Source organism: Coptis chinensis, chromosome 1, assembly GCF_015680905.1.
Source record: "Coptis chinensis isolate HL-2020 chromosome 1, ASM1568090v1, whole genome shotgun sequence".
In the NCBI taxonomy this organism is placed as follows: domain Eukaryota; kingdom Viridiplantae; phylum Streptophyta; class Magnoliopsida; order Ranunculales; family Ranunculaceae; genus Coptis; species Coptis chinensis.
The window spans coordinates 76,312,232-76,384,320 of NC_141456.1; the positions used below are offsets into that span (position 1 = coordinate 76,312,232).

At 37.7% G+C, this 72,089-nt stretch overlaps 2 protein-coding genes, 1 long non-coding RNA gene and 1 pseudogene across 4 annotated transcripts; 2 read left to right on the plus strand and 2 right to left on the minus strand.

The window, feature by feature from the left end:
* The first annotated feature begins 7,500 nt into the window (after positions 1–7,500).
* On the plus strand, positions 7,501–8,562 carry LOC147525220 (uncharacterized). The gene is made up of 2 exons (XR_015221131.1): positions 7,501–7,776; positions 8,189–8,562. It is a non-coding gene; the product is annotated as an uncharacterized LOC147525220 (long non-coding RNA).
* Positions 8,295–12,126, minus strand: LOC147525221 (putative pentatricopeptide repeat-containing protein At3g18840 pseudogene; annotated as a pseudogene). Its single transcript, XR_015221128.1, has 2 exons — positions 9,243–12,126; positions 8,295–9,126 (listed from the first exon to the last, which is right to left on the minus strand). The product of XR_015221128.1 is annotated as a putative pentatricopeptide repeat-containing protein At3g18840 pseudogene (transcript).
* Positions 12,127–12,764: 638 nt separating this feature from the next.
* Positions 12,765–17,641, plus strand: LOC147525222 (transmembrane protein, putative (DUF1218)). The gene is made up of 3 exons (XM_086605723.1): positions 12,765–12,935; positions 16,074–16,276; positions 17,036–17,641. The coding sequence occupies exons 1-3, from the start codon at positions 12,840–12,842 to the stop codon at positions 17,361–17,363; spliced, it is 627 nt and encodes a 208-aa protein (XP_086461849.1). The 5' UTR covers positions 12,765–12,839; the 3' UTR covers positions 17,364–17,641.
* A 1,155-nt stretch (positions 17,642–18,796) lies between these two features.
* Positions 18,797–21,055, minus strand: LOC147525223 (cell division cycle 20.2, cofactor of APC complex-like). Its single transcript, XM_086605730.1, is given in 5 exon segments — positions 18,797–19,178; positions 19,264–19,587; positions 19,589–20,116; positions 20,226–20,498; positions 20,833–21,055. Coding segments are annotated over 5 exon segments (1,356 nt in total). The 5' UTR covers positions 20,920–21,055; the 3' UTR covers positions 18,797–19,034.
* Positions 21,056–72,089: the final 51,034 nt, after the last annotated feature.

Below are 72,089 nucleotides of genomic sequence, written 5' to 3' on the forward strand. Positions count from 1 at the left end.
TATCACACATTTTAAAGCTATTTAGTTAGATTCTCACAGGATATGGAAATTAAGTTGTCTAACTGTGGGTCCCAGAAACTTACTGCTATGTACATTTAATGATAGTCAATGCATGAATGCTCATGAAAATATGTAAAAACTATTGCATGCGTATTAACTTAAGTTTTTAAGAACAAATCCTAATTCTAATGCTAGGGTAAGATTTCTAGATATTTTTTTCATCACAGAAAAGGAAACGAGACTTTGTCACTAAATACACTTATTTAGACATAAAATAAAACTATATACAACTATGAATGCTTAATTTTTGCGAAAGGTTCTAACCACCCCAAAACTGTAGGACGTTGTGTCCTCAAAGTGTTAAGAGTAAGAAAGAATATACCTGAGAGGCTTGAGCAAAAATAAAGCTGATATCTTCAACAGAAAATTATGTTAACACCACATATAGTATATAACACAAAAGGAAAATGACACTGTTAGGTTATTTATTTTTCACATCAAAAAGTAAAACAACAAATATGTACATCAACTTACATTGCCCTAATTATGAATTAGGGGTATGTCCATTCTAACTTCATCTTTATCGAAATGTCATTCTTTAGCGTCATGCTAGTTTATCATGGTCTGACAGACTTCGCTCCACTTCCTCTTTCTAGAATTGTCCAGATAAGCTATCATGTCTTTGTCATTAGGGAAACAACAAACGTTCCTCAAGTACCTTGAAGAGCGCCGACGCCAGACCCGAAATCTCAAAGAACAAATTATCCTGTTCGTCGGACACATAGAATCTACTCGTACCCGGTTATGAAAAGTGTCTGCAAACTGTGGGAAGAATGTCCTCATTATCCGGCATGTGGTAACTGGCAAAATGATATAATGCTGTCGAAAAAGACGAGCCTTTTTTAGGTTCTCAATTACTAGGTTCGTGATGTCGAAGGAGGTATGTTGCTGAGCCAGAGCATTGAAAGTCTTGCAAGCTGGTTCGGATGTAGTGGAAAAATTCCAATCCCCCATGATGTTCAGAAGGATAAACAACATGGCAGTCCTGACATTCATTGTCATACTGGCTAGGGGAATTGTGTTATCGGGCCATCAGCCAGGTTCCTCACGTTCAATGACTTTGGCGAGGCCATCGCCATAGATGCCGGCAAAATCTTCCCAAAAATAGTGATTAAAGGTGTTTTGTATGATGTATTGAATTGGGGTTGGTGATTATAGGGAAGGTCCAAAGCCATAGCAATTGTTGGCTTGTAAAACAGATGTATGGTGTTACCAATACGGATTGCAAATCCGTTCAAAAAGAAACCACGTGCAGTAGGTGTATCCTCCATATGATCATAAAAATAAGCTCCAAACCTGGAGAGTATGTCTGCTCAGGGTGCAGAATGAAGGAGGTCCAACCAACTTAGGTGATGAAGTCTCTGAAAAGATGTCCATATGCAGGAGAATTCAACAAAGCATGGAAAGATTGTTCAGGAATAATCTTTGGAGATGCCATTGTAGAAAACGTGTGATGAAAGATACCACATGTAGACAAAGATAAACCAAAAATTAGAATACGATGGAAATGACTAAGTAAAAACAAATGACATTTATTACCATAGGAAAATTGAACTATACTAAAAACTAAAAAGAAAATGACAAAGAATATAAATTTGCAAAATCTAATTTGTGCCATGGCCCAAGTAATGGCGAGGATCCTTAGGTGAGAGAAATTCATTTATAAGATTCTCAACGCAGTTGATCCGTGCAATAGCCCATTGCAATAGGGCGCTCTATGTCTGGTAAATCTCGGCTTGGTTCTCCATTATGAAAGTGTGATTTGCCAAGAACTGGTTGTGGCTGTGCAAGAATTGTGCTTGTTCCTTGTCTTATATTGTCTGCAAGTCGTGAAATTCAAGAAGACTAGTGATGATGATGATGTTCTGACGTGCATATAATGTCATTAGTCCTTGGTGAATTAAACGAAGGCCTTCATAGGATTAAATACATTGTGTATTGCATTTTCAGTGAAGATGTTGACAGGGAAACAAGCTTCACCGGTTTCTGCACCAGTATGGTTCTTTGTAACATCAGGAGTCCAAAAACCGTTCATGCAGATAGAGTGAATGGTGAGAATATTAGCCGTTCTAAGGTACGTAGTAGGAGAAGTAATAGGAAAACCCCAACACACCATGATAAGTGTCACAATGGTTGGCAAAGGAGCTGACTTTTTCCTAGCACGTGCGATCGCATTCAAGAGAAATTGAATTATGCAAAAATCATTGCATTTAGTCTGCAATACCCAGTGTAGATGGAGGAGGAGTTTTGTTATTTCGGAATTCTTAGATGTGCCAAGCACATTATGAGCTAGCCATTGGATCACAGATAATTGGTTTCTTTGCAAGGATCGCTGATAAACAATGCGGTTTTTCCAGTTGTATTCGCAGTAAAGGATAGTTGCAAACATCAGATGCCTTATATTGTCGAATGGTGAATCCTGAAGGTGTACCCCCGGGTTCGTTATGGGAATTTGAAGCACCTCAGAGATGATTTCCAGAGTCAATTCACGCTCGCATCCGTTTGCACAAATAAAGAATTGCCCGTTTTGAAAATAACCATGTGTATAGAATAGCAGAACTAATTCTCTGTAATAAAGTGCCTCCTTATGATGTAATAGAGGGAACCATCCTCGACGTAAAATTTCAGTATCAAAATATGGGTGAAATAGACCACTCTGGGAATTTTCCATAAAATTTTGCTCGGGCACGAAAATTCGAGTGAGGGCCATTAAAGATGGAAGGAATGGAGTGGTGAAGATAATTTAGTGAAAAAGGGAAGACTGGATTTGAGAGGTGTCTAGCCTTGCTATTAATAGGCACCAATCCGCAAGTTAGGAAAATACGGATCGAGGTGTCACAAGGTAGTTAGACCACGTGTATCTTCTAAAATAATTATATCAAGGTCCTTGCATTAAAGATCGTTTAAAATCAAATCCCTGAGACTGTGAATCAAACGTGGAAAGAGATAGAATATACGAAAGAAGGTTTCACAGGATAGTTTGACCAACTTGTATATTCCTAAAACAAGGCACAAAAGTGGATGTAGTCTGGATGGGAAAGAATAAGGCATGTGACTACAAGGAGTGGCGCACTCTTCCTATTTTATTTTATTTTTTTTAAGTGGAAATTTAATTGATACTGATAAGGAATTTTACAAATAATTAGGACAAGCGTGCAACAAGTTGTGTTGCAAGTCTTTTCTTAATAACAAATCTTATTCTTCTAAAAACAAACTCGTTAGGACCAGCTGTCATAACGTTACTGTCCATAACTTTCTGAAGTCTCTTGAGAAGCTCAACAGACTGTTGTTCGAAGAAACTGAAAGTGTCGAAACTAAATGGAATGAAACAATGCTGGTTAGCCGTGCAAGCTTCCTCATGCTTCTCCATCTTCCCTGTCGCTGCTCTCTTAGCTACTTCTCCCACCTCAAAGACTTCATTCCCAGCCCTAGCAATGGAGAGGCTCCAGTTACATCAACACATGCATGTCTCCCCTCAGACCAACTGTGGATCAATACATCTACAGGCCAAAGTGTAGATCTTCCCTCATTCAAATCAGTGAGAAAATTCACGGGGGCCTCCTTCTTCACTTGTACCCCAGCCCTCCAAAATGCATCACATAAAATATCTCTGACATGATCATTGATCTTAGCACTTTTCAGTGTTTTTAGAAATTTACTTACCATGTGCTAAAACTCAATAATTCCTTACTCATTGTTTTTCTTTTAGAATGTCAATCTAGTTCGAGTAGGGATTTCGTTCCAACTTCTAAGACAAGAATCTAAATGATCACAACTGAAATCTACACCTTGGAGAACTAAGTGAGAAGGATTTGATAGATAATTTTTTTTTAACACAAGTTATCTAAAATTTGTAAGTTTGTTTTGTAATTAAATGAAAGAGAGAGAAAGATAGGGAAGGATTAATCCTACTCATGCAAGGCCTAGCTACAAGTCTTTTAGAAACAGGTCACTACCATCTCAAATCCCTAACATAATATACCTATCTCTAAACATATCATGCTAGCATGTGAAATTGAAATGATATTTCATCTCCGAAATATCATTCCAACTCCTAGTTCTACTTTACAACAGTTGATCAGATATTTGTCAATCTCTGTCATTTTGGGACAAGATGAAAAATAGAACCTAAGTCTTTTAAGTAGTGATTTTGGAATCCTAAATTTGTAGCCTGATCCTCACATGAGCATCATTAACCCTCCCTTTGGGAGAGTTTTAGCTCATGATCCTAGGATTTGATTAAAACTACAAGTAAGATAAGTAAAAAGAGATAGGGGAATACAAAGCCAACTAATTACCTAAGGAAAACAGAAGTTTTTATTCAAGAACTAGAAGGTGTAGTCCTCCATTAACAAGTTACAAGCTTTTTTTCTTAAAACTAAAAATAAAGACATGGAAGTAAATGAAAAGTAAAAGTCAAGGAAGTAAAAGCTAGCCAACTCCCAAAATCAGCCCCTTTTACATAAGAGAGTCTTTTTCTCTTCTCCCACGTGAAACACTCTCCTCTCATTTATTTTTCACTTATCCACAACTAACTCCCATTTGACACCTTTCATTTTTTTAGATAAACATCACCTAAATCCAACCAACTCATTAACTTCATGCAAGGTGTCAAATTTACACCAATTATTTGCACCTTTGTCTTGACTTGCATGATGACTCATCAAATCTTATGGGCCCACCTAGTGGGTCCACGTCGAAGGTCGATGGCAATCCGGTCTTTTGGCATTTTACAACTTCCTCGTTCATGCGTAGAGTTAAATTAGACTAATCGTCGGAGCAGCTCACTCGTCGCATTCGGAGTCCTGGTTCAAGAGATATGAGCTTCGGAAGTTTGACGCTTCTATGCACGTAATCCCGTTTCTGACTGGATTCTGTACTATTTGAGTCTTTGGGCTTTATTCCGGATTTGTTGGGCTTCATATGGGCTTGATCGAAAGGCATGTGTATACTCCCTATTCCGTGCTTAAATGCTGGCTTTATCATAATTTTTACATTAGTTGTTCCAACCTGCAAAAAACACAAAGATGCAATTATTTCATGATTATTAAGCATAAAATTGACCGAAATGTTATCTCTCTACAGGTTTTTATAATACAATTTTGGGTGCTTATCAGGCATCACCAATAGGATATGGATACGGGCATTTATCTCCAAATTTAACAGACCTTAAATACGGCCCTTAAATAGGCCTCCAATTTAAACATTCTCGATATATGTCTTCATTTCTATAGATGTTTATAAAAGACCCGAAGAAACTTTGCACATGACTTCACTTAAGTCAACACATGACTTCATTTTATGATTTTTTTCATCTTATTTCAGGTGTTATAAACAAACATTGTAAACAAATAGTTATCTTCTCCTTTGGAACCCCCATCAAAATAGAGTTTTAGCTCCAAAACTATGGCCTCCAAAGCCGGTAACGTGGCCCTAGGTTTTGAAGGCTTCTGTGATGCCCTTAGCCTACCATAATGAAGGGCCATCAAATTCTCCTTCTTTTGGGGATCAGAAAAAGGAAACTTGAGGGGAGTTCAGGGCTATATACAAACAAAAAGTCAAAACAACGTACATAACCCAGTAACCCACCACTGGAAATTGAAGGGCCCCAACTCCTTTTTATTTGTTGCCATGGCCCAATATAAAACTAGATCTCAGCAAAAAAAACAATTCACAAAGAGACAAAACTAATGAAGTAGAAAAAAGCATGCCTCAGTTTTTCTGGATTAGATTAGAGGAGCAGTTGGGTTCATTTCTAATTCACGCTACCTACCAAACTACTTTCTAAAACATATTATACACCTTAAATATATTGCTGAAAAAATTGACAATTATTTATAAACTGATGAAGAAGAAACTCTTTTTCTCTTTATAAATTTTGATAATTCGATTTATAAATTTTGATAATTTGAGTTTGGATAGCCTATCAAAAAAAAATGAATTGGAATTTTGGGTGAGCTGTGTTTTGTTTTCTCACAGAGATAGGAATTCTCACAGGTTAGATAAGTATCCCATTTTCTCACATACACAAGCCATGAAGTGGAGTTGAGGGCACGTCTTTTTTTTGGATAATAATAATGCACAAGTATGCAAACCGTGTTACACATCGAAGTTTTTTTTTTCCTAAAGTCTTGAAACCCGCATTCGAGATCGATAATCAGTATGGTTTTTTTAGATTCTAATTGTAATTACATAGAGGAGACACATCTAATTTAATACCAAAATTCTATAGCAACCGAATTTTTTGAACCGAATTTGTGAACACACTGACGTAGCACTCATCAGGCAGGGGGTGCATGTGTATTTCTCAAAGAAGTACTGCAAATCAAGGTCTCTCTGCTTGCCACGTCATTATGTTCACAAATTCGGTTCAAAGTGTGTGTTGTTGTAGAAACACTCAATTTAATATAAGGGATAATTATGTTATTTAAGTGACATTAAGGAGTTTTTTTTCTAAATTATTAATAAAAGAGGGTTTGTTCTAAATTCAAGAAAAAAATGGAGAATAATTATATAATTTAAGTTACATTAGGGGATTCTTCTAAATTATTAATAAGGGGGGGTTTTAATTTTTGTGAGGGAGGTGTTTATAAATTGAGCAAATAGGAAAATTTCAATTTGCCTACTCGATAGTAGAGAGTGAGTTCCTCGAAACCCGGCTATCATATAGTGTAGAGATTAATGCTTGAGGGCTGAGCCGCTGAGGTTTCAACCCAAGGCTTTACCAAAAAAAAAAAAAGTCAACCCAAGGCGTTTAGTGACAATTTTCAATCGTGAAATATTACTTCAATTGATCCACGTCGGCAAGATTTAGCCATATCTTATTCAATAAGAATCTATTTTCAATCTATCTGATCACGGCAACTTTACTACTTAATTATGCATGTCAAGATTATCACGCACACCATGGTTTGGTGCACCAAATCACAATAGAAAAGTGGATACAATTAGCCTGTTTGCGTTTTTCAACCCAATGGTTTTTCTCCCTATGCTATAAAAAAAACTTTATATTTGACAACTTCCTAGCTACTATCAACAAAAAGGGTATGGGGAAATTGACATTTTTTTACTAAATTAAATTCCCGACCTCCCCATTTTGCCTCTCTCTCTCTCTTACCTCACTCTCTCTCATCCTCATGGATATAAAAAAGTAAATTTGATCAAATTAGATTATTGAAAATCAATTATGTGAGGCCTTATTTTCTGCCCACCATTGTCACCATTGTCAGTGGTGTATAGGGCATACGTCATTCCGCTAAAACTCGCTCTATATGTAAGTAAATTAATAGCAATAGCGTTGACGGATTGGTGTTTTGACGCACTATTGGATCACAAATTTCGTCATATTTGGTGGGATAGCGCACCATTGGACTTGGCCTTATGGTCTTGAGTACTTAGTAAGGATTAGCTTTGCATGTAGTTCTTGGCAAGGGAGACCCACAAGATATAAATTATATTGATGATAGATTAATTCCAACATCCCCACATCATCACATGGTGCGTCATTCATCCCATATTCAATCCTCTATAAATTAGGAGCACACTAGCTACACATAAACTTCTCATCCTCTAAAGTGTCTGTTCTCTTTCAACATTTCAAGAAAAATGTCTCACTTAAAAGCCTTTTTTGTTATGGGATTCCTCTTAACTTAAACTGTTCTTACCTGTTATTTCTTCCTCAAGTAGCAAAGAGCGAGAGTCAAACTGCTGAAGCTAGTGAGTCTAATTATTATATACGTGATGTATTAATAAACCTAATTACCTTCTTTCTTGTACCTAGTTTTTGAAATTTCTATGATGTTAAAATATGTCTACAAGGAACGCTAGCAATAATCTAGTTGTGAGATACATACATTTGCAAAACAATAGTGACTCGAGTTGTGACACAATAACACAGTACATACCATACCACACTGAAAGACAGTGCTTGAGGCCTATTAGCATTGCCCAACTCTTAGCATACCTGAAATGCCACCTTCTAGTAGTATATGTGGTAACGCCTAATTAAGTTATATGTTCATTCTCGTAATTTCATTACAGTACATACATTATCTCTTTAAGATTTTATATTAATTAAGTAATGCATTAATCATTCTCATTAACAACTCCTGTGCTATTTCGTTGGCAGAGAACAAAGAGAGTTTTGAGGATGTTAAGTATGGTGGATACCACGGTGGACATGGTGGATACCACGGTGGACATCACGGTGGACATGGTTGATAAAACGGTGGAGGGGGTTGGTTACAATGGTGGAGGAGGCCGTGCGTGGTGGGTGCCGTTATGGCTGCTGCCATTGTTGCAATTACGTTGTATCCGAAACCAAACCCCATAACTAGAAACACTAATGTATGCATCCATAGTTTGATATAAATAAACTCACGGTGTAGTGTATATATGCCGTGTTTGTACTCGAATAACAGCAGTTGCATTGAAAATATGTTGGTTATGCTTTTACGGTTGAAAATACTTCCCGAAATATATAAATTTCAGTATTGAATCGAAGGACATAAAATTATATGTAAAATATGTTTTTTCGCTAATGTACTATATGTAAGAGTTCATGGTTGTTACAAAATATAAAAACATAGGGGCCACACACAGCTGATGACACTCCATAAGTGAGACAGATCCTCTCATTTTCAGTCGCCATTAAATAGATAGTGTCAAACTGGGCATTTCTATATGAGACAATGCAGAGCAAGCTTGGAACCACACTCCGATCATAGTTTCCTATAACCACATGTACAAGCTACCTCTATTTGCTAGTTACTTCCATGTTCAGCATAAAAAGAATTGTGACTCCCAAATACAAAGAAAAAGATCAAGTAACTTGACATGCAATTCCGAATAGATCCACAAGCAGAGTGTCAGATTGCTACTCCATCTGTATAAATTTTCACACGAGGAGGTACATCTGAATGCCAAATCACGTCAATAATTTTAAGATCATGTCTATCAGTAATACCAATGCTGCTCATTAACATCATTATACATACTTCCCTTCGATATAACATTCACCTCCACTATCCATGACCTGAGTAAGTTCTGAGCTGATAACAAATTGATCTGCAATAAAAAAATAACTGAGTTAACGTTTCACCAGTTAAAGAAAATCACAGAGGGAATAACGTACAGGAAACATTAAAGATCTCTCTGCCTTCCAGAACATGAACAGTTGGTACCTTTCTGCACAACTAATTTCCACGTGGAGAGCGTTCTAGAAGGAAGAATGTAGGATTCCCGTACCATCTTGCTCCAACTAACATTTTCTTGCTGCTCACTAGCTACATCATAGCTTCGTTAAAGGGAGAGGAGGTCATTGGCTGGAGTTGTCCATAGTGAAGTATCACACGTAGGTTACTCAGGATTAGGTACTGCCATCATTCTATCTCGAAGATGTTGACTGAAATCATTCAGGAGTGCATCTTCCATTCCATCTTCAATGAAATCCCCATTTATCCTTGTAGGCCTGAACAATTTATCATGGTATTTGCAAGATCTATAATCCTTTGTCCTAACCAACAATCATCTGGAATAGTTCACTTTAATTCCATTACTAACAATCCATTCTAACTTTTTGGGCCCGATTGTACAAGACGGATAGCACTCTTTATTGCAGACCATATCAAAGAGATTCTGTAAAAAGATAAATCGGATTGCCATCCCTGTTTAGGTATTACCTTTTCATAGAACTGAAGCATTGCGACTGTATGGTAAAATTTCCCATGCCAACCTGACCATGGAGCTGAAAATTTCAGGTATTCCTTTTTCATAGAACTAAACCATTGCGACTGAACAACATGCACAACATCCATCTTGGGTTAGGCATGTGGCAAAATGGTGTACCCCCTGAAGGATTTGCATAAGCAATTGATCTTTTGCCAATTTCATGATCCATCTCTGAAGTTGATGAGAAAAAAAATATCAATATACATAAAGCACGAATATATGTCAAAGATGTTCTCATAACAACTGGGCATTTCTATCCAGGATTTGGAGACTTTTTCCCTTCACGAATACTAAATATAAGCTAGTTAACATAGAGTAAATAGCCTCGTCTTGTGAATGAGATCTATCTCCAGAGGTAAATATATTTTTTGTATTCTCTATATACACCCAACTACAACCAGCAAGCTTCCTGACTTCTCCTCCTCTCATCTTTCCCCTTATCCTACACATCTCCCTCCAGTTTCCTTCTGCAGCATAAACATTAGCCAATTGCACATATCGATCCCCATTGTCTGCTTCTATTCTTAACAATGTCTCTTCCGCTTCTCTGGCCAACTCCATACTCTCATTTCTCATGCAAGCATTCAAGAACGTTCCCCAAATCACAGCGTCTCGCTTAACAGGGATCTCTTTCATCAACTCCACCGCCTTGTCTAAACAGTTGGTTCTCCCATACAGATCAACCATACAAGAATAGTGGTCAATTTCAGGTAATATTCCATAATCTTGTTTCATGGAAGCAAAGTATTTGTCCCCTAGTTCAACTAACCCAGCATGTCGACAAGCTGAGAGAAGCGCTATAAAGGTGATCGCATCAGGAGTGATACTTCTCTCCAGCATCTCCTCAAATAGTCTGATAGCTTTATTTTCATATCCATGATGAGCATAACCAGCTATCATCGAATTGTACATGACCCTGTCTCTACAAGGTGCTCGCTTAAAAATTCTTTCTGCATATTCTATCTCGCCACATTTTGCATACATATCGGCCAAACTACTTCTCAGTCTCTCATCCAACTTAATTTCCATTCTCACCATGTATGTATGAATCTGCTTTCCAGGATGTAATGCTGCTAGTATAGCACACCCACCAAGCACATTGATGAGAATCAAAGCATCAGGAACTTGTATTTTGTTTGTGTTGAAATCCAAGAAAAGTTCAAATACTGCGTCACAATTCCGCAATCTAACATACCCAGAGAACAAAGCCGTCCAAACAACAGAGTTCTTTTCCTTTAACGAATCAAAAAGTCTCCTTGCCTCAACCATGTCCCCTCTAGAAGAATGCCCCACAATCAAAGAACTCATGGAGAAAACATTTTCAGTCCCAGTCGACGCATTGACCAACTCTGCATACTCAATATTATCACACTTGCAGTACATATCCACAATGCCACTACTTATATATATGGATTCAAACACAACCCATTCTTTAAAACCCAAGCGTGAACTTCCCTGCCATGTTTTTGACTCTTTAGACTGGAACAAGCACTCAGCACGGAGGTAAAAGTATGCTCATTCCAATCTCCCCCATCAGAGCAAACAACTCTAATGCCTTGCCCAAACATCCATTCTGAGCATACCCAGATATTAACGTGTTCCAAGACACCGTATCGTTCAACTCAGAAAATCTCCAAAACAATTCCGAAGCCATATCCATATCCCTTTCCCGACAACAAGCCGCAACCATGGCATTCTTAGAAACTAAATCCATCAACCCACTACTCCCTTTAAACACTCGAAGCGCGTCATCAAAAGTCCCACATTTTGAATACATATCTATCAAGGAACTCACAGTGAACGAGTTGGAGTCATTAGCTGTTTTCACCATGTACGAATGTCGGAATGTAGTTGCTTTCCATAAGACAATACCAATAACTTGGCAGTCAAGTTAAGCATTGTCGTGAGAGTGAACTCATCAAATGGTGTCCCAGTATCTTGCATGGAACTGAAAACTTTAACACCTTCGAGATCTAAAGAAGAAGTGTTTGCATAAGCGGATATCATGGTGTTGTAAGTAACGGAATCCTTAAAAGGAGCAGAATCAAAGAAATGCCGAGCTTTGGTAATATCACGATTGTGAATGTGAGCACTAATGATAGCGTTCCATGTGAAGACGTTTCTGTGAAGCATTTCGTCAAAGAGACGTTGAGCTTCTTGTATGGAGCCATTTTTTGAGTAGAGATGGATGAGTTGGTTGGACGTGAAAACTGTTTGGAAAATACCGGTTTTTATTGCGTGGGAATGGTTTTTGAGTGACAACCTCATTTTTGACACGATAGGTAATGACTAATATATATCTCAGTATATTTCAGAAAAATCGACCGATATTCTGGAAATACCATACAATTTCGTCCCACGTGAGTGATCTAACTTCTTTAAAGAAAACGGTGGGAGGAACAGTGAAATTCATCACGCCATTAATTTTTTTTCTAATTTTGCCCCTTTCCAAACACGAATATTACAGCTCATGCCATTTGTTTGTTTTATTTTTTTATTTTGTTTTTTGCATGGGTAAAATAGTAGTTTCACGTAATGAAAAATCTATCTAACTTCTTTAAAGAAAACGGTGGGAGGAACAGTGAAATTCATCACGCCATTAATTTTTTTTCTAATTTTGCCCCTTTCCAAACACGAATATTACAGCTCATGCCATTTGTTTGTTTTATTTTTTTTTTATTTTGTTTTTGCATGGGTAAAATAGTAGTTTCTAATTAAAATAAAATCAGAATTGTTAAAGAAAACGAGAGTTTCAACAGTAAATTCATCACGCTATTATTATTTTTTTCCGATTTTGCCCCTTGCCAAACCCAAATATTACAAGTCATGCCATTTTTTTTGTTTACGTGGCAGAGACACGTACAAATAGTTTGTAGTAACTGATAACTTCATTTCTACGCAATATTTAGTCTTAATCCCAAAGTTGCCCTTGGGATATTAGTAAGCAGTAATAGCTGTTACGCTTTAAAAAGTTCACTGTTGCTTTCAGCTTTATTCTTAAACTTTACAAAACAGTGTCAAACAAGAGAGAGAGAGAGCACTAGAGCAGAATGGAGAATAAGGTTATAGTGGTGTGTGTAACAGTTGGTTTTCTTGGAATTTTAGCTGCTGCATTAGCTTTTACTGCAGAAGCCAAAAAGATTAAGGTATCATCATCTCTCTCGTGTTGTTGTACATGACTTGACTTTACTATAGCCAAAACTACAAGAACACTGACAGTTAAAAGATTCAATTTTGAAGAACCAACCTTTCTTGTTGAATGTATTCATGAGTCTCTGTACAACAAATTTCTTTTAGACCGTCAAAAAATACTTTGTTTCATTACTACTATCCTGTTAATGAAATGGAGAGAGAATCCAACAAGTAAAATGGTATCTAGAAAATGTTCTATTCAGTAAAAAAAAAACTCCACCATGCCTAGCCGTATGTAATTTTCCATATATAAGTTTCATTACTCCACACATGGCGATATGAAACAATTTGAAGTATACCATGCTGCTGTTACATAGGTTTGGTACGGTCCAACTGTTTTGACTAAATTTTCTAAATGTGTATAAGCATTAGAAAACAATTGATTTGGATTCAAAGTTAGTTAGAAATGAAAAGGTAATCTTTGGGTTTTTATTATGACATTCTACAAATGTTTGTTGAAATACTTGTGGTTTACGATGATTCTAAGTTTTAGTTCAAGTAGCTGTGTGGTTACCACAAAACATAGTTGGTGAGTTTTGTTTCTTTGCCTGGTCATATTATGCTTTGTTTGATATGCAGTAGCTGAACTTTCTACCTTGCAAGTGATTTGGTTTAGGTGTGGTTTTGGTGTCGTGTGCTTTTAGAAAAGTTAGCAGTAAACTTTTATGTGAGTTATCCGAATGCATTTGGTTAAATTTGTGGTTTTCGCCAGTGTCTAAACCTTACTAAGTTTTCCAAATGGATGTGAAAGGTCTGGGACCCTGGGGTTTGAGAAGTCCAACCAAGAAAAGAATAAAAAAGCTCCGGCTTAAGGGGAGGTGGAAATACTTGTAACCTTAGGGGGTTTCCATTGGTTGAGCACCACCGCTTGGATCTGTCTTGTTGTAGTAGGTTTTGAATGACTTTTAGTCTCCTTAGTGTAGCTTCTTGCTGTGAAGCCTATGACCGCGTGGTGCATCGTATTTTTCATCAGTAAAGATGGCGAGTGTTATTCGTTTTTGTTTTAGTGTGTGCTTTTGTGGTGTTAGCTTTGGAACACACACTACGACACTGAGGATGAATGCACTTGTGGCTATTATAAATTGCTAGGGAACTAGAGAACCCCTACCATTTTATCTGAAAATAAATGCAAGTGTAATTACAAGAAAATGAACAGAAATAATGAAAAACAAGATGAAACTTCAAAAAATAAGTCTAAGAAGCTAAACATCTCACCAACTATTACGTTTCGGTTGCCTCTTAGCCATCTTTCTATTAAAAAAGGGCATCTTTGGAGCGCTTAATTGTTGCTGAGAGGGACTGGCAAAACCTTGGCTTCAGTGTGTTGCTCTAGCTGTTCATTTCGACGATCACCCATGTTGTGGATACTATCCCTAGAATTTTCAACTTGTCTTTCTTCCATTAATGAATCATTTTCATATTCCTCCTCAAGAATATCACCTCATTCAGGTGACGTTTGAACTGGAGTAGAGCCTTCATCGGTTTCGGCAACTATCTCTTCAAAATCTTCAGTATGTATGTTGTTTGGAAAGCTCATAACCAGTTCAGCAGACAGCAGCGAAACCTCCATTAACCCATATACGTCTCAAAAAACACTTTGAGATATCATGGGATACGCCCCTCCCCAACACACACACACACACACAGTTAGTCTCAATTGAGTACTAGGTAGGACTGTCCAGAAGACCTTTGTAGGGGGTCTACTTTATTTCTAAATTCTAATCTTCAAGCTCCTTCAAGTTACAAAAAGATGTTGAAGTATAATAAGTGTAACAGGTTCATTGCTAGGTATTTTCGCAGGTGTATGAAGTTTTGGATTGTAGCTTTAGTTCGTTTAAACTTTCCTTCTTGACCAAGACGTTTAGGAGACTATATATAATAGTCAGATTGTAATATTATATTCAAATGTAGGCAAGTGGTTTTCTATTAGGGTTTTTTTTTATGTATTCAGGAGTCATGAGGAATTGAGGATCTCTCTCTTAGTAGCATGCCAAAAGGCTGTACTTTCTTTCTGTCCCTTACATCTCTGATGATGGTTCTTGGGCCTAGGTCATTTCTCACACAGGTATCAAGTGCAAGCAACTGAACAAGTATTACTAGGCTTATTATGGTAATTAGGACTTCGCTTGCATGGGAGTGCTTACCAGGGGGCATCGTCGGAGGACATTGTCGGGGGGAGGGGGAACCTTCCCTCAATACTGATTGGGGAAAAGAAGTGGAATGATACCACTAGTTTGCAAAATGATTGTATTGCATTGAGGGACTAAATGTAGTATTCCCGATTTCACCTGTTTTTCCCCCCTGCATGAGGTTAAGCATGCCAATCCGAATTATGTAACTTGTAAAGAACTATACAACTCTTACTGCGTAGAAAATCACATATTTATTGGAGAAACTTACGTATATTCAGTAATATTCTAATGGATGAAGCATGTATTTCTAATGATGTTGGACATATTATTTTGTACATGTGGTGGTTCCTGGAGTTATCTGTTCAGCTCAATTACCCAATTTCATAATATACTCCTGTCTCAGTCCCTTACAATACCCTTAATTGCACACTTGAAGAAGGAATTCAGTCCTCTACTCCACTTGTTCCACTTGCTTTTTTCGGAGAATGTGGTGTTTTAAAACTAATTCACTTTTCTCTTTACTGACAAGAGCTTGGTTTGATATATATTTCCAGTTGGTACTTGAACTGATCTGTCATTCATGCTACCGTGAAAGCTTACTTCTTTGGTAATTGCTTTTTATGTGAACATCTCGGGTCATTTGGCCATAAAGATAATTTCAGTTATGCTCCAAATTGACGTGATTCTTCTTTCAGAAACTTTTTCCATAAACAATAAATGCTATTTGCACTCTTCTTTAGAATTTTTTTGTTTAAAAGAAGTACTCCTGAAATTTAGAGGCACAGATATGCATTATCAATTTAACCACATCAAAGATATGCTAGATCTACATTAACAATATCACCATATACATTTTATAAGCTAAATGATGGTACTCATGTGAATTGCAAAGTATTTATTGTGAACAGGAACTTACAATTGAATTGTGACCTAAGTTGGTGATGCCTATTAAATTTGCAGGGTTCTCAGGTTCAGATTACTGCCCTTAACACGTGTACATATCCAAGGAGCCCGGCTTTAGGTCTTGGTTTAGCTGCATCCGTGTCTCTAATGATTGCTCAAATGATGATTAATGTTGCAGCTGGTTGCATATGTTGTGAAAGAAATCGGCAACCTTCAAATTCAAGACGGACAGTAGCATTGTTCTCCTATGTTTTTTCCTGGTAAATTCTCACCTATGAGATTATATTTGGTCTCATCCATTGCATTGCCTTTGATATCGTTCTTTGAGATATCACATCAAAGACATATTATGAAACAAAGAGGAAGTCCAAGGCTGTGTGTATAATGATCTATTATTGTAAAAGAACATCTACTGAAGTCGCTTTACAACATCTGGTAGTTTTGACTGTAACAGGTTCATGGATGGTTTATTCTATATTATGTACTTATTTGGTGATTGACTGTAACAGTGCATCATCGGATATGTTTGGTGATGTTTCGCTTTTTTCTTTTGGAAAAACGTCCTTGTGAGGAGGGTGATGTTTGGCTGACCCCTACCAGTACATTAGTAAATATCGCAAGATCAATTGCGTCTGTGCGTGTGGGTAGGGGGTAGTTAGCCTTCCCATTACAATGGATACAATGAGTTTTGAGCGTTGACCTTTCAAAGAGTAGAATGATCTCATGTTAACGGGAACATGTCTTCTAATTATCTTGTATACTGTAGACATGAGTTGCCTAGCAACTTGATTCTGTCAAATCTGCCTACCCAACATGTTTACGACTTCTGGCCTTCTGGGTCATTGATGACTGAAAGAAAACATTTTCTTTCTCGTTTACCATAAGTAAATAATGATTAGCAATATGCATAAACTGATACCGTTTCAAATGTAAAAGTTGATGCTTTTGTAAATGTTAGATATTGATGCTATGTAGAAATGTCATATTTTAATGCTTGTAAAACTGTCACTGTCCTGCAGGTTCACATTTGTTATAGCATTTCTCCTGTTGCTAAGCGGGGCTTCCCTGAATGATCAACATGGTGAAGATGGCACATACTTTGGCAATTACTGCTATGTGTTGAAGTCGGGGGTATTTGCAGGAGGTGCGTTGTTGTCCCTTGCAAGTGTTGCACTTGGAATTGTTTACTATTTAACCTTATCTTCAGGCAAAAAACACGAGCAATGTGGTACTCCTTCATATCCAAATCATGGAATTGCAATGGGCCAACCACAGTTCCCACCTCCAGGTGCACAACAACCAGTTTTTGTTCCAGAAGATACTTACAACAGGCAGCAATACCCATGATAACATATTCTCCTACTATACTACGTGAGAAATAGATTTGTCTCTGTAATCTGATACCACTTGATACCCACTTGTAGAGCCCTCTAAGTTGTTGTTGTTGTTGCTTCATAGTCTATAATGAATTCAGTGAGCTCGCTTATATTAGCCAGTCAAATTGTAGAGTTGATCTAGATAGGGGGTTTTGCTTTGTCTCAGTGAATGTACTCTATACTTTGTGTCTGTACTCTGTACTTTGGTTAAGTTAAGATTTTTGAATTTTACAGTCATCTTTCACGGTCTGTAGTAGTCTGTACCACAGCCTGTGAAATTATGAATTACGTATTAGTTGACGTTGAAGTAAAGAACTCGTTAAACAAGGACTTGTTCATGAAGTAACAGCTAAAATAACAATTTAAGTTAAATGCCAGATCATGCTACGTTCTCATTATTTGAGACGAGAATATCTCTTGCCATTCATTATTCTAGGATCCTTACTTTATAATTCCAATTTTTCCCTCGCAGTTTCTGTTGATATTGAAGAGTTAAATTGGCATAACCCCCCAGTTATTGAATGACGGAATAGCCGCAAACCTCTTCGTCTTATAATTGGTTTTGATGCAATCATATGATAATAAAGATTCTGCATACTCGAGAGTCGAGATCCATAGTCTGTTCCAGCAAGTAAACTGTAAACCAGGTTATTAGTTGTTGACTTGTTGCATACTCAATCTATCTCGTTAATATTATTGAAAATGATTTTATTTTGTAAACGAGCTATAATTTTGAAAAGCAAAACGAGGGAACTTAGTACAGTACGTTGTTGTATTATACGTAGCAAGTAGCTTTGCAAGTAGATTTTGCGTGTATGTCAAAAAATGCCAGCATATAAGGAATGATTTTGCGTTGAACTTATACTGCTAGCGGCTTATTACAGAATACAGAGCAAAGAACTCCTCTGCTTGCGGAGAGTTCATTCTTTTTATGAGATTAAGAACTTTATTTCTTCTTGTAATGTAGCCGCCTCTTCTTATCTGAAAGTAAATAATGAAACTTAGTAAATTTACAAATAAGCAAATACTTACAGTGAAACTCTTCTTGTGATCGCAGCTGGCTGTGTAAACACACACAACAGAATCCAACCAACTGATTCCCATTTTAACTAATTTAAACTTGCAACGACCTTTGTTAATAACGATAATAAATCTAAATCCAGACTACGAAAAATTTTGTTCAGATTAGTTCTTTTCAAGAAAAACTAAAATGGCTGTGTCTTGAGAAGTGCCTGACACAATTACAATGTGATCTATCTGCCAAATACATTAATTGTATAGATGCGCATTGCACTCTAAGATAATGCGCAAAATTGATTCGAAAAGTCAGTTAAGCAAATACATTAATTGTATAGATGCGCATTGCACTCTAAGATAATGCGCAAAATTGATTCGAAAAGTCAGTTAAGCAAATACATTAATTGTATAGATGCGCTGAAACAAGTTAGTTTCAAGTTACAAGTATACGCTGTGTATAGATGTACAAACATTCTTAAAGAATACACTGTATAAATATTTGTGCTGAAACACTTTAGTTTCAAGTTACAAGCACTTGCTGGCTTAAATAATTTACAGAGAAAACCAAGCAGAGATGATGATACTCTTCATGATAATTTACAGAGATGATGATACTCTTCATTTTTCATCTGATGCGATTAACTTTTGCAAACGGCTCTGGATTTGCTTTGGGGGCAGGCTTTGTCGCCACTTCAGGAGTACCAAAAACATTCCAAAATCTTAGTGTTTCATCCCCAGCAGCACTTGCTACTGTGCACCCATTTGGACTCTGCAAGTTAAACAATGAACAATTTAGCAACATTAAATTTTACAATTCTATCAGTAAACACCTAACACCTAACACCTAACATCACCTGAGCCATGAATAGAACTCTTGAAGTGTGACCAGTGAGCTCAGCAATCTTAACCATTGATGGGTACTTCCAAAGAGTTAACTGATTATCTGTGAAGCCATGAGAGCTCAGCAGTTCCCTCTCATTCTTATTCCATAGCAAGGAACAGACTTGTGAACCGGTGTCGACAGAGTTCAAGCAAGCACCAGTGTGGGTGTTCCAAAACTTAATGCAACGGTCACCACCACCCCCACCTGAAGCGAGCAGATTAGCCTGAAAAGGACACCAGGCAAGCGCCTTGACTGCAGCTGTGTGGTCCTCAAGCCTGTGAAGCCACTGAGTAAGGAGAGTTTGAGGAGGCCACTGATTGATCCCAAATATGGAGAAGGTTGTCATTCCCTCCACTTGCTAACTGCTGACCCGAGGATGACCACTTCAGTCCACAAACTTCCTGATGATGCCCTTCGTATTTTTCAACAATATGGTCCCTAATTCGCACATCGTTGTTGGTGATCAAGCCATCCATTCCACCAGTACTCAAGATATGATTGTTCCAATCCAGAGACCCAACACGTGATCTATGACCGCCTTTTAGCGTTCTAAGTCTCCGATTAGATGCAGTATCCCATAGATGAACTTCAGCATTGTTCAAGCCAACTGCAATGTGACGACCATCAGGAGCCCAACTAACACTTGTAACAGGACCATTTTCGTCGTCGACAGTCACAAGCTCAGACGTAGATGCAGTAGAGGCATCCCACAAATAAACTGTGTTTCCAAGTGCGATGGCTAGAATGTTACTGCTACTCCAGTCCAGCAAGTTCAAGTAATAATCATCTAAAATCTCAGGTGCATCCAAAGTCCTTTCCGAAGTCTGTTGTAAACCAAAGAACACAATCAGTAAAACAGTACTACCTTAAAACTCTATTGTGATTCATGAATGATATAAATCAAGAAACAAAGTAAAAGATAAGAAGACTTACTTGAGGAATGGATCTTCGGGGTTTTACTGGTTTCGCTTGATGAAAAGTAGAAGCTGGTTCAGGAAACAGCGACTCTGCAGCAGGTGGTGGCTTGTTTTTAAACGCTAGAATCCTAGGTCTGTTCATGTTGAATACCTCAGCCAGTTGCTTCCTATAAGCCTCTTTTGCTGGAGAACTCGCGACCGGGTTTTCCTTCCCTTTCCTAGCTTCCGTAAGCATGTAGTGCGCATAGTCAAAGTCCATCGCAGACCTATTAGGGATAAATCTGTCCAACTGCATAAACAATAAAATCAAACCCCCCATCAGCAATTCATTCCACAAGATCAAAAAATTCATTGAAAAATCATCAACCAAATCAAAACCCCAGTTATCCACCAAATCAAATTCCAGAAAAATCCCTAAAAAAAATTTCAAGAAAACAAGAACCCCAATGTTTTTGTATACATGATTATAGCGAAAATAAACAAAACCCATAACCAGCAAATCATTGGAAAAGCTCAATAAAACCCTAAGAAATATTTCAAGAAAACAAGAACCCCCAATAAAGAAAACTGAATAATCTGATTGAAAGAAACAAGAATCAGAGAGAATAGAGTGGGGTGCTTACGTTTTCACCAGATTTTTTCCTTGGAAGGTAAGTTTCCTGAAGAGGGTATCTACTGCTAGCCATGTTTGAAGAACCACCTGCGTCCATTAAACAAAAACAACACAAAACAAAAAGAAGAGCCTGCAAAGCAGAAACCAAGATCAAACTGGAAAAGAAAATATAAACAAATTGTTACAACAGATTATAAAGTAAATAGTAATAACTAAAACAAGCAGCTTTCTTCTTCTATCTTGTGAGAGAGCGTAGTGAAGATGAAGAAGCAGCGGCGTGTTTCGAGAGAGAGGGAGAAGAGAGATTTGTTGGTGGAGCTTTGGGGATGTGGCTGGTTTGATATATATATAATACTTGGTGAAGGGGTTTCTAATTCAGGGTTGGAGATTTTGTAACGGCTATAATTTTACACATGCTATTTTAATGGACTAATTCGACCGTTGAATTAGTGGTTTGACCAAAATGCCATTCGAGTGACCGACTTGGACTATGACAAAAGCACGCTACTTTTGTATTTCCCCGCCGCACGTGACGTCTCTTGTTACACAGTAAACTGGCTTGTGATGGGCTGAAAAATGCGATATTATGGCCCAGAGCCCACACAGTGATGTTCCGAAATTCCAAATTTTGGAACGAAGCTTTCGGAACCAAATAAGAGCATCGACTGAAAAAAGCTTGAATAGATTAGGGTTCACAAAAAACATTCAGGTTTTGTTTGGAATCTATCAGAACCAGTAAAGTTTTAATATGAATACATTTCAATAGGACATTGGTGGTTGCGAGTTGCCAATTAACCTTAACAAATGCATGATAAGTATTCTACTATTCAAAGTCTATAGAGTTTTCGGTTGTTATAGCTATGAAGGAGCCGCTCTACGTATTGGTTTTTTTTCCTAAAGTCTTGAAACCCGTCATTCGAGATCGATAGTTAGGCATGGTTTATTTGGATTCTAATTATGATTGGTAATTATAATTATATAGAGGAGACTCATCTAATTTTTTTTTAAAAAAATTAAGAATAATTATGTTATTTAAGTGATATTAGAGAGATTTTTCTAAATTATTAATAAAAGAGTGTTTGTTTTAATTTTCAATGAGGGAAATTGGGGATAATTATATAATTTAAGTGACATTAGAGAGGTTCTTCTAAATTATTAATATGGGGTGGGGGTTGGGGTGGGGGGGGGGGATGCGTTTTTAAATAGGGAGATCACAAATTGCCTACTCGATAGTGGAGAGATGAGGTAATTATTGGGATACCTCGTACGGTTTCCACTGCTTGTTGTTGCCCCGGCCCATTAATGTTTTTGAATCAAATATCAAGGCTTTCTACTGGCTACATACTATAAGAGCATTCCCAATGCAGGTGGTTTTGGGTGGTTTGTGACTATAGTCACCGGTTTTTGTAAAAAAGGGGTATTCAATGCAGAGGTGAAAAACTGGTGACTATTTTCCCTAGTTGAAATCAAGGTGAAATCTTTCACTGAGATAGTGGCTGACTTGTTAACTTCGGACAGGATGTTGGATTCCGTCTAGATTACAAAACTCACCATACGGAATCCAATATCCAATATCCAGACGGAATCAAACATCCCGTCCGGAGTCCTAACCGCTAGTTCACCAACGGTCAAAAAGTCAGAACGGTAAAAAACGGTCAAAAATAAAAACTTTGGTATATATACAACATTTGTTCCATTTCAACTCACACTTCCAACAATCATATATCATATTCTTCTTCTTTAAAATCAGTTCTTCAAAAAAACAAAATATCAAATGGCATCATCTCAAGCATCTCAAACAACTCAAACAAGTGGTAGCACTCAAGCAAAAGCAAAAACTCACTTTAGCATGTCCGAAGATCAAGTTATGTCTTGCTTGGATAAAAATTAGTGAAGACTCCATTGTTGGTGTTTTCCAAAATGCAAAAGGATTTTGGAATCGTGTAACAAATGAGTTCAATCAAGCACGTGGGTCTGATAGGTCTTCCGATTCAATTAGTGGTAGATGGAAATATATTTCGAAAATGATGAATAAGTTTGTTGCAATTGTGAATGCGGTGGAGGCTCGACATGCAAGTGGTACAACAATACAAAGCCGGGTAATTACAACTTCGTCAATTTGTCAATTATTGATTATCTTAGTCTTAGTCTAATTATTTCCATCTTAGTCTAATTATCATTTCCATCTTAGTCTTAGTCTAATCATTATCTTAGTCTAATTATTATTTCCATATTAGTCTTAGTATAATTATTATTTTAGTCTAATTATCTTATTCTAATTATTTCTATTTTATTTTTTAGTTGTCCAAGGCAAGGATGACGTACCAACTACAAGAAAAAGCGTATTTTTCACTTGATCATTGTTACGTTATACTCAAGGATAATCCAAAGTGGAGTAACATTTTTGAGGCAAGGTCAAGCCGCCCTACAAAAGGAAAAGGTCGCAAAAATGATGATGAAGATTCAACTTCTAATTCACCAAGTGTTGGTGGAATTGAATTGGAGGGTTCTCAAGAAATAGAGCGTCCTCAAGAAATGGAGCGTCCTCTTGGATCGAATAAAGCTAAGTCTAAGAGGAACCAAGAAAAATCAGTTTGTATGTTGGAGGGTTACTTTATACATTTAGAGGATACATTTATAAATGATACAAATGAAACACAAAAGTGCTTAGAACTTAGGGAAAGGGAGCTTGCATATGGCCAAAGAACTGTGATGGCAAGAGAAGAAAAAAATCGGATTCAAATGGAAAAAAATCAGGTTCAATTGGAAAAAAATCGGCTTCAAAAGATGCAATATGAAGCTAAGATTTTAGCGACCGATACAAGTGTCCTCCATCCCCGATGCAGCTTTTATAATCGAAAAGCTGAAATCGTCTTTGAATGGGTAAAATATAGAGGTGGCTCTAGCTCTAACTAAGCTTATGTAATATCTAGTATTTTATTTTAATTAATGCACTATGTATTTTAATTAATGCATTTTAATTTCACTATCTTTTTAATTAAGAGTCTTTTTGAGTTATCCCCCCAAAGTTATGTCGAGTTTTGTGTTTAACCCCCAAAATTTGAATCATCACAATTAGACCCCCAATCTGTCTCAGACTTCTAAAACACATTTATTTTTTTTTCATAATGCCCAAACTACCCTTTCACAGTTGTACATATTTAGAATTCAGACCGACCTCAAACATCATTTCCTCCTGAAAATGTAGAACAGAGCCTGCATAGAGAATTGGCATGATTAAGAACTAAGAACAATTTGAGCTTCAGATCGACCTCAAAAACTTGATTCAAGGGTATGTACAGGGCTTGTAGATTTAGTGAAGGGATTGAGTTGTTTGTTAGGCTTTGTAGAGAGGGTCATGAACTTAATCCTTTTGTGTTTACTACCGTTATTAAGTCGTTTATTTGTATGGAGTATGCCGAGCTTTGTTGGCACGTTCATGCTTGTATTTGTAAGCTTGGTCATGATTCCAATGCATTTGTTGGGATTAATTAATTGATCATTATCTTGTTTGTGGGTTTGTTGAGGATCACGAAAAGAAGTGTTTACTGGGATTCTTGACAAGGATATGGTTTCTTGGACTGGAATGGTAGCTTGCTATAGTGAGAATGGGGAGGAGGCTTTGAAGCTTTTCTCTAGGATGTGGGAGGAGAGCCCATGTTGGATTCAAAATGTGAATTTGAGGCTCAGTTTAATTGGGGAAAAAACAATTTTGCTCTGTAATTTTCTTGAAAGGGTAGTTTGGGCATTATGGAAAAAATGAATAGTGTTTTTAGAAGTCTGAGACAGATTGAGGGTCTAATTGTGATGATTCAAATTTTGGGGGTTAAACACAAAACTCGACATAACTTTGGGGGGATAACTCAAAAAGACCCTTTAATTAATAAACTATGTATTTTAATTTCACTGTTTTTTTTAATTAATGCACTATGTATGTTCTTTCCAATATAATTATTTTCATAGAAATACAATTACCAATAAAATTAAAATACATTGTAATATAGTTCATTAAAACACAACTCATAAAACACGTAAGAATTTCATAGTTCACTTTTGGAATTACATAGTAAATACATTAGGTAAATACATAGGAACTTCATAGTTCACATTAGGGAATACATAGGAAATACATAGTTCACTCGTTTTCATTTCTATTTTCATTTTCCCTTCCTTCTCCCTCCTCTGGATCCGACCAATCTAGATCATAAATTGGTACTATTGTTTCTTCAATTCCAGTCCAATTAAAAACATGCTCAACTAAGTCCTTTTGAAGATTAGTATATGTAACTTCATTTCTAATTTTATTTCTTGCTTCAATCATCTGATAGACAAAATGATAACCATCATCTTCCTGAAAGAGCGCAGGTATTGTTTCTTTCCTCTGACCTTTCCAATTCCACACTCCATTAGCACGTTCATTCTCAACAATCATATTATGCATTATAATGCATGCCTTCATTATGTCTCCAAGAACAACAACACTATGACAACGCGCAGAAGCTTTAATAATATGTCATCTTGCCTGTAAAACTCCAAACGTCCTTTCAATATCTTTTCTTGTAGCGTCTTGACATTGACTAAAGATCTTTTCATGCTTATTTCTTGAATAACGAATGGATTGAACAAATGTGCCCCATTTTGGATAAATACCATCATCAGCAAGATAATACCCCATATTGTAGTCATTACCATTCACATTAAATGCAATAGCAGGAGCCTCACCTTGCTCTAATGATTCAAAAACATGAGAACGATGAAGCATGTTAATGTCATTATGCGAACCTAGTAAGCCGAAGAAGCAATGCCAGATCCAACAGTGTTTGTCTGCAACGGCTTCAAGTACCAAAGTTGGTTCATTCTTATACCCTACATGTTGTCCAGCCCATCCAGTTGGACAATTCTTCCACACCCAGTGCATACAGTTGATTGATCCAAGCATTCCTGGAAAACCCCTTGCCGCATTTTCAACTAATATCCTAGCCATGTCTGCCTCAGTTGGTCGTCTCAAGTACTTTTCCTCAAACGCAGTGATTATTGCCTTGCACCAACGCTTTATAGATACAGTTGCTATGGAATCTCCAATTTGAAAATACTGATCCGTTGAATCAGAAGAACAACCAGTTGCTAATTGTTCAATTGCAGCTAGTTCCTTTTGCAACCCAGAAGTTGCTTGCCGACCTAATCCATCCACCTTGTCTTTGAAGTAATCGTCGAATGCTGCAACAGTTTTCAACATATACATAAAAAGCTCTCTTGTCATCCTGTACCTTCGCCTAAACTTATGAGGAGGCCACCTACAAGCTGTTGTGAAGTAATCCCTCATTATCTTTTGTTTACTGAAATCACCACCATCTCTAAACGTGTAATCTCTGCCCATCACAGATCCACCGCGTTTGTCTGTATCAACATCTTCAATTTCAATGGCTGCTTGAGTCATTAATACCCCAGCAGTGGATAATAACTGCAACCTCCTCCTCCTCCTCCTTCGCCTCATCATATCATTATGCTCATCTCTTACTTTTTCCATGTAGTCATCTTCAGCGAAAGTACCAGAAGACGATCCGGTAAAACCAGAAGACAAACTATTAATACTAGATCTTCCCCATAACCTTTGGTTAAATGCAATTCTTTCTTCTTTAGACATTTTTTCAATTTTTAGCTTGGTTATGGGGAAGAAGATGGCTGTTTGTTTGTTTGATCTAAAAGAAAGAAGAGTAAAACGAAATATGAAAGGTAAGGTCACATGTGATAGTTATATTTTGGTCCACTCTCCAATTGACAACACATTTTATCATATTTTTGTTCACTCTCCAAGTGACAACACAATCGATCCAAATGTCTATCCAAATGTACCTTCAATAACTCCAAATGTATCTATGGGCCACCATCAATAATTCCAATGTACTGAACAAAGAAGAGGCGCAGTGGCATGGACCTATAAACCAGACGAGATGTTACATTCCATCTCGGTCTACACCATACACTATTCCTGTCAGAACCAAACCTGAAAAAATGAGTGATATTCCTGAAAAATTTCCTATTAGGACCAAGACATAGGAAATGAGTGAAATGAAATTTATATTTCCTGTTATAACCAAGCCTGGAAAAAATGAGTGAAATGCAACTTATAATTCCTTCCTGAAAAAATTATACAGTATACTTTGGAAACATACTAACTAATAATTCCTGAAAAAGTTTTGCCATAACTTCATTTGTTTTATTGACATATTCATATTCAAAACTTGCTAATATACTTTGGAAATAATAAATAAGACAAACAACAATCCTGAAAACACCCAAGTCTAACACAGAAACTCGATAAAAAAACTAACTTATAATTCCTAAAATTTTTTTGCCATAACCTCCTTTGTTTAATGACATATTCATATCCAAAACTCATCAAAGAAAAACCTGCAAATAAAAAAAAATTGTTACAAACAACAATCCCAAACACCATATTACAAGTAATGGCGCGCAATTATTACAAACTAGAAAAAAAATATCTACTGAGACCTCCTCCCCTTACGAGAAGGCTCGGTCGAAGAGCTCTCCCCCCTACGTCGTTGTCGCCTCTCTGGTTGAGGTTGAGCTTGAGGTGTGGCACTTGCAACATTCTCCAACTCTTGCACACGTCTCTAAAGCTGCAAAGTTTGATTTCGCTTTTGTTGTAAGTACCCAAAACTTTGACGAGAGGACTCCATGAACGACGCACGCATGGCATAACTAAGAGAGTTGTAGTTAAGCTCCTACCTTACTTCATCCTGTTTAACAAAACAAATGCATGTTACATGTTATAGTGAATAATAATAACAAATCATGAATAAATTTAAATCATACTAACCACGGCTAACTGCTCAAACTGTTCTGAATAATGAGGCATTTGCTGGTGGAATAGGTATGCTTATCTCTTGCCCCTAAGAAGTAATCATGGTCCAGTGCCAAATGTTAGACTCATCAAATATCTGTGGAATTCTTTGCGGCATCTCAATATCATGAAACACCCTGGGCTGTGACTGTGGCAACTCCACTCCTTTTGGAAAATGAATGTCATTCCTCAATGCTTCGGAAGTAACCCCTTCAAAATTGGTGCCCCGGTATAATGCACCTAGCAAGAGACCTCGACCAACCCTCTTCCAATACAAGTCATAGTTTCCCGTAAAAATGAAAGCTGATGCGTCTGACCAATCATTTGGGTTTGCTCTATAGTGTGAAAGAGTTGCAGGAAGAATATCAGAGGCTGTCATATCTATGGGTGGCGGGTAGGGTATAACAATCTCTCCAGATACTTGACGCCAACATTTGTCCCCAAGGTACCATGCAGTTACTGACCCTACAAGTATCATTCGCCGCTGACAAAGAAACCTTGCTCTATGACACATATAGGATAGTCTACGGTACTCAGTGTTCTCTAGAACATCTGGAATATCCGCATAAGGGGTCTGAAATATGAAGGACTCGGCCCATGGTTACCACTCAATTCGGGTAGCTCCTAAAAGGTCAATCTGTTGACGAGTGTTATGAATATTATGCGATAGATCCCCATACCCCCTCTGCCTATGATGAAGCCCCTCTTCCAACCTCTTCAACACAGGATGCATCACACGAAAATGTCTGTACCACCAATACTAAATCAATAGATAAAATATAATATATATATATATATATATATATAACATGCCAACATTAATAATTAGATAAATAAATGAAATGAAACAATAACTTAATAAATAAGACTTACTGGTATAATCCAAACAAAGCCGCACAAATTGCCTTTAGCGGCTTTCATCTCAACTGCGAGGTCTAGCTAGCGGTAAAGGTATGCTAAGATGGATTGACCCTAGTCATAATCCCACATCCTCTCTACGTCTGAGATAGCGGCCATCCACCTAATACGTAAAAAACTATCAGCGTATCCGAATAATACCGCACCAACAAAGTAGAAGAGGAAGGCACGTACATATTCTTGGATCAACTCCTCACCAATATGATAGTCTTTCGGCTTCTCCTTTAGCCTATTCGATCAAGTATCTCGAAGTAAACCAACTCATATTTATCACTCTTCCCTTAAACTGCTCAGCCGATAATCTCAAGAACCCATCTTCCTCATCATCTTCTACCAAATCAAAACCTTCAAAGAAATTCATTGCCGTAGTAAAAACCTCCAAATTTTCATCAAAAGGAACGACATCTCCATAACTAATTGGGATACCCGTGAGCATTGTGAAATCAAGAGGGGTAATCCCAAGGCCCCCATGGCAAATGGAATGTGTGGGTAGATTTCCACCACCGCTCAACTATCCCAAACAACAATGCTTGATCATTTTGTCCCAAATTAGAATTCAAAAAGTTTCCAAATAGTGTGGTGGCTATAATGTTGGTAACCGTGACAAAATTAGGATCCGTTTTTTTATTTCAAACAACGCCACCACGACATAGCATTTGAAAGTGCACAACGCACTTTCCATAGGTGTACTTCCTACATTCATATTACACGCAATACAACAAACTATTCAATACGATATAATTTCAACTCAAATTTTTTTTAACACAATGCAACAAATTCAAACTAATTACACAACAACAAACTTGATATAAACTAACATAAATAATAATAATTAACATAAAAAAAAAATCTAAAACTTACTTGAGACTCCGCCACTCGATTTGCTACGTGTTGGACCGATGTTGATGCTAATGGTGGGTGTTCCTCGATTTCACAATACGGTGGAAAATTAAACCCAAGTTCAATTTCGTCCTCCTCGCCCACATTTTGCGTTCTTGACGACGATCCTTTTTGCCTTTTTTTTGGATATTTTAAAACTTCTAAACTATCTACTACGCTCTTCATGTGGTGAGGTTGGTGGGAAATCATTGGGGGGTGGAGAAGTCATTAGGGATTGAAGAAATTGAAAAAAAGTTGTTAATGGCAGCAAGAAAATCGTAATAGAGGCTGGGAAGAAAGTGAAAATGGGACTGTTTTGCGTCTGTGATATTATACTCACCAGATGGGATGTTACATTCTGTCTCGTTATAAAAAACCAGACGAGATGTTACATTCCGTCTCAATAAAAAAGCCTCCATACGGAATCCAACATCCCGTTCGAGATTTTTTTTTCACCTTTGTATTGCACAACTTCACCTTGTTTTTCACCGTTTTGGTGATAAGGGGGGGAATAACTACCCTAGGTGGAGGTGATAGGGGGGGGGGGGGGCAGAATAAATCCACCTGCATTGGGAATGCTCTAAGGAAATGAGTATAAAACTTTATCACACATAGATTTATTTCTCAACATTTTCTTAAGAAGGGAATGGAAATAGAGAGATAACTCACGAATAACTTTATTATTGTCAACTCTCTATTTGTCCATAAGTCTACAACTCAATTTATAAGGTAACAACTATGAAAATAGAGTTCTATCCTAAAAAGATTTTAATAGAAAGTACTCCACAATATAAATAGCATAAATAGCCTAAAATACTAATTAAACACTACTTCATGTTGAATTCTATGTTAGTGGTGATGCTAGGAGAGTTGAGACATAGATATATTAGAGAAACCAATAATAAGAACAGAGAAGACTAGAGATTGATTAGGGTTGGAGTTTAGAGTCTGAGAGAGAGTTTGTTCTCTATCTAGAGTTACATACTTATACTAACCTAAAATATGATAATAGCAACTACTAGATATGGATATCCACACTTATAGAAATATGGGACTTTCCATATTGGACATATACTAATACTCCCCCTCAAGCTGTAATTATGCAAACTATGCAAATTACAACTTGGATTACAAAAAAACAAAAGATAATAATACTGCTCCTCTTTTCGCATAGAACTGTCTTTAGTTGAAAAACTCGAACAACTGTTGAGACCTGGAGGTGAAACTGTCGGTGTAGGCAATGGCCTAACCTGAATACTGAAGGTGTACCACAGTCACAAACTGAAATCATTACACCGGTTTAGTGGCGCCTTGCTTGGCTACTACTCACTCCATTCGCTGTTATGGCTGTCATAATATAAAATGAAAACAATTACACTGACTTGATGTGCGCTTCTTGGCTACTACTATAAATATCACTGTTAATGTTAACAAAATACTATTATGGGTACTCCTGAAACATACTTGCAAATGAAGCTTCTTGATCTACACCAAACATAATGCGGTTGAGGCTTGATCGCTATCCTAATCTTGAAGACGATGATAAAAGTTAAAACGATAATTTTACCTACGAATAAGTAATGAGACTCGAACTTAAGTAAAACTAAAACTAATTTACGCTTAATGTTATCAAAGTTTTCTACACTCTCGATGCTATTGCACTAAGTGGAGTAGAGAATTCGTTCCACTCCTAGTTCTTTAGAATTAACGTTAACTAATATTATCAGTCTATCCAAAGTCAATGAGAGTAAAAGCGAAAATTATACTACGATGGAAATTATACTAACAAGATACGATAATTCAACAACTAATACTAAATTGATGATATGACAAGGAATTAGGGGGGATTGATTCCACCTTAACTCGACTTAATCAACTAGAGATGTATTGTCGTAATCCGAATTGCAATGCTTTTGCATAGTAATTGGGTCTTCCTAATCCCTAATTGTTCATGGTAATCTCTACCAACTAACAACTAGCATATGAAACAATCAAACCCATTCTCATGGTGAACTAATTGTTTTCTAGAATGGAATGAAATATTACAAACTATTCTAGGCAAATCGAAATCAAGCTTCATCAAGGCTTCTTCAACCCTCTAATGGAGGTTTTAGCCTTGAATCATTACGCTATCATTTCTCAAACAAGAACTCATAGAACAACCCATTATTGATATAAATGATTGACTTATAAATCTAATTTGAATAATAATAATAATGATTTCAATTGAATTAAAACAAGATTTAAAACTAAATTAGCACTACGATTATGAATACTAATTATCAATGGAGACAAGCTAATTATGAATTTAAGACAACTAAATCTAAATAAGAATTGAATCAATAATCTAAATTGAAATTAAAAACTACTACTTTATTATGAAATTGAAATCTAATTCTAAATAATAATCTACTTTGTTCTAACTAATTAATTGAATGTAAAAAAACTAGATCTAAAACTATTGGCTAAAGGATACCTAAAAAACTAGATGCTTAAGAGTTAAGTCTTGTGTCTTGAAATGGAGGGGACAAGATCCACTTTTTCGTGCATGGGATAAAGAGCTATGTTTTGGGCCGGAAAATCAAGCCCAAAACCCAATTTCTTCAGTCCACAGAACCCTTTCCAGTTGGATTTGACTTCAATAGACTTTTCGTCCAGTTCTACTCCTCTAATTGGGTCAAGGTTTAAACCATTGGAAAGCTTTTTCCAAGACGGTCGTTTTGACATAAGGTAGGCCCAATTCTGAGGTATGAGTCCAAAGATACGGTCTTCGGAAGTTCTGCTAACTTTTGTGCGCTGTTTTTGCCCGCGTTAACTTTGACTTTTCAACTTTGACCGGGCTTTAAAAAGGCTTTTCTCTTTAAATCTTGGCCTTTAATCATAGAACTCCTTAGTAACCAACCCTTGCTCCTTTTTCTCGCAAAAGTGACACATTTCTGCACATAATTGACTCCAATGCCTGAAATACATAAAAACACGTAATCAGCATTAACTCTTATTTATTACTCACATAATTGGTCTAAAAGTATTATTGTTAAGAGGTTAAAACTACAGTTTTGGGCTCTTATCAAACCACCCCCAAACAGCATTTTGCTTGTCCTCAAGCAAATATGAGAAATTAGCATAAGTGACCAAAAATGGAGTTCTAACTAATCTCGTTTCGCCGAGTGCGATTGCATTGACCATATACAACAAGGCCTTAAACTACTAGAAATTCCCTAGTGGACGAGTTATAGCCTCATGAGAGTTTTCCAGTGAAGGTACTCACAAACTTCGTCTATACTACAACGACTAAGAAATAAAACTATTGTTTTCTTATTTATGTCTCAATTATCTATACATCTCACTAGCAATGAATATAGAATAATCAAGTCGAAACCTAAACTAATATATGCATAATAATCAATCATCTATGAATAAACATATATACAATGAGTAATACTATGTGATAAGAGCCCAAAACTGTTGTTTTAACCCCTTAACAATCATACTTTTAGACCAATTATGTGAGTAATAATTAAGAGTTAATACTGATTACGTGTTTTTATGCATTTCAGGCTTCAAAGTCTATTATGTGCAGAAATGTGCCACTTTAGCGAGATAAAGGAGAAAAGGTCGGTTTGCTAAGGAGTTCTGTGAATAAAGGCCAAGATTCAAGGAGACAAAGCCTTTGTAAAGCCCGGTCAAAAGCTGAAAAGTCAACACGCGGCGGGGCATTGCACAAGTTAGTAGAACTTCCGAAGGCCGTATCTTTGGACTCGGGCCTCGAATTGGGAGTATCTTATGTCAAAACGACCGGCTCTCGAAAGAGAGCTTTCCAATGGCCCAAGCCTTGGTCCAATCAGAGGAGCAAAAGTGGACAAAACATCTGTCGAAGCCAACTGCAATTGAAGAGCCCATTTTGGACTAAAGAAATTGGGTTTTGGGCCCGATTTTCCGACCCAAAACATGGCTCCAAGCCCATGCACGATTTTGGATCTGGAAGTATAAAACAAAAGCTTGACTCTTTGTTAATGGCAGTTAGGTTAGGAAGCTAATGTTAATGGAGTTTAGGGTTAGAAAAAGTTAGATCTAGATTAGTTAATTACTTAGTTTTCATTCCATTAATTAGTTTCATTCTTTGTTTTAGCTTAGTTATTTAAATCATTGAATATCATTCATTAGATAAATAAAATAGTTGTTATTCATTCAATCATATCATTGTTATTTTTATTAGATCAATAAAGTTAATTATCTTTATTCACAATCTTAGTTTTAAATTCAGTTTAATTTAATTATGTCTTATTGTTATTATTGTTCTTGTGTTGAGAATGGTAGTATAGAAATTTCACACCAAACACATCACTCTCACTGTTCCTTGTGTTTGATAAATTGAATTCTATTTAAGTCTTGAAGGTTTAAGAGTGGAACGAATCCTTACTCGTTGTATTGCATGAATATGTTTTGAGAGTAAGAAGAATTGATTTAAACGTAAGAACGGTAGGATTACGTATTAGTGTTCTTGTAGCATTAATATTTTAGGATTCTAGTATTTTTTACGGTTATCAAATGGCGCCGCTGCCGGGGATAGATTTTTTGGAGTACGATAAAAGGCCTAAAACTTGAAAACCACGGGCGGCATTCATGTTAGACCGACCACTTAAACAAAATAATTTCAACTTACCTTGGCGCCATGCCTTCAACCCGCGCCCTACCAGCTTGACAAGGAAAATTCATCCGAACAGCCCAATTTTCATAGGTAAATGCATATTTTTATTCCTTAAAGTTATTAAGTGTTTCTAACTTGTTAAATACACTTAAATCGGCGTGATACAAGACGCTTATTCAAACGCTGTAACAAGGAGGCATTCGGTACTCCTTCTTCCACTCCTCGCCTCTTACGTTAGAGGAGTTTTAATTCTAGTATAATCAGGCTTGTTTTTCATAGAAATAAATACAACACGCCTATCTAGAATTTCACACACACTACACTTGCATCAATGGCTAAAGAACAAGAGACTCCTCTCTCGATTTTTATAAAGCCCTAAACGATGGCCCTAAGTCGCATCGTTCTTGCAAACCTAGTGGGGATTTTTGAATCCCCTAATATATTTAACTTGTTACCGGTTTTCATGGTTTAGACCACGAGAAGCCTTACCAAAGACATCGTGGGATAGACCAAGTTCTCACTACATTCCATCATCCTAGCGTAAGTCCAGATCAAGTTAAACTTAGGGTGTTTCCTTTCACCCTAGCCGACAAAGGCGGCGTCTTGGTTAACTGTCAAACGCCAAACTCGTGGGACTCATGGGCTCAACTTGTTCAATTGTTCATGGAACAATTTTACCCACCACTGAAGACAGATGAAATGCTTCACAAAATTCATTTCTTCAGCCATAATCCTCATGAATCCTTTTCAGAGGCCTGGAATCGTTTCACTGATCTTCTCATTGAATGCCCGCATCATAATCTTGCGAAAGACACGCTTGTTCGTGCTTTCTTCAAGGGGCTTTCACATTATCATAAGGAGGTTCTAGATATCATGTCTGGGGGTAGTTTTCTTAGTAAAGGAGCCTTGGAGGCTTATACATTCTTAGAAGATCAATCTAAGAGGAACAACAATTGGGGAGGTAACGATTCCTCCCGCTCCTCTCCTTCTTCTCGTGAGGTTAAACATGATCCCGAGCTTAAAACTCTTATCGATGCCCTCACTAAAAAGGTAGATGCCATCTCTGTTCAACAACAATCCACTCCAGTCATGAACATTAACTCTACTCGTTGTAATGTCTGTTGTAGTCTTGAGCATTCCGACTTCTATTGTCCTCTTGTCTATGCACAAACACCACCACAACCACCACACTTCAACCAGTTAACTTCAACATCAAGGACAAGGGAACTTAGAGGACCGAGAATAGAGGTTTAGTACCCATAACCCGAACTATCAACATCAAGACATGAACGGCTCAACAAGCTTTAATTCCAATACAACCATCTACGGACAAAGTGGTAGTGACCTTGTTGGAGAAACAAAATCAAATTATGCAACAAAACTCCAACTTGATGAAAGATCAAAGATGATCAAAACTCTAATATGATGAAACAAACGATGCAAATGATGCGGTCTTTGTGCCAAAAGGTTATTGACATGTCTTCTAACCAAAATAATAACCAAACCCGGCGTTTTCCAAGTCAAGCGAAGGCCTAATCCTAAGTCAACAAACACCGCTTTGAAATAAAGATTATTTCTTGTAATGGTAATATAAACCAAAGGGGACCCTACAGTGATCACTACCCTTCGCTCGGGCTGAGTAGTTGATAACCAAGTGACTATACCTAAAGATTACCCGCCAAACTAAAAATGATACCATACCAAATACTATAATAGAAACTCAAGACCTACAACCGTAGAAATTACCGGTTAAACCACAACCAAAAAGGGAAAACATTACAAGACCCAATAATAGAAAGTGAAGACCCTACACCTGTAGAGGTTCCAATATGGACACCTAGTTGGAAAACGGCTAGAGATAAAGCAAAGACTAATAAAACTTTTATCCCTTACGCTAAAAATAGCGATAAAGCACCATATCCCCAAAGACTAGTTGTGTTTAAAAGGGCGAGAATTTTGATGAGATTAAGGAAGTGTTTAAAAATTTGACTATAAACCTACCTTTTCTAGAAGCTATAAAAAGTCTACTGGACACGCTAAGTTTCTAAAAAGAGTTGTGCACCAAGAAAAGGAAAACCAACATACCCCACGAAGCATTCTTAACTCAAACAATATCCCTCTTTATCCTAACATAACGGAATTGTTAAGTACAAGGACCCCGGTAGTCCTACTATACAATGCACCTTAGGTGATACCTTCATAACAACTGCTTTATTAGACACTCAGCTTAATGTTAACTTACTCCTTTTTATTTATATAAACAACTGGGTCTAACAATACTTCAACCAACCAAAATGACTTTGCAGTTAATGATCGTTCTATTAAGTATCCCAAGGGTGTAGTTGAAAATATTCTTGTTAAAGTTCGAGATTTTTACTATCCTGCCGACTTTGTTATTCTCGACCGAAAGTTGCTCATGATTCCATTCCCATCATCTTAGGGGCGTCCTTTCTTGGCAACCGCCAATGCCCAAATCAATTGTCGGGATGGCTCAATGACTCTTTCTTTTGGAAATCTTTCTGTAGAAGTTAACATGTTTAGACAAAAAGTGAGGACAACTAGGTTTGCCTATAGAAGGAGAAGTGAAGTCCATTGAGAGTTTTGTACCTCACATTAGTGCGGTGACACTTTAGTCCCCACACTAGTAGATACCCTCTTATGGAAGAAGACAAGGATCACAATTTCTACTCCCTAGACGTAGATAACATCGAGGAAGATTTCCTTCGACTCCTTGAGTTCTCTCCTATTGACATCCATTCATCTCTTGACGCCATGACCGGAAGAAGAATTTTTTAAGCCTATCCCAAATGATTCTTCTTACCCACCTATTGAGGAATGTCTTGCATATCTCAAAGCCTCCTCGATGATATAAACCTAAGAACACTAGTTGAACACCATTCACCCACCTCACATCCTCATGTCACTCATTCACATTCCATCACGAATGTTCCTCGCCCTCTACCTTTTCAAAGAACCATTGAGTTTGTACTTGACCTTGGCGTTTCTCCTATGCTTCATAACTATCTAAAACCAACCGGTGAAGAAGTAACACCCAAGGACAAGCCACCTGACACTTTTTCATTCTTCCCACCCTTTCTTCTAACACTTATCCATATTCCAAGTATTTTCCAAAACCATTCATTTTACTCCGCGATCATTCACTTGGACACCTTCTTATTCAACTAAGTTCATGGTAGGAAGTTTTGGAGCTTGATTCTGTTTGGTGGTGCATTCCATGTTAACTATTTATGGAAAGATCCACAATTGTTTAGATTATTGATATATGGGAAACTGCATGTAAATACATATATATCACTTTAAGTCTAGGAATCGACTTTAAAAAGACCAGCGTTTTAAAACAAATTTTTACAAACCCTGTTTTCAAAATTTGTTTGGGGGTGGGTGTTTGGTTTTTCCATGCTTGATCACTAAACTTCCTATTCTTACCCCACCTCACCCCTTGAAGAGTAGCTAGATTTCTTCTTGTTTGTTGTTTTGATGTTGTTTTTATTATTTTTTATAGATAGGATATTACGTTGTTAAATTCCGTAGTTAACTTTGAATTTGGTAGTTAAATGTTGTTTGAATTTCAATTTTAATATAATGTGGTTCTTTTCAAATTGTGCATGGATTTTAGTGTTAATCCCACCTTCCCCGAATTGTTTGGGGGTGGTATTATTTATTATATCATGATTTGTAGAAGATCCTCCATTTTAGAGTTTGTTTTGGAGTGAAGGTTGAGAATATTGTCGTAATTGGCATACCTATGATTAGATGTGGTGGTAGGATGAAATCTAAGAGAGTTTAGAAGTTACTAGTCTAAATCCAAGATGAAAGATATTAGGGTTGTTATAGAATCAAGAATATGAGTTGTTTCCGTTTTCGGTTCGAAAATTTTATTGTTTCGAGAAATTGCCTTAAAAGTTTTTTTTTTGGCAACCCATCGATTCGTTTTAACAATTCAAAACCTATATAAACTTCCTTCTTTCTACACTAACAAACCACAATACATTCCACCATCATCCCGCCCATCCACTCCAAGTTTTACTTTCTTTTCATCTAAACTCCGGTTTCAGCCGCCCGAGAATACCGCCCATTCATCGAGAGCGCTGCTTCAAGCCTTTCACATTTTGGAAAATTTAGTTAGAGCGCCAGCCAGCGCCAAGCCGAAAACTTGACCACTCCCATCATCGGACCTAGAGCGACCCTGGCGCCAGCAATACTTTGAGCGACCACCGCCAAACACCGAATTCTAAAATTTCAGACTTCGCGCCACTATCTATAATGAAGCCGCCACCGACTTCCGTGGACCAGAAAAATTCCAGTTTTCTATGGGTAGTTTCGGATCATTCACAGCTATTCCAGAGCGTAATTTTGAGATGACATCTCCTACATTGATACCGAACAATCTTTCAAGATTTGTTTCAAAGCACTACTTATGGTGCTTGGTTTCATGAGGTGATCACACACACGGTTTTGGGACCGCTTATGGTTCTTGCAAGCATTTGTTCTTGGACTTGCCATGCCGCTGAAATACAAAACCCATGATGCTATTGGGTAGATAATATTCATGTCTACACTTATGACTTTTTGCATGAGGCTTATGGGTCCGACAATTTCCGTGTAGAGGACCAAGGGACATATAATGTAGCCCTTGGTAACTTGTCCCTTAATGTGATAATGTAATGTTCTTTATCATGCTAAACATATTAGGGGAGTGACATTTTTCTTCTTCTGAATAATGCCACTTGCGATGTTTTCCTTGCTTTAGGCCGAGGAACGCTATATGACCTTCCTAAGACCTTAATGTCTAGTTTAGCACGAGGCCCATAGCATGAGGCATAAGTATCTTCTTATGCCTATATTAGTTTGCCGTATTATACTATGTTTCTTCCCCTGTTTTTTGTGCCCCTTTCACGCGATTTGGGTTGGGGTTCGACATTGTGAGACCCACCAATTCTATTATTCGATCTTTCCGTGTAATGACTTGGCAAGGGTGGAGGATACAACCTCATCAGGTTGCACCTTACACCCTATCCCACCAAGTGGCTTAATAGGTTAGCAATCATAGATGATAAATGGCGTGAAGCATGGCAAATTATCATGGCATGGCAGGGCCGCGAAGGAACCTCACTTTATTATAGAAGAGGAGGATGACGAAAACGCCGGAGTGGAGGTAAGTTTTTAGTTTCAGTTAAGTGTCCGCTTATGTCCCAAGCAATTTAATTCTGTAACCCCATAATGGGTGGAACTCTTATAGAGTTAAGTCGGTTTTTTATTTCCTATATTAGTATATTCTAACCTTGTTTTGCGGATGTTCCAGAATTTCAATGCATTTCCATGGTATTTTTTTCCTACCCTCTTTATTTAAATGCTTTGAGGACAAAGCATGTTTCTTGTTTTGGGGGGGCATAGAAACACGCGGTAATTAAGACATCTGTTAGGATATAGATGTGTATAATATGCACTTGTTTTCTAGTTAAAATTTCAAAAATTCAAAAATATAAATAAAAAGTATGCTATACACTTAGGAATATTGGTATTGTTTTCTTTCTCCATGCTCTTAACAATCTAGAAGTCTCAATAGTCATTGCATCGTAATAATTGTTAGAAACTTAGGTTAATATGTAGGTAATAATCTTTGCATCTATCTATAAATTTATTACATGAGTATCTATGATTGTTAGCAAGAAGTTTCTGAAATCTAGGCTAGAGTACTTATTCTACAAATCCTGTGAGAATATAGCCTAAAGCCTTATATGAAGCCGAAACATTTGAGAAATGACACAAGGGAGAAGAAAAAAATCGGATAGAGAAATCACACGTCCACTTGCTTGATCACTAAACCATATCCTAAGCGAGAATTTAGGCCCTCTTTGGATCGATATAGCCAGAAATTCAAACCTATGAATTATTTTCCGCTAGTCAAGCCCCTCCGAGCCTTTCTTTAGCCTTCCATAAACCACAATTCCTTTACCCCTGTACAAAAACAAAACAAAATAAAAATCAACCTACCCAATTTAGAATAAGTCCGAGAATAGAATGAGGAAGAAAGAAGAAGAGAAAACCTGTAAAAAAAAATTAGTTAGTTGCTTTCAAAATAAAGAAAAGAAGTTTCCATCCAAAGAGAAAAGAAAAGAAAAAAAAAAAAAAAGAAAACAAAAAAAAATAGAAATAAATAAAAACTCCAAAAAATAGAATAAAAGGGAGTCAAAGGCCAAAGAAAAGAAAAATATGGCTAAGGATGGAAACAAAGTGTAGAAGCAAAAAGTAAATAACAAGGTTTTCTAGTTACATAATATGAAGACTCTATTATCTCGGACTTGTCCTCTAGAATATCCATTTCCTTCCTTCTTAAACCATCTCCTAATCCCCAACACCTAATAAAGACCTCTAGCTCAATTAGGAATAGGTTAGTGTGATAGTAAGTGGCAGATGTGTTTGATCGACCCGGCTTCCTTTGTTGTCATTGAGATTGTAAGGTAAAGTGTGCCCACCGCACATCGGAGTAGCTGAAACTTGAGGAAAAAATCGAGTGATTTTTGTCTTGACTTTTATGTGAGGACCTACTTAAGGGGCGCTTATTCGAAGTTTTCAGAAACGGACTGCTAAGCATTTCATAGCATTACTCATTGTATATATGTTTATTCGTAGATGATTGATTATTATGCATATATTAGCTTAGGTTTCGACATGATTATTCTGTATTCAATTGCTAGAGAGATGTATAGATAGTTGAGCATGAATAAGGAAACAATAGTTTTATTTTCTTAGTCGTTGTAGTATAGATGAAGTTTGTGAGTACCTTCATTAGAAAACTCTCACGAGGCTATAACTTCGTCACTAGGGGAATTCCTAGTGGTTTAAAGGCCTTGTTGCATATGGTCAATGCAATCGCGACTCAAATAAACGCGAGTAGATAGAACTCCATTTTTGGTCACTTATTCTAATTTCTCATCTTTGCTTGAGGACAAGCAAAATGCTGTTTGGGGGTGGTTTGATAAGAGCCCAAAACTGTTGTTTTAACCCCTTAACAATCATACTTTTAGACCAATTATGTGAGTAATAATTAAGAGTTAATACGATTCGTGTTTTATGCATTTCAGGCTTCAAAGTCTATTATGTGCAGAAATGTGCCACTTTAGCGAGATAAAGGAGCAAAGGTCGGTTGCTAAGGAGTTCTGTGAATAAAGGCCAAGATTCAAGGAGACAAAGCCTTTGTAAAGCCCGGCCAAAGCTGAAAAGTCAACACGGGCGTAAACAAAAGCACAAGTTAGTAGAACTTCCGGCCGTATCTTTGGACTCAGGCCTCGGAATTGGGAGTATCTTATGTCAAAACGACCGGCTCGGAAAGAGCTTTCCAATGGCCCAAGCCTTGGTCCAATCAGAGGAGCAAAAGTGGACAAAACATCTGTCGAAGCCAACTGCAGCTGAAGAGCCCATTTTGGACTAAAGAAATTGGGTTTTGGGCCCGATTTTCCGGCCCAAAACATGGCTCCAAGCCCATGCACGATTTTTGGATCTGGAAGTATAAAAACAAAAGCTTGACTCTTTGTTAATGGCAGTTAGGTTAGGAAGCTAATGTTAATGGAGTTTAGGGTTAGAAAAAGTTAGATCTAGATTAGTTAATTACTTAGTTTTCATTCCATTAATTAGTTTCATTCTTTGTTTTAGCTTAGTTATTTAAATCATTGAATATCATTCATTAGATAAATAAAATAGTTGTTATTCATTCAATCATATCATTGTTATTTTTTATTAGATCAATAAAGTTAATTATCTTTATTCACAATCTTAGTTTTAAATTCAGTTTAATTTAATTATGTCTTATTGTTATTATTGTTCTTGTGTTGAGAATGGTAGTATAGAAATTTCACACCAAACACATCACTCTCACTGTTCCTTGTGTTTGATAAATTGAATTCTATTTAAGTCTTGAAGGTTTAAGAGTGGAACGAATCCTTACTCGTTGTATTGCATGAATATGTTTTGAGAGTAAGAAGAATTGATTTAAACGTAAGAACGGTAGGATTACGTATTAGTGTTCTTGTAGCATTAATATTTTAGGATTCTAGTATTTTTTACGGTTATCACTATGAAATGCACTAGCATGTCCGTTTCTGAAAACTCGGAATAGCGTCCTTAAGTAGGTCCTCACATAAATGTCAAGACAAAAACCACTTTGATTTTTCCGCTCAAGTTTCGCTACTCCAGTAAGCAGTAGGCACACTTTACCTTACAATCTCAATGACACACAAGGAAGTCGAAGTCGATCAAACGCATCTGCCACTTACTATCACACCAACCTATTCCTAATTGAGCTAGAGGTCTTTATTAGTGTTGAGGGGATTAGGAGATGGTTTAAGGAGGAAGGAAATGAATATTCAAAAAGAACAAGTCTGAGATAATAGAGTCTTCATATTACGTAACTAGAGAAACCCTTGTTTTTTTTGCTTCTACACTTTGTTTCCATCCTTAGCCCTTTTTATTTTGGCTTTTTGACTTCTTTTATTTTTTTTTGGAGGTCTAACTCTTTATTATTATTATTATTTATTATTATTATTTCTTTTATTTGGATGGAAACTTTCTTTTCTTATTCTTTTCTAAAGCAACTAACTAATTTTTGTTTACACATGTTTTTCTCTTCTCTTTTCTTCACTCATCCTATTCTCAGACTCATTCTATAATGGGTAGGTTAATTTTTTTTTTTTTTTATAAAAGGGTAAAGAAATTGTGGTTTATGAAAGGCTTAGAGGGGCGACTAGCGGAAAATAATTTCGTAAGGTTTGAATTTCTGGCTATATCGATACAAAGAAGGCCTAAATTCTCGCTTAGGATATGGTATAGTGATCAAGCAAGTGGACGTGTGATTTCTCTATCCGGATTTTACTTCTCCCTTGTGTCATTTCTCAAATATTTCACTCATATAAGGCTTTATGCTATATTTTCACAGGATTTGTAGAATAAGTACTCTAGCCTAGATTTCATAAACTTACTGCCAAACAATCATAGATACTCATGCAATATATTTATAGAAAGATGCAAAGATTATTATCTACATATTAACCTAAGTTTCTAAAAACTATTCTAATGCAAACGATAAGTGAGACTTCTAGATTATTGAGAGCATAGAGAAAGAAAACAATACCAATATTCCTAAGTGTATAGCATAAAAATTTTATTTATATTTTTGAAATTTTATAATTTTTACTAGAAAACAAGTGCATATTATAGATATCTATATCCTAACAGATGCCTTAATTACACGTATTTCTATGTCACCCCCAAACAAGAAGCATGCTTTGTCCTCAAAGTATTGAAATAAAAAGGGTAGAAAAATACCATGGAAACGCGTGAAATTTTGGAACATCTGCAAAATAAGGTTAAAACATACTAATATAGAAAAAGAAAAATAGACCCAACTCTATATGAGTTCCATCTGTTGTGGGGTTAACAAGAATTAAATTGCTTGGGACATAAGCAGACACTAACTGAAAATAAAAACTTACCTTAACTCCCGCGTTTAAGCATCATCCTCATCTTCTTTAAAGAGATGAGGTTCCTTCGCGTCCTGCCACGCCATGGTGATTTGCTAGGTTTCACGCCATTTATCATCTGTAATCGCTAACCTGTTTAGCGCCACTTGGTCGGATGGGGTATAGGGGGCAACCCAATGAAGTTGCACTTGCCATCCCGGCCAAGTCATAGTACGGAAAGATCGAATAATACAATTGGTGGGTCTCACAATGTCGACCCCAACCCAATCCGTGAAACGGGCACAAAAAGCAGGGAAGAAACATAGCATAATACGGCAAACTAAAACAGGCATAAGAAGGTACCTATGCCTCATACTCTAGGCTCATGCTAAACTAGACATTAATGTCTTGCCGTCTTGGGAATGTCATATAGCAGGCGTCCCTCAGCTAGAGCAAGGAAAACGTTGCAAGTGGCGTCATTCGCAGAAGAAAAATGCCACTCCCCTAATATGTTTAGCATGATAAAGAACATGACTGTGCCCACATTAAGGGACAAGCTACCAAGGGCTATGTTATATGTCCCTTGGTCCTCTACACGGAAAATGCCGGCCCCATAATTCTCATGCAAAAGCTCATAGTTGTAGGTAGAGAAATTATCAACTATGTAGCCCCATGGGTCTTGAATCTCAGCAGGCATAGGAAGCTCAACAACAAAATCCAACAAGAACTTGGTTATTTCTATTGTTTCGTTATCAATATTGATGGAGAACACTCCATCCATCTGATAAAAGAATTTACAATGGTCATAAAAATACGAGGTAAGTGTAGGAGAATAAAGTTCATCAGAACTTACCATTATAGATTGTCATCCTGCTTGTATGATTACTTCGCGAAACCACATACCATAGGTGTCACTTTGCAACAAGTCTTCAAAAAACTGTTCCGGTATGATACGAGGGGATGTCATCACAAAACTACTCTCTAGAATAGCTGCAAACGATCCTGGAACAACCCACAAAAAATAGGAAATTTTCGTGCCTATGGATGTCAGAGCGCGGGGGGCGCTCAAACTATGCCTTGTATGGGCGCAGATTGCGCTTTGGCTATGATCGAGTTCCAGGCACTTAGAATTCACTTTTCTTGGTTGTTCCATGGTCGCTCAGATTTGGTCTTGTGAGGGCGCTGGGTGCGCCAGTCTAAATTGAGGAACAAAGCGGTTCAAAAACGTGGGGAGCGCTTTTTATTCAAACGCGAAGCGCCCCCGTATAGCTGGAGTGTTAAAGTGAAGAATAAAAGAGGGAAACTTGGGAGTGAAAGGTGGGAGATGAAAGTGAGATGTAGTGTGGGTTGTGAGTGTAGAATGAAGGAAGTTTATATAGGGTTTTAGTTTCTAAAACGAATTAACAAGTTGCCAAAAGCTTTTAAGGCAATTGCCGAAAACAAAATATTTCCAAAAACCTAAAACGGAAACAACCCATATTCCTTATTCCAAAACAAACCTAATATCTTTTAGGTTGAATTTAGAATATCAACTTCCTAACTCATCGAAATTTCATCCTACCACAATATCTAATCATAGTCATGCCAATATCGGCAATATTTCTAACAATCATCGAAATATCACTTCTAAATTTGTGGATTATATAAAAACAATTCTAAAAGACATAATACCACCCCCAAACAATTCGGGAAGGTGGGATTAATGTTAAACTTATCGCATACATAGAAAAGAACCACATTAAATTAAAATCGAAATTCAAATTAAAATTAACTATCGAATTCAAATTTAGCTACTGAATTCAACCACTTAACATCCAAACTAATAAAAACAATAAAACAACTAAATAACATCAAAATAACTAGCCACGTGATGAAGATGGACCCTGAGATGAAGATTGGGCCTGGGATGAAGATGGGGCCTGAGATGAAGAAGGGCCCGAGCCATCCGTCCTACGGCGACGATGCTCATGCCTCTCAGACTCATCTGAAACAGAACCCCCCAGGGGTGGCATGTGTCGTAGAATCTCTACTCGAAACCGACACTATGCTTCCATCTCTGCCTTCATCTCTGTATAATGCGCATCCTGACGCTGAACGAGAGTCTCCATGTTATATTGGAGATCCGCCTTACCCTTGTCGAGCACTTCAAAACTCGTCTGAAGGGTCTTTGTTTATTTCGAATTATAATCTGCCTATCCCATACATCTTCACAAATACCATAAATGCAACGCAAACCACTATGCAAAGACCGGCGACATGCGTTCTAAATCGAGTACACACCTCTCCAAGGCATTTTCATCCAAACATGTCATATCCTCCATTTCCTCATCCGAATCAACCACCCTATCCTCCGGCAACTTTCAAGTCTTTTGGATACACTCCGTATAAATAATTGCATTTGAATGCAATTTTATCATAGTACGAATAGATTTTGTAACAGCTTTAAAAGACAACATGATCTTAGTGATCAATACCGGAAAGGGCGCAACACTCTTTCTAACATCTAATCATAGTTAAAACAAACTCAAGTATGCAGAAGTTATACCTCTTCTCCTGCAATATCCAGAGAACATGCAGACATTTCAGACAGATGTCGCTGACTTTCTCCTTCACGATGACGTTCTTACCAATCCACTGAGCTACAGCCAGTTGGTTGGTTCGCAGAGATAACTGTTGAACACAATGAGAATTCGAATTGTACTGACCCTCCATGACAGTGTCTTTCATCAATGCAGAAACTCCAGTATACTGGGATTCCTGCAAAGTGGCTTTGAGGTGGCGTTCAGGCGTAATGCCTAAAATCTCAGCCAACCACTCTCTCAATACTTCTCTCCTCGTCCCAGCCACCTTCACAAAAATTTTCTGACCCTCCAACTCTCTCTTCTTATAGAATTGTTCGACCAAATCGGAGTGATAGAAATCATCTGTCGAGTACCACAACCTATTCCAATCCATCCTAATCATCTCGTCACGAAAAAACGACGTAAAACGGCCGGCAGTAAAAGCTTGTTCCGGCAAAATTCTTCGTCTTAGAGCCATTGAAATTTTGAAATGATTTGTGGGTTTGAATAAGGTGGAGGAGACGAGTTTGAGCAAACTCACTAAATATTTGGGAGGAGGCGCGGTGGTGGTTCGATTTTTTTTTTTATAGTTTGGTGATTTTTTTTTATAGTTTGGTGATTTTTTTTTATTTTTTATTTTTTTTATTTTTTTTATTTTTATTTTTATTTTTTTTATTTTTTTTTTCGGTGGTGCAAAAGGTTGGAATGGTGGTGGGGATGTTTTGGAGTGGGTGAAAGTATTTTGGCGTGGTGTTGTTTAGGGTTTTTTTTTTTTTTTTTTTGTTAGCGTTTAAAATTTGGTAATGGCAGAATTGGAAAGAGAAAGAAGAAGAATGCGATGCGTTCTTGGGTTGTATTGTTAGCTTGGGCCTAAGCCTAATTCGATTTCCAATTTTTTCCGATTTTTTTTTTTTTTTTTTTTTTCGCAACTTCAAACTGAAATTTCTGATTTGTTACCAGTCCGATTTTTGATAATGAGATATGGAAACGATCAGGAGAGAATTTCCAATCCAATGATCCACAAAACACTCTATTCTAACTGTGGGTGACATATAAGAAGATGGAAAATGCCTCGAAGTGCGTGCGTAACGTAAGTTATGCGTACGAATGAAATCGAAATTCATAGATAATGTCAACCCGAATCAAAATATGATTAAACGGCATAAACAACACAATTGAAAAGTTTAGCAATCACGGACGGAAAGACCAACACCCCACCCCCAAACAAATTTTAGACTACCAAGTTTAGGAAATTTGTTTTAAACGTGGGTCTTTTAAAGTCAGATTCCCGAGACTTCCTAGATTACTATTTTTATGATTTTATTATATATATATATATATATATATATATATATATATATATATATATATATATATATTTATGAATAAGATTTAATATAAGAAAAACAATAAAGCAATAAATGCATAATTCACACCATAGAGGAACATTACTCAAAAATCGAGAAAACATGCAAGAGTGGAATACGTGAATTATGTTAAACGTGGACTTAGGATCCGATACTTACATCCACACACTCCATAGGGAGGGACCGGTTACCTGAGTGGTGCACTTATCACTATATGGAAGTGAAAGGAAGTACACCAACAACAAAGGTCAGTCCTCATAGACAGGGTGCTGTAAAAGGACTTCCTCCACATCAGGGGACATTAACTCGTGGAAATGTTTTAACCTTTGGCCATTGACTTGAAAGGTACTATTGTCCTTGGGATTTACCAAGGTGATTGCCCCATAAGGGGTGACTTTAGTAACCAGAAAAGGACCAGACCAACGGGTTTTAATTTTCCCGGGAAAATATGTAGACGTGAGTTGTAAAGTAAGACCTTTTGACCTTCCACAAACTCTTTACGCAAGATTTGCTTATCATGAACACGTTTCATGTTAGCTTTATAATCCTTTGCGAGATCATAAGAATCGCTACGGATTTCTTCAAGCTCATTCAGTTGCAACTTGCGCTTGACACCCGCCTCATCAAAATTGAAGTTAAGGTTTTTTATAGCCCACATAGCACGATGCTCCAATTCAACGGGCAAATGACAAGATTTCCCAAATACAAGTCTAAAAGGCGACATACCTATAGGAGTTTTGAAAGCAATCCTATACGCCCATAAGGCATCAGTTAGACATTTCAACCAATCTTTCCTATCAGGATTTACAGTTATTTCTAAGATTTTTTTGATTTCCCTATTAGAAACTTCTACTTGTCCGCTAGTTTATGGATGATACGGAGTTGCTACCTTATGTGTAACTCTATACTTTTTTACTAAGAACGCAACAACTCTGTTTCAAAAATGTGTTCCACCATCACTAATGATAGCTTTAGGAATGCCAAAACGATAGAAAATGTACTCCTTAACAAAAAGCACCACTGTCTTATGGTCATTGCTACGGCAAGCCATGGCCTCTATCAATTTAGACACGTAGTCCATGGCAACTAAGATATAAATGAAACCGTGGGACATAGGAAAAGGACCCATGAAATCAATGCCCCATACGTCAAAAACTTCTACCACCATGATTGGATTTAATGGCATCATATTACGCTTCGTGATTCACCTAAGTTGTTGGCAACGAACACACGTCTTACAATACACTTGGGCATCTCTAAAAAGAGTAGGCTAATAAAACCCACATTGAATAATTTTAGCACCTATTTTTATACCACTAAAATGGCCACCACACTCTTTGTCATGGCAAAATGAGAGAACTTCATTATATTCCCACTGGGGAATACAACGACGAATAATCTAATCTGCACAATACTTAAAAAGGTAGGGCTCATCCTAGTAGTATAACATAACTCTGGCCAATAACTTCTTACGTTCATTTCTTGACCAATCATCAGGAATAATATCAGACGCTAAATAATTCACAATGTCAGCATACCATGGTGCAGAAAAAATAGCATATAGATGCTCATTAGGAAAAGAGTCCGGTATAGACTCATAATCACTATCATCGTCATTTGTAAGTCTAGATAAGTCATCGGCAACAACGTTTTCAACCCCTCTTTTGTCCTTTATTTCTAATGTGAACTCTTGTAGGAGAAGAATCCATCGGATTAATCTCTGCTTAGTATCCTTCTTTGCGAGGAGGTATCTAAGGGCTGCATGGTCCGTGTAAACTAGAGTCTTAGAACTAACCAAATAAGGACGAAACTTATCTAAACCATAAACGACAGCTAAGAATTCTTTTTAGTAGTTGTAAAATTCCTTTGAGCATGATTTAAAGTTTTACTAGCATAATAAATAACAGTGGATTTATTATCTAGTTTCTGTCCCAAGATAACACCAACATCATAATCACTAGCATCACACATGAGTTCGAAAGGTTTAGACCAATCGGGAGGCTGTATAATGGGTGTAGAGGTTAAGGCGGCTTTTAAAATTTCAAACACCTGTTTACAGATAAAATTAAAATCAAAGATGGCATCCTTTAAAAGCAGATTAGTTAAAGGCCTAGCTATTTTTGAAAAATCTTTAATAAAGCGCCTATAAAAACCTGCATGGCCTAGAAAGGCTCTAATATCACGGACAGTCTATGGTATAGGTAGAGTCGCTATCTTATCTAGTTTGGCCTTATCTACTTCAATGCCATCACTAGATACAATGTGACCTAGCACTATTCCCTTTTTCACCATGAAATGACATTTTTCCCAATTCAAAACCAGACTCTTCTCTTCACACCGTGTCAAAACCTTAGACAGGTTAGACAGGCAGTCAGTGAAAGAGTCTCCATAGATAGAAAAATCATCCATGAAAACTTCCATGAAGCGTTATACCATGTCACTAAATATATGAAGCATACACCGCTGGAAGGTACTAGGAGCATTACAAAGGCCAAAATGCATTCATTTATATGCGTATGTTCCAAAAAGACATGTGAAGGTAGTCTTTTCTTGGTCATCAATATCAATAATAATTTGAAAATAGCCAGAGTAGCCATCCAAAAAACAGTAAAAAGCATGACCAGCTAGAGATTCGAGCATCTGATCTATAAAGGGCAAAGGAAAATAATCCTTTCGTGTCATGACATTTAATCATCTGTAATCGATACAGATCCTCCATTTCATAGGACCATATGTGGAAACATATTCACCCTTGGAATTACGTACCATGGTAATCCCTGATTTTTTAGGAACTACATGAATAGGACTTACCCATTCGCTATTAGAGATTGGGCATATGATGCCAGCATCGAGTAACCGTAAAACTTTGTCCCTGACCACCTCTTTCATGGCAAATTTCAAACAACGCTGAGGTTCGTGAGAAGTCTTTGCGTTATCCTCCAAATGGATATGATGAGTGCAAACATTAGGGTCAATTCCTTTAATGTCGGCTAGGGACCAACCAATCGCAGAACGATGTTCCCTACTCACCCTAATCAAACGTGCCTCTTCCTCCTTAGATAACAAAGACGATATAATTACAGGATGACTACCATCCAGATCAAGTTGAATATATTTTAACTCAGAAGGAAGAAGTTTAAGCACCGGATGGGAAGGAATGTCGATAAATGCTTCTGGAGGGTCCTCATCTTGAGTAATGAATACTTGCTTAGGTAGCAGGTCTTCAAACTCAGTAGATGGATCAACAGAAGGGTCTACGATAGGTGTAGACTCGAAGATAGTGTTGACTTCCTCTAAGTAGGAGTCATCGGCAAAATCTAAACTTCCAAAAGAAAGGAATTTATGCATCTGGTTTTCTGGAAACACGTTATTAAAATAATCTTGAGCTAAGCTCTTGTCATGCTAATCTCCCCATCTACAGACGAATCTAGTAACTGTTTCATCATTTTAAAAATATTTACCTCAACAGAAAGATGGCCAAAAGACAAGGACATCGAACCATCGTGACAGTTTATGAGCGCGTTGGCAATAGCCAAGAAAGAACGCCCTAAAATGATCAGAACAGAGTCGTTAGTGACTTCTGTATTGAGGATAACAAAATCAGCAGGATAATAGAAATCCTAAACCTTAACAAGCACGTTTTCAACCACCCCCTTAGGATACTTAATAGACCGATCTGCTAATTGTAATGTCATTTTAGTAGGTTGCATCTCCTGTAGACCAATTTGTTTGTATAGATAATACGGGAGTAAGTTGACACTTGCCCCCAGGTCTAATAAAGCGGTCATCGTGTGGGAATCTCCTAAGGTGCATTGTACAATAGGTTGTACTTAATGATTCCATTATGTTCTGATAAAGTTGGAAATTGTTCAGTTAGGAAGGTATCTTTAGGAATATTTGTCTTACGCCTAGTAGTGCACAACTCTTTAAGAAACTTAGCGTGGTGAGGTAACTTTTTAATCACTTCAAGAAAAAGAAGGTTTATTGTTAGATTTTTGAAAACTTCTCTAATCTCATCGTAATGTGTATCCTTGTTTAACATAGCCAATCTCTGGGGAAATAGTGGTTTCTCTCTATATTTAGTGTATGGATCAACTGGATGTCTAACCTTGGCTATCTGTTTCTTAGGTTGTGGTTTAACTGGTACCTCTACGATCTTCAGTTTCTACGTCGGTATCTAGTATAATATCTTGTGTAGGGACCACTGGTGGGGTAACTATAGGCATAGTTACGTTGTTATCAACCACAATGCCAGAACGGAGACTGGTGATGGCATTTAGCTCACATACGTTTGCATTTTCCTTACTAGTATTACCGTTTATCTCAAAGGCTGTGTTTGTTGTTATAGGATTAGGTATCGTTTGTCTTGGAAACACACCTTTGGGTTGTATTTTCTCTTGTGCTAACTGCTGTAAGGAAAGTTTGATGGCTTGTAAAATATGTTGTTGGGATTGCATAAAGGCGTCAAAATGATCCGGTTGTTGAGGAGTAGTTGTTACAGGTAGTGTGACAGGAACTATGTCACGTTGATTATTAATGGGTGGGCTGTGATTGTTATTATTTACCGGAACGATACCTCTATTAGCATTATAATTATTATTGTTATAATTATTATAATTACCCTGATGTTGTCCTTGACGTGGTGGAGCTTGGTCGTTATAATTAATGGGTGGATTGTAATTGTTTGCTGGCCTAACATTTTGATTATTATACCCTGGAGGTGTTACTTGTTGATTATTTCTCCAACTGAAGTTGGGATGTTGTCTCCAAGGGGCGTTAGGAATATGATAATTATTAATTGAGCAAACGTTATCTTGTTGTGATATTTGTTGTTCATAAGCGAGAGGACAATAGGAGTCGTGATGCTCTGGACTCAAACAGAAATGACATAGATTGGAGTTGACATTCATGACGGGGATAAGTTTTTGTTGAACAGAAATAGCCTATACCTTTTTAGTGAGAGATTCGATTAAATTTTTAAGCTCGGGATCGGATTTCATCTCAAACATATCGGCGGCCTTAACTGTTGTAGAAGAACTAGCGGAGGGGGAGATATCGTCATTACCCCCCCCCCCCCAGTTATTATTACGCTTTGTTTGATCTTCTAAAAATTTATAAGCCTCTCGGTGCTCCTTTACTTGAGGAAACTACCCCCATTCATTATGTCAAGGACTTCTTTATGGTGGTGTAAAGTCCTTTAAAAGGCAACCGCTAACGCGTGTCTTTCGCGAGGTTATGGTGTGGACACTCTATAAAAAGATCGGTGAAACAATTCCAAGCCTCTGAAAATGATTCTCATGAGGATTCTGTCGAAAGAAATGAATCTTGGAAAGCATTTCATCTGTCTTCAGTGGTGGGTAAAAATGTTTCATAAATAGTTGAACAAGTTTGGCCCATGAGTCCACGCATTAGGCGCTTGGTAGTTAACCAAGACGCCTTTATATCGGCTAAGGTGAAAGGAAACACCCTCAGTTTAATTTGTTCAGCACCAACCGTAGGATGGTGGAATGTAGTAAGTACTTGGTCAATCCTACGCATGTGCTGATAAGGTTTTTCATGGTCTAACCCATGAAAAACGGGTAACAAATTAAATATATTTGGGGGGATTCGGAAATCCCCCACTGGGTCTGCAAGAACGATGCAATATTTTGGGCTATCATTCAAGGCTTTGTAAAAGTCAGAGAGAGGACTCTCTTTCTTCAGCCATTATTTCAGGTGTGGTGTGTGGTATACTAGATAGGTGTGTGTGTTGACGTTCACGATAGATTACGTTAGTCATTTTTTCTCTACCTGACCTTAATCTCATGCAAGGCTAAGAACAATCTTAACTAAACACGACAATACTCAAAACAATCCTGATATACTAGTATAAACCTCTAACAGGAGATGCGAGGAATGGAAGAAAGAAGTACCTGAATGCCTCCTTGCTTCGCTTATGAATAACATCTTGTATACGCGAGCTCAGTGTGTGTAACAAGTTAGAAACACTGAATAGCTTGAAGAAATGGAACTTTGTACTAACCAGTGAAAATCGGGCTTTTCCAGAAAAGGGCGCGGGTCGCGCTCATAAATGGCCTTAGTAGGGCATGGGGTCCAACTCGAGTTCCAGTGCTTCAGCACGGGGGGCGCTCGAATTATGCCTTGGTAGGGTGATAAGAGCCCAAAACTGTAGTTTTAACCCCTTAACCATCATACTTTTAGACCAATTATGTGAGTAATAATTAAGAGTTAATACTGATTACGTGTTTTTTATGCATTTCAGGCTTCAAAGTCCATGATGTGCAGAAATGTGCCACTTTAGCGAGATAAAGGAGCAAAGGTCGGTTGCTAAGGAGTTCTGTGATTTAAGGCCAAGATTCAAGAAGACAAAGCCTTTGTAAAGCCCGGTCAAAAGCTGAAAAGTCGACGTGGGCAGAAACATCACACAAAGTCAGCAGAACTTCTGAAGGCCGTATCTTTGGACTCAGACCTCGGAATTGGGCCTACCTTATGTCAAAACGACCGGCTCGGAAAGAGATTTCCAATGGTCTAAGCCTTTATCCAATCAGAGGAGCAGAAGTAGACGAAAAGTTTGTTGAAGCTAATTGCAGCTGAAGAGCCCATTTTGGATTAAAGAAATTGGCTTTTGGGCCCGATTTTCTGACCCAAAACATGGCTCCAAGCCCATGCACGATTTTTGGATCTGAAAGTATAAAAACAAAAGCTTGACTCTTTGTAGAGAGGTAGATAGTTAGGTTAGAAAATAAATTAAGTTAGGATAAGAAAAGTAGCCATTAAACCTTAGTTCTAGATCTAGTTTTAGATTAATTAATTAGTTTTTATTCTTGCCTTAAATTCAGTATTAAATTATTGTTATTGCTATTCATTAGATAAATAAAGTTAATTAGTTCTCCATAATCTAGTTTCATTTTCATTTATTTATTAGCTTAAATCCTTAGATTTACTTATTTGTCATTATTAGTTTAATTCAATTATTGCATGAGTAGTTTCGAATTGAGTTTAAACAAGTAAAGTTCAAATCTTTATATATGTCTTGTTTAGATTCCATGAGAAATGATAGTCTTATGATTCTCGGCTAAACCTCCATTAGAGGGGGTTGAAAAATCTTGATGAAGCTTGATTTCGATTAGCGTAGAATAGTCGTAATTTCCCATTCAACTCTAGAAGTAATTAGTCCACCATGAGAATGGGGTTGAATACTTCACATGCTAGATGTTAGTTGGTAGAGATTACCATGAACACTAGGGATTAGGAAGAACCAATTGTTCTACGTAGCAGTTCAATTCGGATTACGAAGATTCGTCGTTAGTAAATTAAGTTGAGTTAAGGTGGAATCAATCCCCCCCTAATTCCTTATCATAGGATCGACGTAGTATTCCCATAGTTGTTTAAATAGTCGACTAGTTGCATCTTGTGGGTAGTTGCATCGTAGTCTAGTTATCATTTCGTAAATCTCTCATTTGACTTAGAGTAGAGTAATTAGACTAGAAAACACAGCATGCGGAAGGACTAGGAGTGGAACGAACTTCCTACTCCACTATATCTGTTCAATAGATCGAGAGTAGAACAATCTTTGATAAACTTAGCCACGTAATTAAGTTTTAGTTTACTTACGTTTTGAGTTTCATCGTTCATTTCGTAGGTAAACTTTATCTTTTTATGTTTATCAAATAGCGCCGCTACCATCTTAGTTTCACTTTCGCATTGTTTTCATAGTATAAGTACTCTTCTTAAAGTCCCATTTCACCCACCCACCCTTGTTCGATTCTAACTGTGGTTGTCTTTTTCAGCATTAAACTTCCTCGAAATAAAAAAAATTAAAAATTGCACGTAGCGCACCTGCGCTAAAGTTATTGGAAGCTGAGCGCGACCCGCACCCAAACCGAGCGCGACCCGCGCTTAAACACTGTAACTCAAAGTTTACACAGAGCGCACCTGCGCCCAAAGTGAGGGCACCCGCGCCTTGAGCTGAATTTTGCCGGATTTCCACAGGTTTGATTCGAACTTCGGTTTTTCAAGTTTTTCAGTGTTCTAACTTGTTATATACACTGAACACGCGTAAACAAGACACTATTCATAAGCGAAGCAAGGACGCAATCAGGTATTCCTTTCTTCCACACCTCGCATCTCCTATTAGAGGTTTATACTAGTATATCAGGATTGTTTGGAGTGTTGACGTGTTTAGTTAAGTTTGGTCTTAACTTTGTATGAGATTAAGGTGTGGTCGAACAAAAACACCTAACATAATTACACACCAACATCAACAAGCACGCCTATCTAGTATACCACTCATTGCACCTCTAGCTACTATTCCACATACTCTACCTGACACAATGCCCGACGAAGGAGAGACTCCTCTCTCGGACTTTTATAAAGCCTTGAGCGATAGCCCCAAATCTTGCATCGTTCTAGCAGACCGAAAGGGGATTTCGAATCCCCAAATATTTTAATTTGTTACCCGCTTTTCATGGTTTAGACCATGAAAACCTTATCGCCATTAATGTGTAGGATTGAACAAGTCCTAACAACATTCCACCATCCTACGGTTGGTGCGAAACAAATTAAACTGAGGGTATTCCCTTTCACCTTAGCTGATAAGGCGGCATCTTGGTTAACTGCCCAAGCGCCTAATTCTGTGGACTCGTGGGCTAAACTTGTTCAACTGTTTATGGAACATTTTTACCCACCCCTAAAGGCGGATGAGAAGCTTTGCAAGATTCATTTTTTTCGACAAAATCCTCATGAATCATTTTCAGAGGCTTGGAATCGTTTCACCAACCTCCTTATAGAGTGTCCACATCATAACCTAGCGAAAGACACGTTAGTTCGTGCCTTTTTCAAAGGACTTCTACACCACCATAAAGAAGTCCTTGACATAATGAATGGGGGTAGTTTCTTAAGCAAAGGAGCCTCGGAGGCTTATAAATTTTTAGAGGATCAAACTAAGCGAAATAACAACTGGGGGGGTAGTGACGATATCCACCGCTCCGCTAGTTCTACTAATACAGTTAAGGCCGCCGGTATGTTTGAAATTAAACACGATCCCGAGCTTAAAACTCTAATCGAATCACTCACTAAAAAGGTAGAGGCCATTTCTATTCAACAAAAGCCTATCCCCGTCATGAATGTAAATTCAAATCCATGTAGTTTCTGTTGGAGTCCTGAGCATCCCGACTCCCATTGCCCTATAGCCTATGAACAAAGCTTGTTCCATTAATAGTGAACCTAACGCCCTTGGAGACAAAATCCCAACTTCGGTTGGAGAAATAACCAACACGCCACACCTCCGTGGTACAATAATCAATATGTTAGGCCAACGCACGCTTATAACCAAGCTCCACCACGACAAAGGGGCGAGGGTCGGGGTAATTATAATAATTATAACAACCAAGTGCAACCTCGACAAGGTCAAGCACAAGGTCAAGGTAGTTATAATAATTATAATGCTAATAGAGGTATCGTTAGGTAAATAATAACTATCAAAATCCGCCCTTAAATAATTCACGCGAGAGATAGTTCCAAACACCACCGCGACTACTACACCCACACAACCGGATCGTCTTGACACATTCATACAAGTGAGCCAAAAACTTTTCCAAACCATGGCTCAATCTAACCAATAGCTTCTGCAATCCGTTAATAATTTAAGCCAACAGTTGGCCCAAGATAAAACCTAACCCAATGGTGTGTTTCCAAGTGACGCAATACCTAATCCTAAAACAACAAACACAGCCTTTGAGGTAACCGATAATACTAGTAATGAATATGAAAATGTAGGTGAACTAAATGCCATCACCACTCTCCGTTCTGGCCGAGTGGTTGATAACAAAGTAACTATGCCTATAATTACCCCACCAGTAGCCCCTACACCTGCTATTTTACTAGATACTGAAATAGAAACTGAAGAGCCTACCACCGTAGAGGTACCGCCAAACACAACCCTAAGAAATAGAAAGCCAAGGTTAAACACCCAGGTGATACATATGCTAAATATAGAGAGAAACCACCGTTTCCACAAAAATTAGCCATGTTAACTAGGGATACAAATTATGAGGAGATTAGGGACGTTTTCAAGAATCTAACTATAAACATTCCCTTCCTCGAAGCTATTAAAAAGCTACTACACTATACTAAGTTTCTTAAGGAGTTGTGTACTACTAGGCGTAAGACCAATATACCAAAAGATGTCTTTTTAATAGAACAATTCCCAACTCTATCTGAACATAATGGAATTGTTAAGTACAAGGACCCTGGTCGTCCTACTGTACAATGCACCTTAGGAGATTCCTATCTGACGACCGTTATTAGACACACGGGGCTAGTGTTAACTTACTCCCATTTTATTTGTATAGACAAATAGGTCTAGACGAGATGCAACCCACTAAAATGACGTTTGCAATTAGCTGATCGATCTATTAAGTATCCTAAGGGTGTGGTCGAAAATGTGTTGGTAAAAGTTCAGGATTTCTACTATCCGGCTGATTTTGTCATCCTCGATACAGAAGTCGCTAACGACTCTGTCCCGATCATCTTAAGGCGTCCTTTCCTAGCAACTGCCAATGCACTCATTAATTGCCGTGATGGTTCGATGTCCATGTCTTTTGGCCATCTTGCTGTTGAAGTAAATGTTTTTAAAACAAAGACACATTTACCCGATTCGTCTATGGATGGAGAGGTTAGCATGATCGAGAGCTTCGCTCGAGATTATTTCAACAACACGTTCCCTGATAATCATATGCCCAAATTTCTTTCCTTTGGAAGTTCAGACTCCAACATTTTCATCCCTACACTAGTCGATAGACATATTATGGATGAGGACAAGATAGATGACTTTCTCAAAGATATAGAGGACTACCATAGTAATGTGGATATGACCAATCTAGATGAGGAATTCGATGAGTTTCTTAGAGCAGGTGATGATTCACCCTATCAAGAACTATTTTGCACAACATCCACCTCGACTCCCCTCCTTCCACCCGTTCAAAGGAATCTCGAGTTTGCACTCGATCCTTTTGTTTCTCCTGTGCTTCATAATTTTTTAAATCCACCTAGTAAACAAATACTTCAGAAGGACAAACCATTTGACACCTTCATTTTCAGACTTGAGACAGTCGCTACCTACACCATGAATGAGTTTTGTGCTAAACCCACATCCTCATTGTTTACATGCTTTCCTTCTACAACTTATCCATATCCACCATATCTTCCACAACCATTCACTTTTCCACAGTTATTCACTAGGACACCCTCTCGTTCAAAGATGAAAAATAAGGTGCATGCTAGGTTACATTATAGGTCTATCCGACTTCGCTTTCAGTTCACTAGGTTGCGTCATAGGAAATCTTGGTGCTTTATTGAGTTTGGATATGTTTTCTGTGATATTTATTTATGGAATGATCCACAACTATTTCGGTTGTTGATATATGATAAACTGCATGTTCATACATATGTTTAGATAAAGTCTCGAGTATCTGACTATAAACGACTCAGTTTTTGTGTTTGGTGCATTTCCTTTCATTTCCAGATATTGGTGAGTACACCATTAAGGTAACCGGGCCCTCCCTATGGAGTGTGTGGCTGTAAGTACCGGATCCTAAGTCCACGTTTAACATAATTCACATTTTCCACTCTTGCATATTTTCTCAGATTTTTTAGTCATGTTTCTCTATGGGGTGAATTATGTCCTTATTGCTTATTGTTTTTCCTTATAAAAGTAAAAAAATATTAAATAATAAAGATAGTAATCTAGGAAGTCTCGGGAATCTGACTTTAAAAGACCCACTTAAATAATAATAAAAAAAAAAAAAAAAAAAAATTTTCTAAACTCTGTTGTAAAAAAAATTTGTTTGGGGGTGGGGTATTCGTGTTTCCGTCCTAGAATGTTTTATGTCCCATTAGAGTTGCTTAGGCCGTTTAATTGTATTCTGATTCGGGTTGACATAATCTATGAATTTAGAGTTCATTCGTTCGCATAACTTACGTCATGCACGCACTTCTAGGCATTTTCCACTATCTTATATGTAATCCACGGTCAGAATAGAGTGTTTTATGGATCATTGGATTGGAAATTCTCTCTTGATCATTTCTATATCTCATTCGCAAAAATCAGACCGGTAACGAAGCGGCAAATTTAGTTTAAAGTTGAGCTAAAAATCGACAAAAGTCGAAATATCAAAAATTGGGCTTGGGCCCAACTCGCGCGCACCGGCAGCGCACTTGCGCCCCTATGTGTCCACCAACAGTCGTGCATTTTCTTCTCCAAACCGCCATTAACAACCAACAAAGCTTCAAACCCTAACTAAAAAATAAAATTAAAAAGAAACCTAACTACACCACGCCACACATCCGAATCAATTTTAAATCTTCTCAAAAACCTTTCCACCACCACCTCCATCCTTTTGCAAAACCAAAAACCACCGAAAAATCCAAAGATTGGAACTGCCGATCCACCACCCCCACCACCGCACCACCACCATTGTTGTTCCAGTGAGGTTGTTCCTCATTGCTTCCTACTCCTTCTACAAACCCCAAATCAGTTCAAACTTCCAATGGCTCAAAGACGCCGGATTTTGCCAGAGCAAGCATTTAATGGCAACCACTTCGCGCCGTTTTACGGTGACGAAATGATTAGTAGAGATTGGAATAGCTTGTGGTACTCGACCGATGCCTTTTACAACGAAGAGTTAGTCCGACGGTTTTACAACACGAGGGAGTTGGAGGGGAATAGAATTTTCGTTACGGTGGCAAAAAGGAGGAAGGAAGTAACTGCTGGGTTGTTGGCTGAGATTCTAGGCATTCCGTCTAGAATCCATCTTGATGCCACGTTACAGGAGTCCCAATATAATGGGGTAGAGCCTTTGATGAACGCGAACTGTACCAATGGGAGCTACAAAACCAGCTCGCATTGTGTTCGCCAGGCATCCCTCAGAACCAACCAGCTGGCTGCAGCTCAGTGGATTGGTCGGAACGTCCTAGGGAAGGAGAAGGTCAGCGACATCGGTCTGAACTGCCTCCACATTCTATGGATACTCCGGAGAGCGTAAGTATGAGTTCTGTATCTTGGAGTTTTTGCTTAACATGATCAGGGGAGTAGGGAAGTCTATTGCACCTCTTCCTGTGTTGATAACCAAGATCATGGTGAAGTTGAGAGCGACTCCGACATCTGATAGGATTTACCTCATACTACACCGAAATCCTCGGATTTATAAGGAGTGTATCCAACAAGTTTGGAGGTTGCCTGAGGATAGGGTAGAGGACGAGGAGGATGGTGGAAATGAGAATGACTCGGAGGATGAGGAGGACTTGACTTGTTTTGATGCTGATGCTTTGGAGAGGTGTTGGTCAGATGCAGAACGCATGGCTGTGATTCATCGGGGCATGCGTTCACTCAATACTATCTGCGAAGACCTCCGGACTCGACAGGCTACTATCCACCATAACTTCGAGATTTGTACCCAGCGAGAGGATGAGCAGTGGGAACAGATGAGGGCTGAGCTGGAATCTCAGCTCTAGTTCCGAGCCGATATGCTTGCACGCTTCCCACCTCACAGGGATTCTCCTTCTGAGGATACATCATTGAGGCACGAGCGTCATCGCCGAAAGACGAATGGTGTTGGCCCATCGGACGCTCAGGAGCCATCTCCTGAGCGTGTGCCCTCCGCTACCAGTACCGACGTGTTTAGGGATAATATAGCTTGATGATTTTTATTTGTAGTTTTATTATTGTTAGTTATTTTAATGTAAGTTTTAATTCCGTAATTTGAATTTTGTAGTGAAAGGGCATTTAATGCCAATATTAATATAATGTCGTTATTTTCATCGTGCGTGGTTGTTTAATGTTGATCCCACTTTTCCAAATTGTTTGGGGGTGATATTATTTAGTCCAGCATGATTTTTATATGACCCCCATTTATTTATTTATTTATTTTTTTAGAAGTTATTTCGGAGTCAGGGTGAGAATATTGCCGATTAGGCATATCTATGAATAAATATCATGGTAGGATGAAATATTGATAAAATAGGTAGGTTCTATCCTAAATTCAACCTAAAAGATACTAGGGTTGTTTTAGAATCAAGAATATGAGTTGTTTCCGTTTCGGGTTTGAAAATTTTAGTATTTTCGGAAATTGCCTTAAAAACTTTTTGGCAACTTCCCGATCCGTTTTAGCAACTTTAAACCTATAAAAACTTCAGTCATTCTACACTCATAACCCACACTACACCTAACTTCCATCACTCACCTTTCACTCCCATGTTTCCGGTTGTTCTTCACCATTTTCACAAATCAGCACCTCGGAGCGCACCTGTGCCCTAGTCTCTGTCAGAAATTTTGCACTGAGCGCACCTATGCCCAAGGTGAGCACGACTCGTGCCCAAACACTGGAACTCGAAAATCATCAGAGCGCACCTGCGCCCTGACCTCCGTAAACACAAAAATTTCCAGTTTTCTGCGGGTTGTTCCCGGATCATTTGCAGCTGTTCCAGAGCATCGTTTTGAGATGACATCCCCTACAATAATACTGGAACAGTCTTTCGAAGATTTGTTCCAAAGCACTACTTATGGTGCTTGGTTTCGCGAGGCGATCACATACGTAGGCTGGGAACCGCTTATGGTAAGACCTGATGAACTTTATTCTCCAGCACTTGCATCTTATTTTTATGATAATTGTATTTTCTTTGAGAGACCGGATGGAGAACAAGTGTTCTCCATCAACATTAATGATGGACCAATGGAAATTACCAGGTTCTTGCTAGCATTTGTTCTTGGACTTGCTATGCCCGCTGAAATACAAGACCCATGGTGCTATTGGGTAGATAATATGCATGTCTACACTTATGAGTTTTACATGAGTCGATGGGGCGTGCATTTTCCGTATCGAGGACCAAGGGAATATAACGTCGCTTTGGTAGCCCGTCCATGAACATAGGAACTGTTATGTTTTGGATCATACTAAACATTTTAGGGGAATGGCGTTTTTCTTACGTGAATGATGCCACTTGCAGCCGCCTTTCCTTGCTTTAGCCACGGGGATCGTATGTGCCACGACCTTCCCGAACCTTGATGTCTAGTTTAGCTCGAGCCCATAGCATGAGGCATAAGTACCTTCTTATACCTGTTCTAATTTCCCCGTTATGTTATGTTTCTTTCCTGTTTTTGTACACGTTTCACGGATTGGATTACGATCGACACCGCAACCCACCAATAGTATTATTCGATCTTTCCGGTGCAATGACTTGGCAAGGGTGGAGGATACAACCTCATCAGGTTGCACCTACACCCCTGTCGGATAAGTGGCGGGCTTAATAGGTTGGCAATAATAGATGATAAATGGCGGAAGCCCGCAAATTATCATGGCATGGCAGACGCGAAGGAACCTCACTTTTTATAGAAGAAGAGGATGAAGAGGATGATGAATAAAGCGGGGAGATAAGGTAAGTTTTCATTCTAGTTAGTGTCCGCTTATGTCCCTAGCAATTTGATTCTTGTTAACCCCATAATGGGAGGAACTCTTATAGAGTTGCGTCAGTTTTTATATTAGTATGTTTTAACCTTGTTTTGCAGATGTTCCAGAATTTTACTGGTTTCCATGGTATTTTTCTACCCTCTTTATTTAAATTCTTTGAGGACAAAGCATGCTTTTTGTTTGGGGGGGGGGGGGGGGGGAGGGGGGGCATAGAAACACGTGTAATTAAGGCATCTGTTAGGATATAAATATGTATAATATGCATTTGTTTTCTAGTTAATATTTCAAAAATTCAAAAATATAAATAAATAAGTTATGCTATACACTTAGGAATATTGGTATTGTTTTCTTTCTCTATGCTTTTAATAATCTAAAAGTTTCATGTAGCTTTTGCATTAGAATAATTTTTAGAAACTTAGGTTAATATGTAGGTAATAATCTTTGCATCTATCTATAAATATATTACATGAGTATCTATGATTGTTAGCAGTAAGTTTCAAAATCTAGGCTAGAGTACTTATTCTACAAATCCTGAGAATATAACCTAAAGTCTTATCCGAAATAAAACATTTGAGAAATGACACAAGGGAGAAGTAAAATCCGGATAGAGAAATCACACGTCCACTTGCTTGATAACTATGCCATATCCTAAGCGAGAATTTAGGCCCTCTTTGGATCGATATAGCCAGAAATTCAAACTTATGAATTATTTTCCGCTAGTCCCCTCCTCGAGCCTTTCTTTAGCCTTTCATAAACCACAAATCCTTTACCTGTTACAAAACAAAACAAAATAAAAAAAATCAACCTACCCAATTTAGATAAGTCCGAGAATAGAATGAGGAAGAAAGAAGAAGAGAAAAAACTCGTGGTAAACAAAAAGTTAGCTAATTGCTTGAAAAATAAAGAAAAGAAGTTTCCATCCAAAGAAAAGAAAAATAAAATAGAAATAAAATAAAAACTCCAAAAAAATAGAATAAAAGGAGTCAAAAGCCAAAGAAAAAGAAAAATATATATATGGCTAAGGATGGAAACAAAGTGTAGAAGCAAAAGTAAATAACAAGTTTTTCTCTAGTTACATAATATGAAGACTCTATTATCTCAGACTTGTCCTTTTTGAATATCCATTTCCTTCCTTCTTAAACCATCTCCTAATCCCCACAACACCTAATAAAGACCTCTAGCTCAATTAGGAATAAGTTAGTGTGATAGTAAGTGGCAGATGTGTTTGATCGACTCCGGTTTCCTTGTTGTCATTGAGATTGTAAGGTAAAGTGTGCCCACCGCATTAATGGAGTAGCTGTAAACTTGAGTGGAAAAATCAGTGTTGTATCTTGACTATTATTTTGAGAACCTACTTAAGGACGCTTATTCGAAGTTTCAGAAAACTAACATGCTAGGCATTTCATAGTATTACTCATTGTATATATGTTTATTGTAGATGATTGATTATTATGCATATATTAGCTTAGGTTTCGACTTGATTACTCTATATGCATCGCTAGTTAGAGGTGTAGTTAATTTAGAGCATGAATAAGGAAACAATAGTTTTATTTCTTAGTCGTTGTAGTATAGATGAAGTTTATGAGTACCTTCACTGGAAACTCTCACGAGGCTATAACTCGTCCACTAGGGAATTCCTAGTGGTTTAAGGCCTTGTTACATATGGTCAATGCAATCGCACTCAGCGAAACGAGAGTAGATAGAACTCCATTTTTGGTCACTTATTCTAATTTCTCATCTTTGCTTGAGGACAAGCAAAATGCTGTTTTGGGGTGGTTTGATAAGAGCCCAAAACTTTAGTTTTAACCCTTAACCATCATAATTTTAGACCAATTATGTGAGTAATAATTAAGAGTTAATACTGATTACGTGTTTTTTATGCATTTCAGGCTTCAAAGTCCATGATGTGCAGAAATGTGCCACTTTAGTGAGATAAAGGAGCAAAGGCCTGTTGCTAAGGAGTTCCATGATTAAAGGCCAAGATTCAAGAAGACAAAGCCTTTGTAAAGCCCGGTCAAAAGCTGAAAAATCGACGCGGGCAGAAACAACACAAAGTCAGCAGAACTCCCGAAGGCCGTATCTTTGGACTCAGACCTCAGAATTGGGCCTACCTTACGTTAAAACGACCTCCTCGGAAAGAGCTTTCCAATGATCTAAGCCTTGACCCAATCCGAAGAGCAAAAGTGGACGAAAAGTTTGTCGAAGCCAATTGCAGCTGAAGAGCCCATTTTGGACTAAAGAAATTGGGTTTTGGGCCCGATTTTCCGACCCAAAACATGGCTCCAAGCCCATGCACGATTTTTGGATCTGAAAGTATAAAAACAAAAGCTTGACTCTTTGTAGAGAGGTAGATAGTTAGGTTAGAAAATAAATTAGGTTAGGATAAGAAAAGTAGCCATTAAACCTTAGTTCTAGATCTAGTTTTAGATTAATTAATTATTTTTTATTCTTGCCTTAAATTCAGTATTAAATTATTGTTATTGCTATTCATTAGATAAATAAAGTTAATTAGTTCTCCATAATCTAGTTTTATTTTCATTTATTTATTAGCTTAAATCCTTAGATTTACTTATTTGTCATTATTAGTTTAATTCAATTATTGCATGAGTAATTTCGAATTGAGTTTAAACAAGTAAAGTTCAAATCTTTATATATGTCTTGTTTAGATTCCATGAGAAATGATAGTCTTATGATTCTCGGCTAAACCTCCATTAGAGGGGGTTGAAAAACCTTGATGAAGCTTGATTTCGATTAAGCGTAGAATAGTCGTAATTTCCCATTCAACTCTAGAAGTAATTAGTCCACCATGAGAATGGGGTTGAATACTTCACATGCTAGATGTTAGTTGGTAGAGATTACCATGAACACTAGGGATTAGGAAGAACCAATTGTTCTGCATAGCAGTTCAATTCGGATTACGACGATTCGTCGTTAGTAAATTAAGTTGAGTTAAGGTGGAATCAATCCCCCCCTAATTCCTTATCATAGGATCGACGTAGTATTCCCATAGTTGTTTAAATAGTCGACTAGTTGCATCTTGTGGGTAGTTGTATCGTAGTCTAGTTATCATTTCGTAAATCTCTCATTTGACTTAGAGTAGAGTAATTAGACTAGAAAACACAAAGATCTTGGAAGGACTAGGAGTGGAACGAACTTCCTACTCCACTATATCTGTTCAATATATCGAGAGTAGAACAATCTTTGATAAACTTAGCCACGTAATTAAGTTTTAGTTTACTTACGTTTTGAGTTTCATCGTTCATTTCGTAGGTAAACTTTATCTTTTTATGTTTATCAAATGGCGCCGCTGCCATCTTAGTTTCACTTTAGCATTGTTTTCATAGTATAAGTACTCTTCTTAAAGTCCCATTTCACTCACCCACCCTTGTTCGATTCTAACTGTGGTTGTCTTTTTTAGTATTAAACTTCCTCGAAAAAAAAAAAAAAAAAATTGCACGCAGCTTTTCACTGCTTCAAAAAGAGCGCACTGCTAAAGTTATTAGAAGCTGAGCGCGACCCGCACCCAAACCGAGCGCGACCCGCGCTTAAACACTGTAACTCAAAGTTTACACAGAGCGCACTTTTCGCAAAGTGAAGTGAACGCATCCCGCGCGAGCTGAATTTTGCCGGATTTCCACAGTTTGATTCAACCCGGTTTTCAAGTTTTTCGGTGTTCTAACTTGTTATATACACCGAACACGCCAAACAAGACGCTATTCATAAGCCGGGCAAGGACCTTGTCGTAGGTATTCCTTTCTTCCACACCTCGCATCTCCTATTAGAGGTTTATACTAGTATATCAGGATTGTTTGGAGTGTTGACGTGTTTAGTTAAGTTTGGTCTTAACCTTGTATGAGATTAAGGTGTGGTCGAACAAAAACACCTAACATAATTACACACCAACATCAACAAGCACGCCTATCTAGTATACCACTCATTGAACCTCTAGCTACTATTCCACATACTCTACCTGACACAATGCCCGACGAAGGAGAGACTCCTCTCTCGGACTTTTATAAAGCCTTGAGCAATAGCCCCAAATCTTGCATCGTTCTAGCAGACCCAGTGGGGGATTTCCCAATCCCCCCAAATATTTTTAATTTGTTACCCGTTTTTCATGGTTTAGACCATGAAAAACCTTATCAGCACATGCGTAGGATTGAACAAGTCCTAACAACATTCCACCAACCTACGGTTGGTGCGGAACAAATGAAACTGAGGGTATTCCCTTTCACCTTAGCCGATAAGGTGGCATCTTGGTTAACTGCCCAAGCGCCTAATTCTGTGGACTCGTGGGCTAAACTTGTTCAACTGTTTATGGAACATTTTTACCCACCCCTAAAGACGGATGAGAAGCTTTGCAAGATTCATTTTTTTCGACAAAATCCTCATGAATCATTTTCAAAGGCTTGGAATCGTTTCACCAACCTCCTTATAGAGTGTCCACATCATAACCTAGCGAAAGACACGTTAGTTCGTGCCTTTTTCAAAGGACTTCTACACCACCATAAAGAAGTCCTTGACATAATGAATGGGGGTAGTTTCTTAAGTAAAGGAGCCTCAGATCTTATAAATTTTTAGAGGATCAAACTAAGCGAAATAACAACTGGGGGGGTAGTGACGATATCCACCGCTCCGCTAGTTCTTCTAATACAGTTAAGGCCGCCGGTATGTTTGAAATTAAACATGATCCCGAGCTTAAAACTCTAATCGAATCACTCACTAAAAAGGTAGAGCCCATTTCTGTTCAACAAAAGCCTATCCCCGTCATGAATGTAAATTCAAATCCATGTAGTTTCTGTTGGAGTCCTGAGCATCCCGACTCCCACTGTCCTATAGCCTATGAACAGGCTTGTTCCATTAATAGTGAACCTAACGCCCCTTGGAGACAAAATCCCAACTTCGGTTGGAGAAATAACCAACACGTCACACCTCCAGGGTACAATAATCAATATGTTTGGCCAATGCACAGTTATAACCAAGCTCCACCACGACAAGGACAGGGTCAGGGTAATTATAATAATTATAACAACCAAGTGCAACCTCGACAAGGTCAAGCACAAGGTCAAGGTAGTTATAATAATTATAATGCTAATAGAGGTATCGTTCCGGTAAATAATAACTATCAAAATCCGGCCTTAACTAATTCACGCGAGATAGTTCCAGTTACACCACCCGTGACTACTACACCCACACAACCGGATCGTCTTGACACCTTCATACAAGTGAGCCAAAAACTTTTCCAAACCATGGCTCAATCTAACCAACAACTTCTATAATCCGTTAATAATTTAAGCCAACAGTTGGCCCAAGATAAAGCCCAACCCAATGGTGTGTTTCCAAGTCACGCAATACCTAATCCTAAAACAACAAACACAGCCTTTGAGGTAACCGATAATACTAGTAATGAATATGAAAATGTTGGTGAACTAAATGCCATCACCACTCTCCGTTCTGGCAGAGTGGTTGATAATAAAGTAACTATGCCTATAGTTACCCCACCAGTAGCCCCTACACTTGCTATTTTACTAGATACCGAAATAGAAACTGAAGAGCCTACCACTGTAGAGGTACCAGTTACAACACAACCTAAGAAACGTAGCCAAGGGTTAAACACCCAGGTGATACATATACTAAATATAGAGAGAAACCACCGTTTCCACAAAAATTAGCCATGTTAACTAGGGATACAAATTATGAGGAGATTAGGGACGTTTTCAAGAATCTAACTATAAACCTTCCCTTCCTCGAAGCTCTTAAAAAGCTACTACACCATGCTAAGTTTCTTAAGGAGTTGTGTACTACTAGGCGTAAGACCAATATACCAAAAGACGCCTTTTTAACAGAACAATTCCCAACTCTATCTGAACATAATGGAATTATTAAGTACAAGGACCTTGGTCGCCCCATCTTGTCAATGCACCTTAGGAGATTCCTATCTGACGACCGCGTTATTAGACACGGGGCTAGTGTTAACTTACTCCCGTTTTATTTGTATAGACAAATAGGTCTAGACGAGATGCAACCCACTAAAATGACGTTGCAATTAGCTGATCGGTCTATTAAGTATCCTAAGGGTGTGGTCGAAAATGTGCTGGTAAAAGTTCAGGATTTCTACTATCCGGCTGATTTTGTCATCTTCGATACAGAAGTCGCTAACGACTCTGTCCCAATCATCTTAGGGCGTCCTTTCCTGGCAACCGCCAATGCACTCATTAATTGCCGCGATAGTTCGATGTCCATGTCTTTTGGCCATCTTGTTGTTGAAGTAAATGTTTTTAAAACAAAGACACATTTACCCGATTCGTCTATGGATGGAGAGGTTAGCATGATCGAGAGCTTCGCTCGAGATTATTTCAACAACACGTTCCCTGATAATCATATGCCCAAATTTCTTTCCTTTGGAAGTTCAGACTCCAACATATCTGTTCAATAGATCGAGAGTAGAACAATCTTTGATAAACTTAGCCACATAATTAAGTTTTAGTTTACTTACGTTTTGAGTTTCATCGTTCATTTCGTATGTAAACTTTATCTTTTTATGTTTATCATAGGGCGCGGGTCGCGCTCAAGTCCAACTCGAGTTCCAGGCGCTTTAATGTTGGGGGCGCTCGAATTATGCCTTGGTAGGGCGCGGGTCGCGCTCAGGCTTGTTCTTTGAAAATTTTTAGTTTCTGAACCAAACAATCACTGTTAGAAACAAACAAGGGTGGGTGGGTTTAATGGGACTTTGGGAAGACTAACAATACTAACGAAAACAATTCTACAGGGAACTAAGATGGCAGCGGCGCCATTTGATAAAAGTTAAATCGATAGTTTTACCTACGAATAAGTAATGAGACTCGAACGGAAGTAAAACTATAACTAATTTACGCTTAATGTTATCAAAGTTTTCTACACTCTCTATGCTATTGCACTAAGTGGAGTAAAGAATTTGTTCCACTCCTAGTTCTTTAGAATTAACGTTAACTAATATTATCAGTTTATCCATAGTCAATGAGAGTAAAAGCAGAAATTATACTACGATGGAAATTATACTAACAAGATACGATAATTCAACAACTAATACTAAATTGATGATATGATAAGGAATTAGGGGGGATTAATTCCACCTTAATTCGACTTAATCAACTAGCGAGGTATCGTCGTAATCCGAATTGCAATGCTTTCACATAGTAATTGGGTCTTTCTAATCCCTAATTGTTCATGGTAATCTCTACCAACTAACAACTAGCATGTGAAACAATCAAACCCATTCTCATGGTGAACTAATTGTTTTATAGAATGGAATGGAATATTATGAACTATTCTACGCTAATCGAAATCAAGCTTCATCAAGGCTTCTTCAACCCCCTCTAATGGAGGTTTTAGCCTTGAATCATTACGCTATCATTTCTCAAACAAGAACTCATAGAACAACCCATTATTGATATAAATGATTGACTTATAAATATAATTTGAACAATAATAATAATGATTTCAATTGAATTAAAACAAGATTTAAAACTAAATTAGCATTAAGATTATGAATACTAATTATCAATGGAGACAAGCTAATTATGAATTTAAGACAACTAAATCTAAATAAGAATTGAATCAATAATCTAAATTGAAATGAAAAACTACTACTTTATTATGAAACTGAAATCTGATTCTAAATAATAATCTACTTTGTTCTAACTAATTAATTGAATGTCAAAAAACTAGATCTAAAACTATTGGCTAAAGGATACCTAAAAAACTAGATGCTTAAGAGTTAAGTCTTGTGTCTTGAAATGGAGGAGACAAGATCCACTTTTTCGTGCATGGGTTGAGGAGCCATGTTTTGGGCTGGAAAATCGAGCCCAAAACCCAATTTCTTCAGTCCACAGAGCCCTTTTCAGCTGGATTTGACTTTAACAGACTTTTCGTCCACTTTTGTTCCCCTGATTGGGTCAAGGTTTGGACCATTGGAAATCTCTTTCCAAGTTGGTCATTTTGACATAAGGTAGACCCAATTCCGATGTCTGAGTCCAAAGATACGGTCTTCAAAAGTTCTACTGACTTTTGTACGATGTTTCTGCCCGCATTGACTTTGACTTTTCAGCTTTGACCGGGCTTTAAAAAGGCTTTTTCTCCTTGAATCTTGGCCTTTAATCACAGAACTCCTTAGCAACCAACCCTTGCTCCTTTATTTCGCAAAAGTAACACATTTCTGCACATAATTGACTTCAATGCCTGAAATACATAAAAACACGTAATCAACATTAACTCTTATTTATTACTCGCATAATTGGTCTAAAAGTTAAGGGGTTAAAACTATAGTTTTAGACTCTTATCAACTGAATAGTGGAGATGTCATACTGAAGACTGAATAGTGGATATGCCTTGTCATGAAGAGTTCATCAAGGCTTGCTGGAATATGGAGACATGAGTAATCTTCCTCATACGTCTCCATATTCTCCTTCCCTCATATCTACTAAATGTCTTCATATCTCCCCATTCCCCCTCTCAAGTTGGAATATGCAAGTCTGTTGAAACATAAAAATGCTGTCTATTCCGACTTAAACTTGAAACTGAGAAAACTAAATACCAACTTATACAACCAACCAATGCCCACTTCAAAAAACTATACCTCATACTCCAATTCACAAAAAAAAATTCTAACAGAACATGCATCAAACAATACTCACTATAGAGGGTGAAGGGTAGGTCGCACCTTTTTATGACTGTGAACTTCTGGAACAGTGGAAGATGGAAAGAATAATTCCTCGTGAGGTAGAGGTCATGTACACCTATAATACTTCAAACAAACAACTTGATCATATTCTAAAAACTGAGACAGAAGATGGCATCAATTCCAACTGTGCGGAAGCTAGAAACCAAAACATCCATAATGGCATACAAACAATAATACCCCTCCAATCCTGGATGAGAGTGCAAACTGCCTTCTAAAGGCTTTATACTTCAAAAATCTCAAAAACTTATGTGTGGAGGCATGAGCGCGTGCGCACCTTTGTCAAGGCATATTGGGCGCGCCCACGGAAGCCGAAGTCGAAGTCAAGCAAGAGCGCACCTCGAGCCCATCTCAAGCAATTCTGGAGCGCGCC

Coding starts and splice junctions, on each gene's coding strand:
- LOC147525222 (XM_086605723.1), top strand. CDS start 12,840: ATGGAGAATAAGGTTATAGTGGTGTGTGTAACAGTTGGTTTTCTTGGA. Junction 12,936..16,073: donor CAGAAGCCAAAAAGATTAAG/GTATCATCATCT, acceptor TTAAATTTGCAG/GGTTCTCAGGTTCAGATTAC. Junction 16,277..17,035: donor TTCTCCTATGTTTTTTCCTG/GTAAATTCTCAC, acceptor ACTGTCCTGCAG/GTTCACATTTGTTATAGCAT.